This window comes from Nicotiana tomentosiformis, chromosome 9 (genome assembly GCF_000390325.3).
Source record: "Nicotiana tomentosiformis chromosome 9, ASM39032v3, whole genome shotgun sequence".
Classification (NCBI taxonomy): Eukaryota; Viridiplantae; Streptophyta; class Magnoliopsida; order Solanales; family Solanaceae; genus Nicotiana; species Nicotiana tomentosiformis.
In genome coordinates this window covers 89,846,811-89,903,202 of record NC_090820.1, presented here as the reverse complement: position 1 = coordinate 89,903,202, position 56,392 = coordinate 89,846,811, and the positions used below count along the sequence as shown (strand labels likewise).

Genomic DNA, 56,392 nt, shown 5'->3' with positions numbered 1-56,392 from the left:
CTTTGCCCGTGGTTACGCACGGGCCGGTAACGATCCGGCCGGTTGTTTTGAGAATTTAAGTCCCGTTCGGCAGTATAAGGTTTTGAGCAGCTTCGTATTATGTGTATTGACTTGCGTGCATGGTCAAGTTCAGTTACCAGATGATTCAGAGTCAAATCGGAAGAAGGATTCTAGTTTTGGAAGCTTAAGCAGTAAGAGTTGACCGGAATTTGACTTTTGTATAAACGACTCCGAAATGGGGTTTTGGATGATTGCAACAGCTTTGTATGGTAAATTTAAACTTAGGCGTGCGTCCGGATTTGGATTTGGAGGTCCATAGGGTGATTTGAAGCATTTCGGCGAAGGTTGAAAAAATGGAAGTTTGGAAAGTGGAGAGGTTCGACCAATAGTTGACTTTGGTGATATCGGTGTCGGAATGAGATTCCAAGAGTTGGAACATCTCCATTATGTTATTTGGGACTTGCCTGCAAAATTTGACGTCATTCCGGGTTCATTTGATAGGTTTCGGCACGAGTTTTAGAAGTTGGAAGATTTGAAAGTTCATAAGTTTGATTCATGGTGCGATTCATAGTTTCGACGTTGTTTGATATGATTTGATACCTTGAGCGAGTCCGTGTTAGGTTATGAAACTTGTTGGTATGTTTAGACGCGGTCCCGGGGGCCTCGGGTGTGTTTCGGATGGGCTACGGGCCATTTTCTCATTGTTTGGTATAGGTGTGCTGATATCTGGTGTCCCCTTCTATGCGATCGCGTAGCTGAAGCCGCGATCACGAAGGATTGTTTGGTGGGCTGACCATTCCTTCTTTGCGTTCACATAGTCCTGTTCGCGATCACGTACGTGTGCTTCTGCCTTCTCCGCGTTCGCACTTCATTGCCCGCGTTCGTATTGCTCAGTTGTAACAGCTGGTGATTTTCCCCTTCCCCTTTTGCGATCGCATACGCACTCACGCGGTCGCGTAGTTCAGTACCTGGCCCCAACATTTTCCCCTCTTCGCGATCGCACTGTTCCTTACACGATCGCGTAATTCATTTTGGCAGTTGCTATTTTCTTCTTCGCGATCACACTATTTGTTCCAAGATCGCGATGTACAAATACCTGGGCAGAATATAAAGTTCTCTATTCCGAGGGTTAGCCATTTTTAATATTTTTGGAGTTCTAGAGCTCGGTTGTGAGCGATTCTTTGTGGATTTTTCAAGAAAATCGATTGGGTAAGTGTTCTTCACCTAGAATTTATTATATTTCATGATTTTATCTTTATTTTTATCATTTAATTTGTGTTTTGAGTTGAGGAAAATGGAAATTTTTGAAGAAAATTTTCAAAATGAAAAATCATGATTTGAGGGACAAATTGGTATCAGAATTTGATAATTTTAGTATGGTTAAACTTGTATCGTAATGGGTGTTCGGATTTTGTAAAATTTATCGGGTTCTGAGGTGCGGGCCCGGGGGTCGACTTTTGGGTCGATTTTTAGATTTTAATAAAGATTGAAGCTTAATGACCCGAAATAGTTTATCATGAGTTTTATTTGTGCTTTGAAGTTATTTTGATTAGATTTGAGCCGTCCGGAGGCCATTTCACTGAAAAGTTCATTTTAGAGTATCAGTTTGTCTTCTTTGAGGTAAGTATCTTGCCTAACCTTGTGTGGGAGAACTACCCCCTTAGGATTTGAGTCTTCTATATCGATTGTAGTCCGTGCACGCGAGGTGGCGAGTACGTGCTCGAACTTATTTATTGGAGTTGGCCTTTTAGGGTTCCTAGGTCCTTGTATTCATTGAATATGCAGTTGTACTTGTTATGATTATGTTCTTTAATTACTAGTTTCACCTTTACCTGCTTAATTAGAATCAATTGCTTCATGATCCACTGTTACTGTTTACTTGATTCGTATGTGCCTTAATTGAAATTGTTATCTCTTCCATTGCCATGTTATCTTTTCTCTAACTGCATATCTTTATTTGAAGTTATAGTTGTTCCTTTTTGTAGATGTTCACCCTTAATTGAGGTTATGGTGATTTTCTCGCTGCCCACTTTTATTTGAATTGGTTGTATCTCTTCCGTAGTTGTCCAAAGTTAAAAGAAGCTTAGATATCCTATGCCTTAGTAGACTTGCCCTTATTTGAAATTATTTGACTCGTGTTAGTTTCTTGATGTTGGACCGTATATTGTGGGATCAATGTTACATATTATTTTCTTCCTTGTTGAGCTGTTCTTATTACGCCTAGTATTCTTTATTATGGCTATTCCTTGTGAACTAGTCTTACCGTTTCTTGCGATCGAAGGTTCTTGATTTGATTTACTTGCCATACCTTATTTTATTATCATTGTTGCTGTTGTACTTGTTGTTGTGATGCACGAGGTTTCTGCCGTGTGGTTGTTATTGTGATGCACGAGGTTTTTATCGTGCGGGTGTTATTGTGATGCACGAGATTTCTGTCGTGCGGTGTTAGCGGGTTACACGAGGTTTATGCTGTGCTATTGTTACTATTGATATTTGCACATGCGACGTGACAAGGCGGGATATATATATGTGGGTTGCGCATGTGGCGAAACAAGGTGGGAACATTATTATGCACGTGTGGTGAGACAAGACGGGCATTTACTTTACTATTGCACACGTGGCGGGATAAGGTGGGCTATGTCAGGGATAGATTTGTGATGACTTGTGATGGCACTGGGGGCATTCTTGTTGTTGATGTTTGTGTAGTGGTACACTTACCTGTGTGAACTTTATCTTGTAGAAAGTTGTGAGGAAACATTATACATGCTATCTATTTCTTTTCCTGTACTTACTAGCGAGCATAAACTATGTTAGGACACTTGCACAAACATACACGTAGTTGAGCACTCTTATCGATTAAGAGGTTTTCTTGATATTGTTGAGTATAGATGCATACCCTTGTTTATGTCACGACCCAAATTTCACCTATAGGTCGTGATGGCGCCCAACATTACAGCTAGACAAGCAAACTAATAAGTCAATCATACATTGGTTAAACTTTTATTCCAAGAAAATAATAAAATACCAACTTCTACCAATGTATGTGCCAAAACCCGGTGTCACAAGTACATGAGCATCTAGTAGATTATACAAAACTTCAAATATTGTCTGAAATGAAATAGACAGGATATAAATATAAGAAGAGACACTGGTAGCTATAGAACGGCTCGGAAAGGCAGCTCACCACTATGCCTTGGGATGATGTGGGTATGTGATGATAGGTCCTCCACTAGTACCTGTCTCAGATCCTGCACAAGGAGTGCAGCAAGTGTAGTATGAGTACGTAAACAACGTGTACCCAGTAAGTATCAAGCCTAATCTCAAAGTGGTAGAGACGAGATGGCCGACTTTGACACTCACTATGGGTCAATAATAATTGAAATAAAATTAGGATATTCAAATCAGCATGATTTACAGAATTTACAAATAATTTATTTAATCAGCGAAAATAATCAAATTCCTTCAAATGTAACAATTCTCAATACATTAATTAAATTCCTTCAACTCAAATAATTTCTAATTTATCAATTAAATCTCATTTACAGGAGTACCAATTAATTCCTTAACAAGCAAGAATAATAATTTATTAAATTTCAAGGATTTTCCAATTTATTAATTAGCTTCACAAGCTGAAATAATTTATTAAAGTATCGCGTAATTATTATTATTAAGCACGATTTCTGCCGAGGACGTACGACCCGATCCAGAGTGTCGTGTACCCTGTCGAGGGACGTGCGGCGCGATCCATAGATGCATCTATCCCGCCGAGGCGTTCGGCCCGCTCCACAAGAAAGGAGGACATTTTTATGTACCTCCGGAAGGAGAGTATATTTATTATGAGATAAATTTGGGAGGAAGAATAATTTCTTTTAACAATTAATAATTTAAACAGAGAATCAAGTATATGAGGTTTTCATCCTTTAATATCTTTATCTAACAATTCACAATATATATTCATATATATCAATTAATATTAATTAATCAAAGAATACAATTTACATAAGTAATGCATGCTTTGAGTCCTAAACTACCCGGACTTTAGCATTAATAGTAGCTACGCATAGACTCTCATTACCTCGTGCGTACGTAGCCCCCACAATTAGCAATAATTATTTAATTTTTAATCACCTATGAGGTAATTTCCCTCTCACAAGATTAGACAAGAAACTTACCTCGTCTTGCTCCAATTTAATCCACTATAAGTCCTTTTCCACGATTATCCAACTCTGTCTGGCTCGAATCTAGCCAAAATAATTTGATACAATCACTAAAAATTATAGGAAATAAATTCTATAAGGAAATACTACATTTTTAATAAAAATCTCGAAATTAATTAAAAATTCGCCCGCGGGGCCTACATCTCGGAATCCGGCGAAAGTTATGAAATCCGACAACTCATTCAATTTCGAGTCCAACCATACCAGTTTCACTCAAACCCGACTCCGAATCAATACCGAAATCTTAAAATTTCGTTTCTATGAGATTTCTAAACTTTTCCAAATTTCAATCTCAAAACACTAATTTATGGTGAAAACAATGATATACTTGTATATGTAGACCAAATCCGAGTTAGAATCACTTACCCCAATATTTTTCACCTTGAAAATCTGCCAAAAGTCGTCTCTGCTCAAGCTCAAGTTCGTCAAAAATGGCAAATGGGACGAATGCCCTCTTTTTATAAAACGGCCCAGCAACCTTCGAAACTGGGCCTCGATCGCGGCATCGAAATGTGCCTTCGATCAGGGCATCGAGCTTGGGTGTCGATCCTAGCCTCGAGCCATACCTTCGATCATGCCCTCGAGCCTTGCCTTGGATCGCGGCTTCGATCACAGGCTCGAGCCTGGACCTCGGTCATGGCCTCGATCAGGGTATCGAGGTTGGGCCTTCGATCATATCCTCAATCATGGCATCGATCTTGAGCCTTCGATTGTGACCCTCGATCTTGGGTCTCGATCCTGGCCCTCGAGCTGAACCTTCGATCATGGCCCTCGAGCTGAACCTTCGATCATGGCCCTCTAGTTGGACTTTCGATCATGGCTTCGATACACTAGCTCGAGCTTGTACCTCGATATCTGGGCTCGATATCTGGGCTCGATCACAGCCCAGAATGTCCAGCAGAAGAGGAAAAATTACAGCAGCTTTTAACTCAAATTTTTGATCCGTTAACTATTCGAAACTCACCCGAGGCCCTCGGGACCTCAATCAAATATACCAACAAGTCCTAAAACATCATACAAACTTAGCCGAACCTCTAAATCACATCAAACAACGCTAAAACCATGAATCATACCCCAATTCAAGCTAAATGAAACTAAGAGTTTTCAACTTCTACATTCAATGTCGGAACTTATCAAATCAACTCCGATTGACCTCAAATTTTACACACAAGTCATAAATTACATAACAGAGCTATGAAAATTTTTAGAACTGGATTCCGACTCCGGTATCAAAAAGTCAACTCCCCGGTCAAACTTTCAAACTTTAAATTCCTATTTTAGCCATTTCAAGCCTAATTTCACTACGGACTTTCAAATAAAATTCCGATCATGCTCCTAAGTCCAAAAATCACCATACGGAGCTGTTGGAATCATCAAAATTCTATTCTGGGGTCGTTTTTCTAAAAATATTGACTGAAGTCAAACTTAGCACATTAAGGCCAACTTAAGGAACCAAGTGTTCCGGTTTCACCTCAAACACTTCCAAATCCCGAACCAACCATCCCCGTAAGTCATAAATCATTACAAGCACCTACGAAAAGTTTTATTTTAGGGAACGTGGTTCTAAAAGTTAAAATGACTGGTTGGGTCATTACATTCTCTACCTCTTAAACAAACGTTCGTCCTCAAACGGGTTTAGAATTATACCTGAAGTGCTGAATAAGTCTGGATATCTGCTCCCCATGTTTTCCTCGATCTCCAAAGTCGCTTCCTCGACTGGTTGGCCCCTCCACTGGACTTTTACTGCAGAAATTCTCTTGGATCTCAACTGGCGAACCTGTTTATCAACAATGGCAATTGGCTCCTCTTCATAACCCAAACTATTATCTAGCTGAACTGTGCTGAAGTCTAACACATGTGATAGGTCGGCATGATACTTCCGGAGCATAGATACGTGAAACACCGGATGAACTCCGGATAGGCTGGCAGGCAAGGCAAGCTCATAAGCAACCTCCCCAACTCGTTTCAACACATCAAATGGGCCTATAAACCTTGGGCTCAATTTGCCCTTCTTCCCGAATCTCATAATTCCCTTCATCGACGAAACCTTCAAGAGAACTTTTTCACCTACCATAAATGATATATCACGCGCTTTCTGATATGCGTAACTCTTTTGTCTGGACTGTGCTGTATGAAGTCGCTCCTGAATTAACTTTACCTTTTCTAAGGCATCCCTTACCAAATCAGTACCATATAACTTAGCCTCACCTGGCTCAAACCTTCCGATAGGTGAACGATATCGCCGACCATATAAAGCCTCAAATGGAGCCATCTCGATGCTGGATTGGTAACTGTTATTATAAGCAAACTCGGCCAAAGGCAGAAAACGATCCCACTGACCTCCAAAGTCAATCACACATGCCCTGAGCATATCCTCCAAAATCTGAATTGTCCTCTCTGACTGTCCATCGGTCTGCGGATGAAAGGCTGTGCTGAGCTCTATACGGGTCCCCAACTCACTCTGTACTGCTCTCCAGAAATGTGAAGTAAACTGAGGGCCTCTATCTGATATGATGGAAATTGGCACACCGTGTAACCGAACTATCTCCTGAATATAAATCTGGGCCAACCTCTCTAAAGTATACGTAGTCACAACAGGAATAAAATGTGCCGACTTGGTCAACCTGTCAACAATCACCCAAACTGCATCAAACTTCCTCAAGGTCCGCGGCAACCCAACTACAAAATTCATAGTAATTCGTTCCCATTTCCACTCTGGTATGGTCATCTGCTGGAGTAGGCCACCTGACCTCTGGTGCTCATATTTAACTTGCTGACAATTTAGACACCGAGCTACATACTCAACTATGTCCTTTTTCATTCGTCGCCACCAATAATATTGCCTCAAGTCGCGATACATCTTAGTAGCACCTGGATGAATAGAATATCGAGAACTGTGTGCCTCTTCCAGGATCTTTTTCCTCAGTCCATCCACATTAGGAACACATAGAGGATCCTGGAGTCGCAGAACACCATCCGCTCTAATAGTAACTTCCTTGGCATCACCTCGTAGTACCGTTTCACGAAGAACCACCAGGTGTGGGTCATCATACTGGCGAGCCTTGATCTGCTCAAATAGTGAAGATTGGGCCACAACATATGCAAGAACTCGACTGGGCTCTGAAATATCCAGCCTCACAAGTCTGTTAGCCAAGGATTGAATATCTGAGGCTAATGGCCTTTCCTCTGTTGAAATGAAAGCCAAACTACCCATACTCTCTGCCTTTCTGCTCAAGGCATCTGCAACCACATTTGCTTTGCCCGGATGATACAAGATAGTAATATCATAATTTTTTAGTAACTCCAGCCATATGCGCTGCCTCAAATTTAGATCCCTCTGCTTGAACAAATGCTGCAAGCTGCGATGATCAGTGTAAACTTCACAAGACACCCCATAAAGATAATGCCTCCAAATCTTAAGAGCGTGAACAATCGCAGCTAACTCCAAATCATGTACCGGATAATTCTTTTCATGGGGCTTCAGCTGACGTGAAGCATATACAATAACTTGCCCTTCCTGCATCAATACACAACCCAAGCCAACGCTCGAAGCGTCGCAATACACTGTATACATCCTCGAACCAGAAGGCAATACTAACACTGGTGCTGTAGTCAATGATGTTTTGAGCTTCTGAAAGCTCACCTCACAATCATCGGAATGGAGCACCTTTCTGGGTTAATTTGGTCAAAGGTGCTACAATAGATGAAAAACCTTCCACGAACCGACGATAATAACCTGCCAAACCCAGAAAACTCCTGATCTCCATCGCCGAAGTGGGACGATGCCAATTCTAAAATGCCTCAATCTTTTTAGGATCAACTTTAATACCTTCGCCCGATACGATATGTCCCAAAAATGCTACAGACTCTAGCCAAAACTCACATTTAGAGAACTTAGCATATAGCTTTTGTTCCCGCAATGTCTGAAGCACTACTCTCATATGTTGCTCATGCTCCTCCTTACTACGTGAGTAGATCAAAATGTCATCAATGAAGACAATGTCAAATGAGTCAATATATGGCCTGAATACCCTAATCATCAGATCCATAAATGTTGTCGGGGCATTAGTTAAACCAAAAGACATTACCAGAAACTCATAATGACCATATCTAGTACGGAAAGCAGTCTTCGGAACATCCGAATCCCGAATCTTCAACTGATGGTACCCCGACCTCAAGTCGATCTTAGAGAATACCCTAGCACCCTGCAACTGGTCAAATAGATCATCAATACGCGGCAACGGGTACTTGTTCTTAATAGTGACTTTATTCAATTGGTGATAATCAATACACATCCGCATTGTTCCATCCTTATTTTTCACAAACAATACTGGTGCACCCCAAGGCGATACACTCGGTCTGACAAACCCTTTGGCTAGTAACTCTTCAAGCTGTTCTTTCAATTCTTTCAGAGCCATGCGATACGGTGGGATAGATATAGGCTGGGTATCTGAAGCCAAGTCAATACAGAAATCAATATCACGATCAGGTGGCATACCTGGAAGATCTGACGGAAACACATCGGGGAACTCCCGAACTACAGGCACTGAATCAATAGCTGGAGTCTCTGCAGTAGTATCCCGAACATAGGCTAGATAAGCCAAACAACCCTTCTCAACCATGTGTTGAGCCTTTATAAAAGAAATAACTCGATTAAATGAACTAACAGGTGAACCCTTCCACTCCAGCTTAGGCAATGCTGGAATAGCCAAGGTAACAGTCTTGGCATGACAATCTAGAATAGCATGATATGGAGATAACTAGTCCATACCCAGAATAATTTCAAAATCGGTCATCTCAAGCAATAGGAGATCTGCTCTAGTTTCATAACCACAGAATATAATAATACAAGACCGGTAGATCCAGTTCACAACAACAGAATTGCCCACAGGAGTGGACACATAAACAGGAGTACTCAAGGACTCATGAGAAACACCCAGGAATGGAGCAAATAGAGATGACACATATGAATACGTAGATCCTGGATCAAATAATACTGAGGCATCTTTGCCACAAACAGAAATAATACCTGTAATCACGGCATCAGAGGCCTCTACATCTGGTCTAGCTGGAAAAGCATAGAACCGAGCTGGAGCGCCAACTGGCTGACCTCCACCTCTAGGACGGCCCCTACCCATCTGTCCTCCACCTCTGGGTGGTCGGACTACTGGTGGAGCAATTGGTCCGGTAAGCATAGGCTGCTGACCCTGCTGTACTGTCTACCCCGAAGCCTGGGGCAAAACCTCCGCATGTGACTGGGATCCCCGCACTCGTAATAACTCTTCGGTGCGATGGGCTGCTGACTAAGTGTCTGGCCTTGGGGACCTGAATACCCACTGGGAGGACCCTAAATAGCTAGTGGGCAGTAAGAAATCTCTGGGATAGCATTGAGATAAGGTCGCACTAGAGCACCTCGAGGAGGTGGTGGTGCTGGATATGGGGGTCTGCTGGACTGTCCCTCACGAACTGACCTCTGCCCCCGGACGGAGCACCTCTGAACTCTCCAGAGTACCTGAACCGCTTATCTCTCATAATCTGCTCTCAGCTCCGCTGACGTACACCCTTAATCCTCCGAGCTATCTCCACAACTCGCTCATAAAAAGTACCCATCTCAACCTCTCGAGCCATAGTGGCCTGAATACCAGTATGTAAACCGGCTACAAACCTCCACACTCTCTCCGCCTCAGTAGGGAGTATCATTAGTGCATGGCGAGATAATTTAGAAAATCTCGCCTCATAATCGGTCACTGACATCTGACCCTACTGGAGCTGCTCAAACTGAAACCGCAACTCTTCCCTCTGGGAGGGTGGAATATACCTGTCCAAGAAGATACGGGTGAACCTGTCCCAAGTCATGGGAGGAGAATCTGCTGGTCTGCCAAAAGCATAAGACTGCCACCATCTACGGGCTCTACCTTCTAGCTGAAAAGTAGCAAAATCAACCCCATGGGACTCCAATATCCTCATGTTGTACAGTCTATCCTTGCAACGATCAATGAAATCCTGTGGATCCTCATGTCGCTCACCCCCGAAGACAGGAGGATGTAGCCTAGTCCATCTGTCCAATAGTTTCTGAGCATCTGCGGCTACAGCTGGCCTGGGCTCAGGTGTAGCTGCTGCCACTGGCTGGACTCCACCCATGGGTAGTGCACCCTGGGTCTGATATACAGTAGCTGCTTGTCCATGAGCCTGCGCTGTAGGGATCTGTGCTCCCCCGCCCGCCTGAGATGTGGCTGGGTCTGCCGGAAATAAACCGGCCTGAGTCATATTATCAATGAATCGCATCATACGACCCAAGACATCCTGAAATCCCGGTGCAGATGTGAAGTCCACCGGAGCTGGCTCTGTCACAGGCACCTCACCCTGCTCCTCAATAATGGGATTCTCTACTGGATCCACTGGCGGCATAACCGGAATAGTCCTGGGACGTCCTCGCCCTCTACCACGGGCTGGAGCCCTCCCTCTGCCTCTGCCTCGGCCTCTAGCAAATAGGGGAGTAGCTCTTCCCTGGTCTGGAATCTCATTAAAGCGTGTTCTCACCATCTGTGAGAGAATAAGAGAAGGATATTTAGTACTACATCAATTGCACGATAGAATATGAAGAAAGGTAGTTTCCTAATACCATATAGCCTCTCGAAGATAAGTACAGACGTCTCCGTACCGATCCGTAAGACTCAATTAGGTCTGCTCATAACTTGTGAGACCTACGTGAACCTAGTGCTTTGATACCTTATTTATGTCACGACCCAAATTTCACCTATAGGTCGTGATGGCGCCCAACACTACAGCTAGGCAAGTCAACTAATAAGTCAATCGTACATTGGTTAAACTTTTATTTCAAGAAAATAATAAAATACCAACTTCTACCAATGCGTGTGCCAAGACTCGGTGTCACAAGTGCATGAGCATCTAGTAGATTATACAAAACTCCAAATATTGTCTGAAATGAAATAGACAGGATATAAATATAAGAAGAGACACTGGTAGCTGCAGAACGGCTCGGAAAGACAGCTCACCACTATGCCTCGGGATGACGTGGGTATGTGATGATAGGTCCTCCACTAGTACCTGTCTCAGATCCTGCACAAAGAGTGCAGCAAGTGTAGTATGAGTACGTAAACAACGTGTACTCAGTAAGTATCAAGCCTAATCTCAAAGTGGTAGAGACGAGATGGCCGACTTTGACACTCACTATGGGTCAATAATAATTGAAATAAAATTAGGATATTCAAATCAGCATGATTTACAGAATTTATAAATAATTTATTTAATCAGCGGAAATAATCAAATTCCTTCAAATGTAACAATTCTCAATATATTAATTAAATTCCTTCAACTCAAATAATTTCCAATTTATCAATTAAATCTTATTTACAGGAGTAACAATTAATTCCTTAACAAGAAAGAATAATAATTTATTAAATTCCAAGGATTTTCCAATTTATTAATTAGCTTCACAAGCTGAAATAATTTATTAAAGTATCATGTAATTATTATTATTAAGCACGATTTCAGCCGAGGACGTACGACCCGATCCAGAGTGTCGTGTACACTGCCGAGGAACGTGCGGCGCGATCCATAGATGCATCTATCCCGCCGAGGTATTCGGCCCGGTCCACAAGAAAGGAGGATATTTTTATGTACCTCCGGAAGTAGAGTATATTTATTATGAGATAAATTTGGGAGGAAGAATAATTTCTTTTAACAATTAATAATTTAAATAGAGAATCAAGTATATGAGATTTTCATCCTTTAATATCTTTATCTAACAATTCACAATATATATTCATATATATCAATTAATATTAATTAATCAAAGAATATAATTTACACAAGTAATGCATGCTTTGAGTCCTAAACTACCCAGACTTTAGCATTAATAGTAGCTACGCACGGACTCTCATCACCTCGTGCATACGTATCCCCCACAATTAGCAATAATTATTTAATTTTTAATCACCTATGAGGTAATTTCCCCCTCACAAGATTAGACAAGAGACTTACCTCGTCTTGCTCCAATTTAATCCACTATAAGGCCTTTTCCACGATTATCCAACTCTGTCTGGCTCGAATCTAGCCAAAATAATTCGATACAATCACTAAAAATTATAGGAAATAAATTCTATAAGGAAATACTATATTTTTAATAAAAATCCCGAAATTAATTAAAAATTCGCCCGCGGGGCCCACATCTCGGAATCCGGCAAAAGTTATGAAATTCGACTACCCATTCAATTACGAGTCCAACCATACCAGTTTCACTCAAACCCAACTCCGAATCGATACCGAAATCTCAAAATTTTGTTTCTATGAGATTTTTAAACTTTTCCAAATTTCAATCTCAAAACACTAATTTATGGTGAAAACAATGATATACTTGTATATGTAGACCAAATACGAGTTAGAATCACTTACCCCAATATTTTTCCCCTTGAAAATCTGCCAAAAGTCGTCTCTGCTCAAGCTCAAGTTCGTCAAAAATGGCAAATGGGACGAATGACCTCTTTTTATAAAACTGCTCAGCAGCCTTCGGAACTGGGCCTCGATCGTGGCATCGAACATGTGCCTTCGATCAAGGCATCGAGCTTAGGTCTCGATCCTAGCCTCGAGCCATATCTTCGATCATGCCCTCGAGCCTTGCCTTCGATCACGACTTTGATCACAGGCTCGAGCCTGGACCTCGGTCATGGCCTCGATCAGGGTATCGAGGTTGGGCCTTCGATCATATCCTCAATCATGGCATTGAGCTTGAGCCTTCGATTTTGACCCTCGATCTTGGGTCTCGATCCTGGCCCTCGAGCTGAACCTTCGATCATGGCCCTCGAGCTGAACCTTCGATCATGGCCCTCGAGTTGGACCTTCGATCATGGCTTCGATACACTATCTCGAGCCTGTACCTCGATATCTGGGCTCGATATCCGGGCTCGATATCTGGCTCGATATCTGGGCTCGATCACAGCCCAGAATGTCCAGCAGAAGAGGAAAAATTGCAGCAACTTTTAACTCAAATTTTTGATCTGTTAACCATTCGAAACTCGCCCGAGGCCCTCGGGACCTCAACCAAATATACCAATAAGTCCTAAAACATCATACGAACTTATTCGAACCTCTAAATCACATCAAACAACGCTAAAACCATGAATCATACCCCAATTCAAGCTTAATGAAACTAAGAGTTTTTAACTTCTACATTCAATGTCGGAACTTATCAAATCAACTCCGATTGACCTCAAATTTTACACACAAGTTATAAATTATATAACGGAGCTATAAAAATTTTCAGAACTGGATTCTGACTCCGGTATCAAAAAGTCAACTTCCCGGTCAAACTTTCAAACTTTAAATTCCTATTTTAGCCATTTCAAGCCTAATTTCACTACAGACTTCCAAATAAAATTCCGATCATGCTCCTAAGTCCAAAAATCACCATACGGAGCTGTTGGAATCATCAAAATTCTATTCCGGGGTCATTTTTCTAAAAATATTGACCGAAGTCAAACTTAGCACATTAAGGCCAACTTAAGGAACCAAGTGTTCCGGTTTCACCTCAAACACTTCCAAATCTCAAACCAACCATCCCCGCAAGTCATAAATCATTACAAGCACCTACGAAAAGTTTTATTTTAGGGAACGGGATTCTAAAAGTTAAAATGACTGGTTGGGTCATTACAGTTTAGTTGCCTTTTATGTGAGAATGGCTCTATTTGGCACGTGAGTCGTCGGTGCAGTTATGAAGTGTAATGAGGGCACAAGATGCCAAGTGTTAGGGTTTAGGTATTGGGACCCGTGAGCTGTGAATAGTATGAGGTTCGGTACCTCGTGGATTTTATTGACTAAAACCTAGTGTGAAAGTGGTTGTTTTCATCTAGCTGCTACTTGCCCTGCTTTTAATTGTGTTCATCGGATTTATGCTGTGTTTTCGTTCGTTCCTCTATGTCATTACTATGGTGTTCCGCTGATAGTTGTTGTTTTCCTTTCTTACTGAAATTACCGTATTATTTGCCATTACGCATAGTCTTTATGTAGAACTATACTCTGTTGTTCCTATACTTATACTTGTTCAGGTTATTTAGTCCAGTAGGTGTCTTGACTGTTCCTTGTCACTATTCCACTGAGGTTAGTCTTGATACTTACTAGGTACCGCCGTGGTATACTTATACAACACTTCTGCACATTTTTGTGCAGATCCAGGTATTTCGAAGTCAGTTGATCATTAGCTAGCTGTGCGAATTGTTGCTGCGGAGACTCAAGGTAAACCTGCTGCTGCGTTTGCAGGCTTCGAAGTTACCTTTTGATTCGTATTCACACTGTTTACTTTATTTCAAACAGTTGTATTTAGAAAATTATAACCTTATGACTTATACTACCGATTTTGAAAATTGTAAATTTTATAGAGATTTTCATTTCAAAAATTGTTAGATGTTATTTAATTATTGTTGTTATTTAGTAAATGTTAGGCTTACCTAGTCCCTAAGACTAGGTGCCATCATGATACCCAACAGAGGGAAAATTGGATCGTGACGGGGCCCAACAATTTAAACTTTGACCAAGTTTGTTTTCCACTTGTTAGTAATTTGTTCTTTGTATATAATTTACTGTTGTATTTTAAATTCAATTAACCTAATTAATTATTTTATCTTTTTACTCCTAGAGGAATAAAAATAATCATAGGAACATATATGTATTTCTATTGTCAACTTTTTAGAATATTAAGATAAAATAAAGAAAGATAAAGATACATGAAAGTGAGGAAATAAACATGTCTCTCAAAGGCAACCAATTCTACTTTTTTTCTTTTAAAAATATTCTCAAAAGAAGTAAAATGCTTGAATTAATAATGTGAATTTTGTGTGCTCATTCTTGGTTTTAGCTCTCTTTCTTTTAGATACCTAATTTAATTATGATATTTTAATAAATTTTGTTATTTCAGTTTGTTGCTTGATAGATGTTATAAAAGTTTCAACCTTAGATATTTGGAAGATTCACTCTCATTTTTATGTATTTTAAAAAGTTATTTTTTTCCGTTAGCTTTATCTTGCTTACCTGAGCAAAGTTACAAATTATGAACCTTTAATACCTTTTTGTGTACTCCATTCATCTCATTTTCATTCGATTATTTAGAAAGTACACTCTTAGTTAATACATGTTAGTAATTGCGAAGTAAACAAAATTTTAAAAACCTTATGTATTCTTCAGAGCTTACTTAAAGATTTATTTGGAAACCTTTTGAGAATTTTGAATAGATAAAAATATCTTCAAATGAAATGTAACTTTATAATAGACAATTAAACTAAAATATGACCCAAAAATAAAATATGACTTTTGCAAAATATTTTTCTTCAACTTGAATTTACCAAACTATTTCATAAAATATTGTGCACGTATTGTTAGTAATATTTGATACAGTTGCCATATCAAGAGCTTTTAGAACTAAAATTACCAAAGTTAACCATAGTAAAAGGTATTACAAAATGATTCGATAAATCTTTTCCTGTAAAATAATTTGATTTATTATAAAAAGAAAGTCTCTATTGAAATAAATTAACATCTAGTATAACTTTTTGTGCATTACAATCTCAAGTAAAAAATCAATCACCACATAAAATAATTTTAGTATGTGATCTACCAAATTAATTTAGAGAAAATTTATAAAATTAAATTACCATAATATCTATTATTAGCTTATGATATACAAATTTAGTTCTTGAGAATTTCTAAACAGTTTGATAGTAGCAGCTATGAGCTTTAGAGTTTAGAAGTAGTCATGAATATATACAGTTTAAAAATGTACTTTTTATTTGTCTAATACACCATTTTATACATAGAAATATAAGCAAAACACGAATGAAGGCTATAATGGCTTCAAACACTTTAAATTTTCCTCTAATAAATAATGGGTTGAATTGAATGAGTTAAAAACCAAACATTTGTCTCCTCACAAACATAAATAAAAATGAGCAAGTTTATATATAAGAAGTTGCCAGGCATGGAAATGTATTTTTCAGCCGTAATTGTAAGGGGAGATGGACCCACTTGAAAGCATACATGGTTTCCTTAAAGGGCTAAAAAGTCTGTACAACAAAAATTAATAAAGTTAGTATGGTAATCAACTTATTTGAACCAATCAAAGTTCAGAGCTACTTTAAATGATCAACAAATAATAAAAGCTAAACATATAATTGATGTCCTGCTACAATTTCATATATTTTGACGTTATTTACCCTATTTGCTTGTTGTTTGGATGCTAATTTGTGCGACAATTAAGCTTAATAGAGCTTATTTCACGTGTAGGAATGTGTGGATATGAATTGAAGAAAATTTGTACGAAATGGTACCTCAGAACCACAAAAGGGAGCAATAAAAGAACACGCGCAAGGCTATGAAAAGTCATGGCCATAGACAGTGCAAGGCATAGTCCAGGGCACTGTCATTGGCACCCCAGACAGCGCCTCGCGCAGAAATATTGGCGCCCCTGACAGTGCCTCGCGCAGAAATCTTGGTGCCTCTGACATTTCCTCGCACCGACGATGTTATCCGAGCCACTTTTATTTCCTCACAATTTTTAGACGTGTAGACTTCGGCCCCAGCCCTATAAATTCCTGCTAAACTTAGTTTTTAGAGGGGGAGACATTATTCGAGAGGCAAAAGGCTACGAGAACACTTGGGAGCAACAAATCATAAGAGTTTTCTCTTCCGTTCTTCCTTAATCTGTATTTTAATGCTTTCAATTATCATCATCATTGTTAGCATGACTATGAATAGCTAATTTGTTAACTAAGATTTTGATGAAACCTTTGGTAAGATAAATTCTTGTTATATTTTTATATAATTGAGCCGTTAGATTTCGCTCCTTATTCAACTACGTGTTTGTTGCTGTTGATTGAATGGCCATCAATTGACTGTGCCTATTTAGTGTGTATTGCTTGAGAGAGGGTACTGTAACGACCCAATCAGTCGTTTTAGCTTTTAGAACCCTGTTCCTTTAAATTAAACTTCCCGTATGTGCTTTAATGATTTATGACTTGTGGGGATGGTTGGTTCGGAATTTGGAAGTGTTTGGGTTGAAATCGGAACACTTGGTTCCTTAAGTTGGATTTAAAAGGTCAAGTTTGACTTTGGTCAACATTTTGAGCAAACAGACTCAGATCAGTGTTTTGACAGTTTCGGTAGGTCCGTATCGTGATTTGGGACTTGGGCGTATGCCCGGAATCAAATTCCGAGGTCCCTAGCTGGAGATATGGAATTTTGATAAAACAATTAAAATATTTAAGTTCAAATAGTGACCAGATATCGAATTATGTGCAAACGACCCCGGAATAGAATTTTGATGATTCCAACAGCTTCGTATGGTGATTTTGAACTTAGGAGCGTGATCGAAATTTTATTTGGAAATCCGTAATAAAATTAGGTTTGAAATGGCTAAAATAAGAATTTAAGTTTGAAAGTTTGACTGGAGAGTTGACTTTTTGATACCGGAGTCGGAATACAGTTCCGAAAATTTTTATAGCTCCGTTATGTCATTTATGACTTGTGTGCAAGATTTGAGGTCAATCGGAGTTGATTTGATAGATTTCGACATCGAATGTAGAAGTTGAAAATTTTAAGTTTCATTAAGCTTGAATTGGGGTGCGATTCGTGATTTTTGATGTTGTTTGATGTGATTTGAGGCCTCGAGCAAGTTTGTATTATGTTATGGGACTGGTTGGTATGATTGGACGGGGTCCCAGGGACCTCGGATGTATTTCGGGGTGGTTCCGGATCATTTCGGGCTGTTTTGTAATAGCCGATGCTGGTATCTGGTGTTGTTCTTCGCGTTCGCAAGGATCCTCTCGCGTTCGCGAAGAAGGATTTGGCTTCTAGGATTTTGTTTTTCGCATTTGCGAAGAGATTCTCGCGTTCGCGAAGAAGAAAATCTTTGTTCCGCAGGTCTAACTTCAGAGGCTCATACCTCACAATCTATAAGGAATTTGGAGATGATCCAAAAATAAAAATTGTAGCCCTTTGTGTCTTATTTTACAAAAAGTGAATCATTTAGTATTTGGAGTGGTTTACAAAAAGTTATGGCTGATACACTATAGGTTGTCCGGAAAGATGAAGAAATTTATATTTCACAAGGCTGACTTTGACAGCTTATATCTCAAAATCTATAAAGAATTGGGAGATGATCAACATATAAAAATTATAGTTCTTGATGTCTAGTTCCCATAAAGTTAAACCATTTATAATTTGGAGTTCTGTACAAAAGGTTATGACCATTATACTAGAAGCTGTCTGAGAAGCATTTGAAAATGGCTTCTGAGAATTTTGGTCATCGCGAACGCGATGGGGGTCTCGCGAACGTGATGAAGGGTCGCCTGGGCAGTGTATAAGTTTAAAAAAAATGGGTTTGGATCATTTCATCTCATTTCCTCCATGGGAGCCGACCTAGGAGCGATTTTGGAGCTCCATTTTTATCATTTATGTCAAGGTAAGTGATTCCTACTTATTGCAAGTTAAACACTTGGTTTATATATGGATTTAGACATGAAAATTTGTAGAAATTTGGAGTTTTGAAGAAAATCTAGAAATTGGTATTTTTGATTTTTCACCACAGAAATGGTTATGGAATTGGATGGAAATTATATATTTGAGTTCTTGAGATTATGGGTAACGATTCCCTCCAAATATTTCCGAAATTCGGGCGCGTGGGCCCGAGGTGAATTTTAGGAATTTTACCATTTTGGATAGGGTAATTTATTTAATAGATAAATTTCGAATCATTTAGCATATATTAATTATTTTGTATAATAATTGGATAGTTTCGAATTTTTCGGCGTCGAATCGAGAAGTCAACGCGACGTGGTAATCGGAAAGTGGACTTTGAGACGAGATAAGTCTCTTGTCTAATCTTGTGAGGGGAAAATTACCCCATAGGGATTAAATTAAATAATTATTGCTAATTACGGAGGGAGGGGGGATACGTATGCACGAGGTGACGAGAGTCCGTGCGTAGCTACTATTATTGATAAAGTCCGGGTAGTTTAGGACTCAAAGCATGAATTACTTGTGTAAATTATATTCTTTATTAATTAAATTATTTGATGTGTATATTGAGAATTGCTATGAAAGGTAGTAAAAGATAAAATTTTTATATGCTTAATTTTTGTTTAGATTAAATAAATTATTAAAAGAAATTATTCATCCTCTCGAATTTATCTTATAATAAACATACTCTCATTCCGGGAGGTACATAAGAAAAATGTCCTCCTTTCTTGTGGAGCGGGCCGAACACCTCGGCAGGATAGATGCATCTATGGATCGTGCCGCACGTCCCTCGACAGTGTACACGACACTCTGGATTGGGCCGTACGTCCTCGGCAGAAATCATGCTTAATAATAATAATTACACGATATCTTATAGTTTATTTCAGCTTGCGAAGCTAATTGATAAATTAAAAATCTTTAAAATTTAATGAATTATTATTCCTGCTTGTTAAGAAATTATTGTTATTCCTGTAAATGAGACTAATTGATAAATTAAAAATTTATTGAAATTGAATTGCAGCTTGTAAAGCTATTTGATAAATTGGAAGTTTTATTGAAATTGCATGATTTAATTAATAAATTGGAAAATTATTGCATTTGAAGGATTTTATTATTTCTGCTAATTGAATAAAATTATTGTTAACTCTGTGAATCATGTTGATTTGAATAATTATAATTTATTCCAATTATTATTATTGACCCATAGTGAGTGTCAAAGTCGGCTATCTCGTCTCTACCACTTCGAGATTAGACTTGATACTTACTGGGTACACGTTGTTTTCGTACTCATACTGCACTTGCTGCACATTTTATTGTGCAGGTACATATATGTATTATGGGCATAGCGGTATGGTTAATAATTGTGGGGACATAGGTGAACTGCATTCTATATTACGATCCGCAGCTAACAGAGTCTCCTTCAGAGTTATTATATTTTCCTGTCTAATTTGTATTCTGGACATATGCTGTATTTTATTTTTAGTTCCCTAGTAAATGCTCATACACTTGTGACACCGGATTTTGGGAATAGTTGTGAATTGTTTAGAAATTTAGTTGCTAAAAATATTTATCATTTACTCTATGAGTTTTATCTTTACAATTTCATTGAAGAAATTTTTATTTCAAAAATACTAAAATGGGTAATTAAGTTAATTGATTATGGTTGGCTTGCCTGACAGTGGTGTCCGGCGCCATCACGGCCTTTTTTGGATTTTGGGTCATGAAAGGTACACATTTAGGTACTTGTTGAACAATATCACTCCTAACATATGTGAGAGATCAATACAGAGGGTTTAAATGCAGGATTAGAGATAACAAAGTTTTGACGTGATCATAGTGAGCGGTGAAAAAGTGAGAGCTAGCGCAATTCAAGAGAATATGACTAGTACATTTTTGTAGTTGCTCGAGAGAGAATTACGATAAGTCGAGTGCTCACGATCAGTAGATAATACTTAGGCAAAATTATAAAAGATATAGCGAGAAAGATTCTGACAATTGGAGAAATCATAACTCTAGATCTCTTTAATTTTGTCTCCAACCCTTAATATCCATGTTTATAAATTTACTACTTTACTTTGTTAGTTAATTAGTAAGACATAAGAATCTTAATATTTATAACTTTGGAATTGTTCAAACTTGTCTTTTTAGTGATATTGAACAGTTATAGTGAAACCTTAGTTCTATGTGGGATTCGATTCCGGACTTTTAGGCCGAATTATATTTGCAGCGACCACTTATCCTCTTTAGGACTAGAGTTGGGCGTGACCAAATTTTGGCGCCGTTGCCGGGGACATAACGGTGTATTTGTAGCTGTAAATATTGCTTGGTGTCAAGTTTGAACTTTTATTTTATTTTATTTTTATTTTGTTTTTATTTTTGATTTGAGACACATGGCATCTTAGAATTATGACAATTTTGATGTTGGTAATTTTACTTTTGATCCGCCTTATGCATATTGTGGAGGAAACCACCCATGGCAAAATTATCAAAATATTCCTGAGAGCGAGTTATGTGCCCCAACTCAATCTTATATGTGAAATGTGTGTGAGATGTGTGGTGGTCAAGATAATCACTTTCATGGTTGTGCTTATATTTCTTATCCTCCCCCAACTCCTTACTATGATGGTTCTACTTTTTCTGGTGAAGTTAATAGGAACAAAGAACCCATGGATGATGACCTGAAAGAGATTAAGGATATGCTAAGGTGCCTTGTGGAACAAAATAATGAGAAACAACTGCACATACAAAGGCAAGATGCTACTATTCGCAATCTGGAGGCACAAATGAGTCAATTGATTGAAGCATTTAATACTTAACAAGCCAATATTGGGGATAGTAGCTAAGAAGAGCATGAAGTAGATACTAAAAATGAGGTGCTAATGCAGGAGGTCAGAGTAGAACACCGACAATCTATCCAACTAGAATTTGAGGATGCCGATGTTGAAGAAGTAATACTAGAGTAAGCCAAGGTCATTGAAGATACAAATTTAGTTGGCTCTAGTGTGATTGGTGTTGAGGAGGTCAAAAATTTTAAAGTTCAGATATTTGAGCATGTCAGACCTCATTCCAAACACTTCTCTACATTATGTTCTGTTGGAAAATGAGAATTGATCCGTATGAGCATAAAAAGGAGTCAAGAGAAGAGGTAGATAAGCCTTATATTTTGAATTTTCAACGCTGTCTAGGCAAGGTGACACCCCTCGGTCGAGATCCAAAAGGTGCATGAGAGTTTACTTAATTTTTGGCTCACAAGAATTTGTACTGCCCCAGGAGCATAATCATAAGCTTGAATCAAAACTTGGGGTTCAATTCATAAGCTCGAGGTGGAGGCAGAAAGTGTTTCACGTCGTGCCGTGATGTTAAATCAGGCGCTTGTTGGGAGGCAACCTAACTTCACTGATTTCTTTTATTTTTAGTTTTTTTATAGTAATTTTTATATTGTATTATTTTTGTAGTGTCGTTTTTGATTTATTTTGAGCATGGGAAGCATAGCTATTGGAAGGATGGAACAACAAGACAGATCGTTAGAACTAAGGGTGGGATGCCCGCACAAAGAAAAATACCCGGGAGAAGTCTGAGTATCCCATGAGCTTCTAGCGCTTCGGCCTTTGACCTACCAGGGAATTTTTTTTACCCTCTTATTATTTATGTTGTGCATTGGGGACAATACACAATTTTAAGTGTGGGGCAAGGAGATTGTCTGGGTGACTTTCTATGCTATTTTAGTTCTGTTAGTTTAATTGATAATTTTTTTTAGAAAAATAATTTGGACTTTTCCCAACGATGGATATCCTAAACAATTTTCTTGAGGGATTTAATTCTAAACAAAAAATACAAAAAAAATTAGAAAATAGAAAAATAATCCCCTGTAATTTTTCTTCGTGCCTCGTTTCTTTTTCATGGGATGTAAGTTAAACCGGGTAGTAGTTTTTTTAGAGTACTATGTAGGAAATAAAGGAGAATAAATGATGTGATTCGCACCTTTTGACTTGTTTGATGGTTGCATACTTAAGTTCTGGCATATGTTTCACCTTCCCTTAGCTTTAAATATTGGATGATGCCTTGAAAAAAATGAATAGCATGTGGTATGACTCATATGTCTCGGTTGCTTGATTTGTGTTCACTTTGTGCTTCATGCTTAATATATCTCTTGGGTGTGTAAATACTTATTTGATTGAGAGTCCGAATGAGACCGTCCTTAGTGAGTCATATGCCATATGTGAAGTGAGTTCTTTGTATTGTCCATGTTTTTGCATTTGAGTCTAGAACTTGCCCGGAATATGAATTGAAGCGAAATCCTAGGTGTTGCTCGGTTTGAAAAGTGATGGTAGGTTTTCTTTGATCTTTTTGAGTTTTGTTGCTTATCACAAATAAAATCATCCTTAGTTACACTTTTGAGCCTATAAGCCTTTCTTTTGGCACCCGCATTACAAGCCTATCCCATTTTGTTCTTAATTGAATTATTTTGATCCTTATACCTCTTAAAGTACTTGAATTGTAAAGAGAGCACTAGAAAGAAGTAATGAGGAAACTTGGATAGCTTTTGAGTGGAACCAAAGAAGGAAGAAATGTGCACTTGTATTTTAATAAAACTCCATTAGCGGCAAGGCAAAAATACAAAAAGAAAAGAAAAAAAGAATAAATAAATAAATAAAGGTTTCTTATATTTTCTATTGGATGTGATTTGAAGCAGTTCGTAAAAGAAGAAGGAAAAATATTCTAAGGTGAGCTATCTTGTGATGATTGAAGTGGATTGACGGAATTTTGCGCTTAAAGTTGAATATGTGATGTGTTAAAGTGCTTAGGAGGGTTGGCCACTATATCCTCAATATATCCTACCCGTCCCTTAGTCCACGTTACAGCCGCAATAAAGTCCTAGTTGATTTCGCACTGAGTGGGCCTACATTAGTAAAGGTTTACATAATAGGCAAGCCTATGGTACTGTTTACGTGCATGTGACTTCTTTGAGAGAGTGAGTGATTTTTCTTCATATGTGTGAGTCCTTAAAATATATTCAATAATATGATTTGGATGTGTGGACTGCTTACTCTTTGTTTTATTGTGAGGGCACATGGTTTCACAAAGGATAGGTAACATTATTTGTCACGACCCAATTTCACCTATAGGTCGTGATGGCGCCCAACACTACAGCTAGGCAAGCCAACAAATAAATGAAACATATATCAATTATTTTCAGAATAATTTTCTAAGTAATTTTTATTATTTTACTAGCAATATTCAAGAAAATTAGAAAAAATACCGATTAATTTAAATCCAAGAAAATAATACAATTCCAAATTCTATCAATGTGTGTGCCAAGACCTGGTGTCACAAGTGTATGAGCATCTAGTAGATTATACAAAACTCTAAATACTGTCTGAAATAAAAATAAACAGAATGAAAATACAAGGAGAGACACTGGTGCTGCAGAACGGCTCAAAAAGGCAGCTCACCACTACGCCTTTGGATAACGTGGGTGTGAGATGATAGGTCATCCACTAGTACCTGCCTCAGATCCTGCACAAAAAGTGCATCAATTGTAGTATGAGTACGTAAACAACGTGTACCTAGTAAGTATCAAGCCTAATCTCGAAGTGGTAGAAACAAGATGGTCGACTTTGACACTCACTAAGGGTCAACAATAATAAATAGAATGAAATAGAATTATTTAAATCAGCATGATTCACAGAGTTAACAAAATTTTATTCAATTAGCAAAAATAATAAAAATACTTCAAATGTAACAATTTCAAATCTATTAATTAAATCACAATTTCAAATCTATTAATTAAATCCACAAGCTGCAAGAAAAATATCAAGGTATCGTGTAATTATTATTATTATTAGGCACTATTTCTGCCGAGGTCGTACGACCCGTTCCAGAGTGTCGTGTACACTGCCGAGAGACGTGCAGCGCGATCCATATATGCATCTATCCCGCCGAGGCGTTCGGCATGCTCCACAAGAAAGGAGGACATTTTCTTATGTACCTACGGAAGGAGAGTATATTTATTATAAGATAAATTCAGGAGGATGAATAATTTCTTTTAACAATTAATTAATTTAAACAGAAAATTAAACATATGAAAACTTTCATCCTTTAATATTTTTACCTAATATATATATATATATATATATATATATATATATATATATATATATATATATATATATATATATATATATATAATTTAATTAAGTAAAGAATACAACATGCACAAGTAATTCATGCTTTTGAGTCCTAAACTACCCGGACTTTAGCATTAATAGTAGCTATGCACGGACTCTCGTCACCTCGGGGCGTACGTAGCCCCCCACAATTAGCAACAATTATTAATTTAATTATCTATGGGGTAATTTTTCCCTCACAAGATTAGACAAGAGACTTACCTCATCTCAAAGTTCACTTTTCGATTACCACATCGCGTTAAATTAACAATTCGGTTCCGAAAATCCGAAGCTATCCAAATTTTATACAAAATAATTAATACATGTTCAATAATTCGAATTTAGGCAATTAAATAAATTACCCTAACCAAAACAGTAAAATTCCTAAAATTCACCCCGGGCCCACGTGATCGGATTCTAGAAATTTTTGGATAAAAACGTTACCCATAATCTCAAGAACTCAAATATATAATTTCTACCCAATTCCATAACCATTTTCGTGGTTAAAATCCCGTTTTTATAAAAATCTAGATTTTTCATATAAATCTTTGATTTCTAAGATTTACTAGTTATAATCTACCCATAATCTATGTATTTAATTCAAAGTGTAAAGAATTAACTTACCTTAAAGTTTCTAGTCGAACTCCCCTCTCAAAAAGCTCCAAAATCGCCCAACAATGGAAGAAATAGGGTTAAAAATGGTAAAACCCTGTTTTAAGACATTCTGCCCAGCATTGATGACCCCTTCTTCGCGAACGCGATCAAGGCTTCGCATTCGCGAAGGCAAAATTTCATAGCTTAAAATTTACCCTTCGCGAACGCGAAGGCCTACGCTGACTGAGCATTGCGAACGCGAAGAGTAAAGCTCATTGCCCCTCCCTGGCCCCATTTCCCCTACGCGAACGCGAGGTGGGGTTCGCGAATGCGAAGGCCTAGGCTCATAAGGCTTCGCGAACACGTGAGCCTGTTCGCGAACGCGAAGGGCAATCTACCACTGCCCCAAATCCTTCTTCGCAAACGCGATTTTCCTCTCGCGAACGTGAAGAACGAAACCAGAACTGGAAAAATCTGGTTTCTAGTTTTAGCTCCGGGCGGTCCGAAACACACCCGAGCCCCTCGGGACCCCGTCCAAAGGCACCAACAAGTATGTAATCATAACACGGACCTACTCGAACTCTCGAAATGCATAAAACAATAACAAATCCAAGAATCACACCCCAAAATCAAATTGGATCAAACTTTGAACTTTAAGTTTTCCAAATTCTCCGAATGTGCCGAATCATACTTAGACTACTCGGAATGACACCAAATTTTACGTGCAATTCTTAAATTACTATACGGAACTATTCCTAAATTCGAAATTCCAAATAGACTTCAATTACTCAAAAACCTACTCAAAACCCAATTTAAAGAACTTTGAACCTTCAAATAGTTAATTTTTACTATTAAGCACCAAAATGCTCCCAGGTTATCCAAAACCCGATTCGAACATACGCCCAAATCCGAAATCATCATACGAACCTATTGGAACCATCAAATCCTGATTCCGGGATCGTTTTCTTAAAATGTTAACCGAAGTCAAACTTGGCCTTTTAAAGCCAAATTAAGGAACCAAGTATTCCGATTTCAACCTAAACACCTCCAAATTCCGAACCAATCATCCCCGCAAGTCATAAAGAATTAAAAGCACATACGAAAAGTTTTATTTTAGGGAACGGGGTTCTGAAAGTCAAAATGACCAGTTAGGTCATTACATTCTGTACCTCTTAAACAAACGTTCGTCCTCGAACGGGTTTAGAATCATACTTGGAGTGCTAAATAAGTGTGGATATTTGCTCCGCATGTATTCCTCGGCCTCCCAAGTCGCTTCATCGACTGGTTGGCCCCTCCACTGGACTTTTACTGCAGAAATCCTCTTGGATCTCAACTGGCGAACCTGTTTATCAACAATGGCAACTGGCTTCTCTTCATAGCCCAAGCTATTATCTAGCTGAACTGTGCTGAAGTCCAACACATGTGATAGGTCGGCATGATACTTTCGGAGCATAGATACATGGAACACCGGATGAACTCCCGATAGACTAGGAGGCAATGAAAGTTCATAAGCAACCTCCTTAACTCGTCTCAACACCTCAAATGGGCCTATAAACCTTGGGCTCAATTTCCCCCTTTTCCTAAATCTCATGATTCCCTTCATCGGCGAAACTTTCAAGAAAACTTGGTCACCTACCATAAATGATAAATCACGTGCATTCTGATCCGCGTAACTCTTCTGTCTGGACTGTGCTGTACGAAGTCGCTCCTGAATCAACTTTACCTTTTCCAAGGCATCTTTCAACAAATCAGTACCATATAACTTAGCATCACCGGGCACAAACCATCCGATGGGCGAACGACATCGCCGACCATATAAAAAATCAAATGGAGCGATCTCGATACTGGATTGGTAACTGTTATTATAAGAAAAATCAGCCAAAGGCAATAAATGATCCCACTGACCTCCAAAGTCAATCACACATGTCATGAGCATATCCTCCAAAATCTGAATTGTCCGCTCTGACTGCCCGTCGGTCTGCGGATGAAAGGCTATGCTGAGCTCTACACGGGTCCCCAACTCACTCTGTACTGCTCTCCAGAAATGTGAAGTAAACTGAGGACCTCTATCTGATATGATGAAAATTGGCACACCGTGCAACCGAACTATCTCCTGAATATAAATTTGGGCCAACCTCTCTGAAGTATACGTAGTCACAATCGGAATGAAATGTGCCGACTTGGTCAACCTGTCAACAATGACCCAAATTGCATCAAACTTCCGCAAGGTCCGCGGCAACCCAACTACAAAGTCCATAGTGATGCGTTCCCATTTCCACTCTGGTATAGTCATCTGCTGAAGTAGGCCACCTGGCCTCTGGTGCTCATAATTAACTTGCTGGCAATTTAGACACCTAGCTACATAATCAACTATGTCCTTTTTCATTCGTTGCTACCAATAATGCTGCCTCAAGTCACGATACATCTTCGTAGCACCTGGATGAATAGAATACCGAGAACTGTGTGCTTCCTCTAGGATATTTTTCCTCAGTCCATCCACATTAGGAACACATAGACGATCCTGGAGTCGCAGAACACCATCCTCTCCAATAGTAACTTCCTTGGCACCACCCCATTGTACCGTTTCTTGAAGAACCATTAAGTGTGGATCATCATACTGGCGAGCCTTGATCTGCTCAAATAGTGAAGACTAAGCTACAATACGTGCAAGAACTCGGTTGGGCTCTGAAATATCCAGCTGCACAAGTCTGTTGGCTAAGGACTAAATATCCAAAGCTAATAGCCTCTCCTCTGCTGAAATGAAAGCCAAACTACCCATACTCTGTGCCTTTCTACTCAAAGCGTCTGCAACCACATTTTCTTTGCCCGGATGATATAGGATAGTAATATGATAATCTTTCAGTAATTTCAGCCATCTGCGTTGCCTCAAATTCAGGTCCCTCTGCTTGAACAAATGCTGCAAACTGTGATGATCAGTGTAAACTTCACAAGACACCCCATAAAGATAATGCCTCCAAATCTTAAGAGCGTGAACAATCGCAGCTAACTCCAAATCATGCACTGGATAATTCTTCTCATGGGGCTTTAGCTGACGTGAAGCATATGCAATAACTCGCCCTTCCTGCATCAATACACAATCTACGCCAACATGTGAAGCATCGCAATACACTATATAAATCGTCGAACCGGAAGGTAACACTAACACTGGTGCTGTAGTCAATGCTGTCTTGAGCTTCTGAAAGCTCGCCTCACAATCATCGGACCATCGGAATGGAGCACCCTTCTAGGTTAATTTGGTCAAAGGTACCGCAATAGATGAAAAACCTTTCACGCATCGACGATAATAACCCGCTAAACCCAGAAAACTCCTGATCTCAGTCGCCGAAGTAGGACGATGCCAGTTCTGAACTACCTCAATCTTTTTGGGATCAACCTTAATACCCTCGCCCAATACAATATGCCCCAAAATGCTACAGACTCTAGCCATAACTCATATTTGGAGAACTTAGCATATAGCTTTTGTTCCCACAATGTCTGAAGCACTACTCTCATATGCTGCTCATGCTCCTCCTTACTGCGCGAGTAGATCCAAATGTCATCAATGAAGACAATGACAAATGAATCAATATATGACCTGAATACCCTGTTCATCATATTCATAAACGCTGCCGGGGCGGTTGTTAAACCGAAGGACATCACCAGAAACTCATAATGACCATATCTAGTCCGAAAAGCAGTCTTCGGAACATCCGAATACCGAATTTTCAACTGATGGTACCCCGACCTCAAGTCGATCTTAGAGAACACCCTATCACCCTGCAACTGATCAAATAGATCATCAATACGTGACAACGGGTACTTGATCTTAATAGTAACTTTGTTCAATTGGCAATAATCAATACACATCCGCATTGTTCCATCCTTCTTCTTCACAAATAATGCCGGTGCACCACAAGGCGATACACTCGTTATGACGAACCCTTTGGCTAGTAACTCCTCAAGCTGTTCTTTCAATTCTTTCGGAGTCATGCGATACGGTGGGATAGATATAGGCTGGGTATTTGGAGTCAAGTCACTACAGAAATCAATATCATGATAAGGTGGCATACCTGGAAGATCTGAAAGAAATACATCGGAGAACTCCCGAACTACAGGCACTAAATCAATAGCAGGAGTCTCTACAGTAGTATCCCAAACATAAGCTAGATAAGATAAACAACCCTTCTCACCCATGTGTTGAGCCTTTATAAAATAAATAACTCGATTAAATGAACTAACAAACGAACCCTTCCACTCCAGATTAGGAAATGCTAGAATAGCCAAGGTACAGTCTTGGCATGACAATCTAGAATAGCATGATATGGAGATAACCAGTCCATGCCCAGAATAATTTCAAAATCGATCATCTCAAGCAATAGGAGATCTGCTCTAGTTTCATAACCACAGAATATAATAATACAAGACCGGTAGATCTGGTTCACAATAACAGAATCGCCCATAGGAGTGGACACATAAATATGAGTACTCAAGGACTCACGAGAAACACCCAGGAATGGAGCAAATAGAGATGACACATATGAATACGTAGATCCTGGATCAAATAATACTGAGGCATCTTTGCCACAAATAGAAATAATACCTGTAATCACGGCATCTGAGGCCTCTGCATCTGGTCTAGCCGGAAAAGCATAGAACCGAGCTGGAGCGCCAACTGGCTGGCCTCCGCCTGGCTGACCTCCACCTCTAGGACGGCCCCTACCCACCTGTCCTCCACCTCTGGGTGGTCGGACTACTGGTGGAGCAACTGGTCCGGTAAGTATAGGCTGCTGACCCTGCTGTACTGTCTACCCCGAAGCCTGGGGCAAAACCTCCGCATGTGACTGGGATCCCCGCACTCGTAATAACTCTTCGGTGCGATGGGCTGCTGACTAAGTGTCTGGCCCTGGGGACCTGAATACCCACTGGGAGGACCCTAAATAGCTAGTGGGCGGTAAGAAATCTCTGGGATAACATTGAGATAAGGTCGCAGTGGAGCACCTCAAGGAGGCGGTGGTGCTGGATATGGGGGCCTGCTAGACTGCCCTCTCACGAACTGACCTCTGCCCCTAGACGGAGCACCTATGAACTCTCTAGAATACCTCAACCGCTTATCTCTCATAACCTGCTCTCGGCTCCGCTGACGTACACCCTCAATCCTGCGGGCTATCTCCACGACTAGCTCAAAAGAAGTACCCATCTCAACCTCTCGAGCCATAGTGGCCTGAATGCCAGTATGTAAACCGGTAACAAACCTCCACACTCTCTCCGCCTCAGTAGGGAGTATCATAAGTGCATCTCGAGATAATTCAGAGAACCTCGCCTCATAATCGGTCACTGACATCTGACCCTGCTGAAGCTGCTCAAACTGAAATCGCAACTCTTCCCTCTGGGAGGGTGGAATATACCTGTCCAGGAAGATACGGGTGAACCTGTCCCAAGTCATGGGAGGAAAATCTGCTGGTCTGCCAAGAACATAAGACTTTCACCATCTACGGGCCCTGCCCTCTAGCTGAAAAGTAGCAAAGTTAACCTCATGAGACTTCAATATCCTCATGTTGTACAGTCTATCCTTGCACCGATCAATGAAATCCTGGGGATCCTCGTGTTGCTCACCCCCAAAGACAGCGTCTGTGATCCTCGTGTAGTCTAGTCCATCTGTCCAATAGTTTCTACGGATCAGCGGCTACAGCTGGCCTCGACTCAGGTGTAGCTGATGCCACTGGCTGGGCTCCACCCACGGGTAGTGCACCTTGAGTCTGATATAAAATAGTTGCCTATCTATGAGCCTGTGCGGTAGGGGTCTGTGATCCTCCGCCTGCCTGAGATATGGCTGGCTCTGCCGAAAATAAACCGGCCTGAGTCATATTGTCCATGAACAGTAGCATACGACCAATGACATACTAAAATCTCGGTGCAAATGTGAAATCCACCAGATCTGGCTCTGCCACAGGCACCTCACCCTGTTCCTCTACAATGGGGTTCTCTGCTGGACCTACTGGAGGCTTAACTGGAACAGTCCTGGGACGTCCTCGCCCTCTACCATGGGTTGGAGCCCTCCCTCGGCCTCTAGAAACTGGGGGAGTAGTTCTTCCCTGGCCTAGAACCTCATTAGAGCGTGTTCTCACTATCTGTGAGAGAATAAGAGAAGGATATTTAGTACTACATTAATTGCACGATGGAATATGAAGAAAGGTAGTTTCCTAACACCCTATAGCATCTCGAAGATAAGTACAGACGTCTCCATACCGATCCGCAAGACTCTATTAGGTATGCTCATAACTTGTGAGACCTACGTTAACCTAGTGCTCTGATACCATATTGTCACAACCCAATTTTACCTATAGGTCGTGATGGCGCCCAACACTACAGCTAGGTAAGCCAAAAAATAAATTAAACATATATCAATTATTTTCAGAATAATTTTCTAAGTAATTTTTATTATTTTACTAGCAATATTCAAGAAAATTAGAAAGAAAATACCGATTAATTTAAATCCAAGAAAATAATACAATTTCAAATTCTACCAATGTGTGTGCCAAGACCTGGTGTCACAAGTGTATGAGAATCTAGTAGATTATACAAAACTCTAAATACTGTCTGGAATAAAAATAGAAAGAATGAAAATACAAGGAGAGACACTGATAGCTGCAGAACGGCTCAAAAAGGCAGCTCACCACTACGCCCCTGGATAACGAGGATGTGCAATGATAGGTTCTCCACTAGTATCTGTCTCAGATCCTGCATAAAAAGTGCAGCAAGTATAGTATGAGTATATAAACAACGTGTACCCAGTACGTATCAAGCCTAATCTCGAAGTGGTAGAGACGAGATGGACGACTTTGACACTCACTAAGGGTCAACAATAATAAATAGAATGAAATAAAATTATTTAAATCAGCATAATTCACAGAGTTAACAAAATTTTATTCAATTAGTAGAAATAATAAAAATCTTTCAAATGTAACAATTTCCAATCTATTAATTAAATCCACAAGCTACAAGAAAAATAGCAAGGTTTTGTGTAATTTTATTATTATTAGGCACAATTTTTGCCGTGGTCGTATGGCCCATTCCAGAGTATCGTGTACACTGCCGAGGGACGTGCGGCGTGATCCATAGATGCATCTATCCTGCCGAGGCATTCGGCCCGCTCCACAAGAAAGGAGGACATTTTCTTATGTACTTCCGGAAGGAGAGTATATTTATTATAAGATAAATTCGGGACATTTTTATCTTTTAATATTTTTACCTAATAATTCATAATATATATATATATATATATATATATATATATATATATATATATATATATATATATATATATATATATATATATATATTAATTAAGTAAAGAATATAACTTGCACAAGTAATTCATACTTTTGAATCCTAAACTACTCGGACTTTAGCATTAATAGTAGTTACGCACGGACTCTTGTCACCTCGTGCACACGTAGCCCCCCACAATTAGCAACAATTATTAATTTAATTACCTATGGAGTAATTTTCCCCTCACAAGATTAGACAAGAGACTTACCTTGTCTCAAAGTCCACTTTCTTATTACCACATCGCGTTAAATTCACAATTCGGTGCCGAATATCCGAAGCTATCCAAATTTTATTCAAAATAATTAATACATGTTCAATAATTCGAATTTAAGCAATTAAATAAATTGCCCTAACCAAAACAGTAAAATTCCTAAAATTCACCCCCACGTGCCCGGATTCTGAAAATTTTCGGATGAAAACGTTACCCATAATCTCAAGAACTCAAATATAAAATTTCTACCCAATTCCATAACCATTTTCGTGGTTAAAATCTCGTTTTAATAAAAATCTAGGTTTTTCATCTAAACCTTTGATTTCTATGATTTACTAGTTATAATCTTTCCATAATCTATGTATTTAATTCAAAGTGTAAAGAATTAACTTACTTTAAAGTTGCTAGTCGAACTCTCCTCTCAAAAAACTCCAAAATCGCCCAACAATGGAAGAAATGGGATTCAAAATGGTGAAACCGCATTTTTAAGACATTTTGCCTAGCAATGGTGACCCATTCTTCGCGAACGCGATCAAGGCTTCGCGTTTGCGAAGGCAAAATTCCATATCCTAAAATTTACTCTTCGCGAACGCGAAGGCCTACGCTGACTGAGCATCGCGAACGCGACATCTCTTTCTTAAACGCGAAGAGTAAAGCTCGCTGGCCCTCCCTGGCCCCATTTCCCCTATGCGAACGCGAAGGCCTAGGCTCATAAGTCTTTGCGAACGTGTGAGCCTGTTCACGAATGCGAAGGGAAATCTGCCACTGCCCCAAATCCTTCTTCGCGAACGCGATTTCCCTCTCGCTAACGTGAAGAAGGAAACCAGAACAGGAAAAATCTAGTTTCTAGTTTTAGCTCCGGGCGGTTCAAAACATACCCGAGCCCCTCGGGACCCCGTTAAAAGGCACCAACAAGTCTGTAATCATAACACGGACCTACTCAAACTCTCAAAACGCATAAAACAACAACACATCCAAGAATCATATCCCAAAACCAAATTGGATCAAACTTTGAACTTCAAGTTTTCCAAATTTTCCGAATGCGCCGAATCATACTTAGACTACTCGGAATGACACCAAATTTTGCGTGCAAGTCTTAAATCACTATACGGAACTATTCCCAAAATCAAAATTCCAAACGGACTTCAATTATTCGACAACTTACTTCAAACCCAATTTAAAGAACTTTGAACCTTCAAATAGTTGATTTTTACTATTAAGCGCCAAAATACTTCCGAGTTATCCAAAACCCGATTCGAATATACGTCCAAGTCCGAAATTATCATACGAACCTATTGGAACCGTCAAATCCTGATTCTGGAGTCGTTTTCTCAAAATATTGTCTGAAGCCAAACTTGGCCTTTTAAAGCCAACTTAAGGAACCAAGTATTCCGATTTCAACCTAAATACCTCCAAATCCCGAACCAATTATCTCCGCAAGTCATAAATCATTAAAAACACATATGAGAAGTTTTATTTTAGGGAAAAAGGTTCTAAAAGTCAAAATGACCGGTTTGGTCATTACATTATTAGACCTCTCTGTTAGATTAAGTAGTCAAGCCTCGGGTGCATTGTGACATTGAGTTAGTTTTCGAGGCTAGGATTGTTATAATCATGTTGTTCTTGGGTTGGATGTTTTGAAATTGGGCATGAGTATGGGAAGTGTATTTTGACCGCATATGCTAGTGTTTAATTGTTACTATCAACCATGGTCATAGGTATAGTATGCTGTGAATGTGTGGCTTGTTGGGTCCATGAAGAGGAAGTGTTTGGTTGGTTGACTCGAGGGCGAGCAACATTGAAGTGTGGGGTGTTGATGTCGTACTATAATTTCATATATTTTGACATTATTTACCCTACTTGCTTGTTGTTTAGATGCTAATTTATGCGACAATTAAGCTTGATAGAGCTTATTTCATGTGTAGGAATGCGTGAACATGAATTGGAGAAAAGTTGCACGAAATGGTACGGCACTGTCATTGGCGCCCAGACAGTGCCTCGCGCATAAACATTAGCGTCCATGACAATGCTTCGCACAGAAATGTTGGTGCCTCTGACAGTGCCTCGCGCCGACGATGCTATACGAGCCACTTTTATTTCCTCACAATATTTGGACGTGTAGACTTCGGTCCCAACCCTATAAATACCTCCTAAAATTGGTTTTTAGAGGGGGAGACATTATTGGAGAGGCAAAAGGCTACGGGAACACTTGGGAGCAATGAATCGCAAGAGTTTTCTCTTCCGTTCTTACTTAATCTGTATTTTAATGCTTTCAATTATTATCATGATTGTTAGCATTACTATGAATAGCTAATTTGTTAACTAGGGTTTTGCTGAAACCTTTTGTAAGATAAATTCTTGTTATGTTTTTATATAATTGAGCTGTTAGATTTCGCTACTTGTTCAACTACGTGTTTGTTGCTGTTGATTGAATGGCCATCAATTAACTGTGCCTATTTAGTGTGTATTACTTAAGAGAGGGTATACATTTAGTTAGTTGTTGAATAACATCACTCCTAACATATGTGAGAGATCAATACGGAGGGTTTAAATGCGGGATTAGAGATAACGAAGTTTTGACGTGATCATAGTGAGCGGTGAAAAAGTGTGAGCTAGCGTAATTCGAGAGAATATGACTAGTACATTTTTGTAGTTGCTCGAGAGAGAATTACGATAAGTCGAGTGCTCACGATCAGTAGAGAATACTTAGGCGAAATTATATAAGATATAGCAAGAAAGATTCCGACAATTGGGGAAATCATAACTCTAGATCTCCTTAATTTTGTCTCCAACCCTTAGTATCCATATTTATTAATTTACTACTTTAATTTATTAGTTAATTAGTTAGACATAAGAATCTTAATATTTATAACTTTGGAATTGTTCGAGCTTGTCCTTTTAGTGATATTGAACAGTTATAGTGAAACCTTATTTCTCTGTGGAATTCGACTCCGGATTTTTAGATCGGATTATATTTGCAGTGACCGCTTATCCTTTTTAGGACTAGAGTTAGACGTGATCAATAACCTCCGACTACAATGATTCTCGAACAACTGTACATCAATCTCTTCCGGAGTCACCAAATTTAAATGACCAACTAATTGTTATTTCTAATAATTTTGGTGCAGGTCCAATGCAAGCCTCAAAAGACACTCATATGGTTACTCAATGAAGCTGAAGAATAATCCAGAACTGGATACACTGGCAAACGGAACTCAACAGATTCGAGACAAAAAGAATGAGCAACGAGGCAAATTGCAACACCATATCTTTATCAAAACTAGCAACATGATAACTTCAAAATCATATGGAGATGCATTTGTTGACTCCCACTGGCAGGAAGCAATGAAAGAAGTGATGGAAGCGCTACATGAATATCACACATGGTCTCTTGTGCCCAGACCAACAAATATTAATATAGTTAGTTCAAAATGGATCTTCCTACTCAAATCAAGGGAGATGGATCAATAGAACCATATAAATACACAAAATGGAAGGCATATACTCTAGAGAAACTTACGGTCCAATTGTAAGAGCTACCCATAAGATTTGTGTTAGCTATTGTAGTCTCGTCAATTTGGAAGCTAAGGCAATTGGACATAAAAAATACCTTTCTCCATGGTATTTTAAAAGAAACAGTGTACATGGAATAACCCCTCGGATTTAAGGATCCAAAACTCCCTGATTATGTGTGAAAACTAAACAAATCACTCTACCGACTCAAACAAGTACCCCGTGTCTAGTTTAACAGATTACCTGAATTTTTAATTCACATTGGTTTTGTTTGTAGCAAGGCAAAATCTTTTTATTTATTTTACGAAAAAGGACATTATTGTGCTTATTTTAATTTATGTGGATGATATTTTGCTTACAGGAAATGATAAAGTTTATATAGGTATTAATAAGTCAACTTAGCTTAGAATTTGCACTGAAAGACTTGGAAATATTGCATTACTTTCTTGGGCTCGAAGTGCAATATATTTTGGGAGGCATTGCTCTATCATAAGTCGAGTACACCAAAGATCTTCTCAACCGAGAAAAACTTATAGAAAGTTCTCATTGTTGGATTTTTTTTGTTTAAAATTGAGGTGAATGGAAAATGGAAGGAAAAATAAAATTTTGATTTTTTCTCCTTTACAAAGGAACATTGTCCCATATTGGAGGAGAAAAGTTCACTTGTTGAGTATATATATAATTACACTTCTTTTAGCTCTTAAAGAATTGAGAAGAAGTCAAGCATCGCACCGTCGTCATCGTCGCTCGGCTCGACTTCAGATTTAAATTTGGATTTGGTCAAATGATTTGATTGATTAATTTTTTTAGACAAAATTTATTTATAAAATAGTTAAATTACATTAATATTTTTAATCCAAATAAACTATTTACTAATGGTAATTTGAATTTCCTCTAGTTTGAGTTTCCCGTTTTATTTTACGTAAATAGCCATTTATCTAATAGCCGTTTTACGTGAACAGTCATCTGGAAGAGTTGCACCTTTTCGTTTGAACCCAACTTGTTGGCTATAAATACCATGTCATTCCTTCATATTTTCCTTATGAAAATTCTGAAATCTTTTCTTTCTTTCTGCATTATTTCTTACAAAACAAACAAAGCGTGATTGCTACTACTATTTGTGTTCGCTGAAACACTGTGGTTTGAAGTACCGCTACACCAGTGTGTAATCCATTCTAACTTTGAAGAAAATAACCCTAAACCTCGGGTACTAGGAGCGGATTAAGTTCCTTAAGGAAACATTGTGAATTCAGAGGGCTCAGATTAATTTCTGTTCTTCGACATTTCTGTTTTTCGTTATTTCTGCTTCCAGAATTATATTACAAATACAGATTATTAACAAGCTTAAGGAACTTAATCCATATTCTGTATTTGTGTTGTATACACTGTTTTGGAGACTAAAACCTGTGTGGTTTTCTACTTCCTATTTGGTGATTAAAGTTTTCGTGGATTTCTACTATGTTTTTATATTTTAACGTATATTCTGTTTCAGGTTTATTATATGTTATTTGGAAATTAAAATCCTTGTGATTTTTACTCCACTGAAGATTAAAATCTACGTGATTTTCTACTCCAGTTTTACTCGATTTGAAGATATAAAAACTTCACCATATATTAAGCATTTGTTTGTGTCACTCTTTTACAGAAATGACGACTGATAACAGAAATCAGTCTGTTCCTATGGTGACTATCAATGCATCGACAAGCCGAAAAACTCCCGCACCGGCTCCGGCAGAAAAGCCCAAAAAATTTTTTGGGATTGATTTCAAGCGCTGGCAACAAAAGACATTTTTCTATTTGACTACCCTTAGCCTTCAGAGGTTTATTAAGGAAGATGCTCCAATTGTGCCAGACGAAACTTCAGATAATGAACGCTTCCTCGTGACTGAGGCGTGAAAGCATTCTAATTTTTTGTGCAACAATCTTAGCGCACTGGAGGACGATTTGTATAACATTTATAGTAATATGGAGACGTCGAAAGAACTTTGGACTGTGCTTGAAAACAAAATACAAAACTGAGGATGTCGGGTTGAAAAAATTTGTTGCCGTAAAATTTTTTATCTATAAAATGGTACATAATAAGTCTGTTATTACCCAAGTCAAGGAATTACAAGCGATTATTCATGATCTCCTTGTTGAAGGTATAATCAAATTAATACTTTTGTTAAAAGTATTAATTATATAATTATTACTAATATAATTTTCATTGAAGGTTTGGTCATAAATGAAGCATTCCATGTTACAGCATTGATTGAGAAGTTGCCTCCTTTGTGGGGGACTTCAAAAATTATAGCAGTAATTTTGTAAGGCAAGTTCTCTATGCACTTATGAAATCAGGCGGTGTTCATGGATGAAACAAACACAATAATGAGAATCAAAGACGGTTAAAGGTTGATTGTGTGAGTTATGGTTGTCTAGGTATACACCAAAGTTTGACGGTTCAAAGATATCAAATCTACTGGTTGACCGAGTATATCCGACATAAGTTCACTACGCAAAGTTCAAAGGGAAACCTACTTATCGTAATGCGATTAATCCTTGCTTGCGAATCACACAATATTTCATGAATATTTTCGCTGTATAGCCATTCCCCATTCATGTGGGGGATTGTTGGGATTTTTGATCAAAATTGAGGTGAATGGGAAATGGAGGGAAAAAATAAAATTTTGATTTTCCATCATTTACAAAGGAACATTGTCCCATATTAGAGGAGGAAAGCTCACTTGTTGAGTATATATATAATTACACTTCTTCTAGCTCTTAAAGAATTGAGAAGAAGTCAAGCCTCGTGCCGTCATCGTCACTCTGCTCGGCTTCAGCTTCAGCTTCAGATCAATCAATTTTTTGGCCCAAATTTATTGGTTAAATATTTAAATTAAATTAATATTTTTAATCCAAATCAACCGTTTACATAACGGTAATTTGAATTTCCTCCGGTTTGAGTTTTTCGTTTTATTTTGCGTAAATAGTCATTTATGTGATAGTCAATTTATGTGAACAGACATCTGGAAGAGTTGCACCTCTTCGGTTTAACACACTTGTTGGATATAAATAACATGCCATTCCCTCATATTTTCCTTATAAAAATTCTGGAATCTATTCTTTCTTTCTACAGTTTTCTTACAAAACAAACAAAGTAAGTGTGATTGCTTCCCTCATTTGTGTTCGCTAAAATATTAGGGTTTGAAGTACCGCTATATTAGTGTGTAATCAATTCTACCCTGGGAGTAAATAATCCTAAACCTCGGATACTAGGAGCGGATTAAGTTTCTTAAGAAAATAATGTGAATTCAGTGGGCTTAGATTAATTTCTGTTCTTCTACATTTCTATTTTTCGTCATTTCTGTTTTCAGAATTATTTTATAAATACAGATTACTAACAAGTTTAAGGAACTTAATCCACATTCTGCATTTGTGTTGTATACATTATTCTGGAGACTAAAACTTGTGTGGTTTTCTACTCCCAATTTGGAGATTAAAGCCTTCGTGGTTTTCTATTCCATTTTATATTTTAATGTATATTCTGTTTCGTTTTATTATCTGTTATTGGAGATTAAAATCCTAGCGATTTTTTACTACATTGGAGATTTAAATCTACGTAATTTTCTACTCCAGTTTTATTCGAGTTGAAGATATAAAAACTTTACTGTATATTAAACATTTGTTTGTGTCACTCTTTTATAGAAATGACGACTGAGAACGGAAACCAGTCTACTCCTATGGTGAATGCCAATGCATCGACAAGCGGAACAACTCCGGCATTTATACCTGCTCCAGCAGAAAATTTCGAAAATAATTTCGGGATTGATTTCAAGCACTGGCAACAAAAGATAGTTTTCTATGTGACTACCCTTAGCCTTTAGAGGTTTATTATGGAAGATGCTCCAATTGTGCCTGATGAAACTCCAGATATCGAACGCTTCCTCGTGACTGAGGCATTGAAGCATTATGATTTTTTGTACAAGAATTATTCTTAGCGGACTGGAGGACGATCTGTATAACGTATATAGTAATATGGATATATCGAAAGAACTGTGGACTGCGCTTTAAAAGACATACAAAACTGAGGATGCCAGGTTGAAGAACTTTATTACCGTAAAATTTTTGGACTATAAAATAGTACATAGCAAGTCTGTTATTATCCAAGTTCGAGAATTGCAAATAATTATTCATGATCTCTTTGTTGAAAGTATAATTCGAATTAATACTTTTGTTGAAAGTATAAATTATATTATTATTACTAGTATAATTTTCATTGAAGGTTTGGTCATCAATGAAGCATTCCAAGTTGCAGCGTTGATTGATAAGTTGCATCCTTTGTGGAAAGAAATCAAAAATTATTTGAAACACAAACGCAAGAAATGTCGCTCGAAGATCTCATTGTTCTGTTGAAGACCGAAGAGGAAAATAAAGCTGCTGAGAAGAAGGTTCATGGAAACTCAACAATAATGAGAGCTAATATTATTGAGGAAGCTCCACAAAATAATAAAAAGATAAAGAAGCCTTCTGGACCAAAGAGTAACCCAAGCAAGAAGAGATTCAAAGGAAATTGCTACAGCTACGGGAAAGCTGGACACAAGAAGAAGGGTGATGTTTGGCCAAAATGTTGTACTTTTAGTACATTACTCGCGCTATATTTTGTTGGTTTATTGGTTAATTATGTGACATTTGAGCTAAATTATGTTGTTTTATGTGTAGGAGCATCGGAAGAAAGAATCGAATGAAAGTTACATGAAAAGAGGACGAAAATGCAAGAAAAGAGCACAACAACACGAAGTAACCAAGCCTGGCTACAGGTCAAGCGTAGCCAGCTCTATAGCCAGCTTGATCGCGCTACAAGCCAAGCGTAGCCAGCTTGACCGCGCTACAGCTTGGCCGCACTATAAGCGAGGCCAGGCTTATACTGCGGCCAACCATATTTTTTTTCAACAATATTTCCTGCTACTGGTGTATTCCGTACAATACAAGTGCACCTTTCTTTCTTTCATTGGTTCCACTCAAAAGCCACCCAAGTTCCCTCATAACTTTTTCTAGCGCTCATTTTGGCCAAACAGCACCACCCAAGTTTTTTTTTAATAAAAACAATACGACACCCCCTTAATTAAAACAATCGCCCAGCCCTAAACACAACACACACACACACACACAAACGTCCTAACGCACACACTCCCATCTCTCTCTCAACTCACACTGCTTCCTCCCCTCTACCTCTCACTCACATCTAAACCCCATTAAATCCAATCCTTCATACACTCATTCCCTCACTAGCACCATCAATTGAAGAGCAATCCTCCTTCCCAAGAATCTAAGGTATGATTTCTAACTCTTTCTTTGTCAAATTTCTAATTGGGTGAAGTGATGAACTCGGACAACTTTTAGGTATGTGCTTTATAGTAACAATGTGCATATTTGTCCCAACCTCATAAAATCCATAGGAATGGTATTGTTGTTGTTTACACTAGTGATAGCACTAAATTTCCAAGCCGATTTGGGAGGGTGAGGAAATCCCTCATCCACAAAAGCACTTCCATGGCAATAGTGCATGCAAGGTGTTTGTCAAAATGCCTCAAAGGAATTCCCTGTCCCCATTGGAGCCCGAGTCTCCGAGGTCATTATACTAGTGCTATGTCTTCATGCACCCCTTAAAATCTTAATTGTGGGGTGGCTCACCGGAGCTGAGATGGGTAGTTATATGCATCGAAATCGTAGTAAGCATCTATGAGACATTGATTGAATGTGAGAGACAAGCATGCTAAAATAGAGAGGTGAATTCTGAGTGACCTCAAGTTTGTTGAACATTATGTGCTTAACTCTTAAGTTGGGCTCATAAGACCACGTTTTGAAATGATTCAATGCCCTCTAAGGTTGACTAATGACCCTTGTGTAGGTACAAAATAGTACGTCTGAAGCCCAATGCACCACCGACGGATAAAGGGAAGGGCAAGACCACTGCTCCTCCCAAAGGAAAGGCTTCCTCCGTACCTCCACCGAAAAAGAGGAAAGGAGGGGAGGCCACTTCGAGTCACGTTGAGGGGTTGCAAGCAGATTCATCTATGGTAGCCTCACACCCACAGCCTGCGGGACAATGAGAGTATGGAGTTTAGACCATACCCCTGTCCGCCAAGGAGTGTTACAAGATTTGTCAGCAAACATATACACCCTGATTCGTTGTTAATGAGCACCATCTAAAATCTAAGTATCAAGCAATTTGGAAGGTATTCATGATCTTGGGTTGAGCTACGTGTTTGGAAACATGATGGTAGGCTATAATTGTGTGTTTTAGTTGCTTATTACACTTTAATTTTCTACACTTTAATTGAGTTCAAGCTTTAATCGCTAGTGTTTTGCACTAATTCTATATTTTATGCCTTGTAGGAGTGATTACGAGCTATGTAGATGTTTTGGGATGAATTCACACTATTGTGGAGTTTTGAAGTCTGCGTAAAAGCCCAAGGATTAAGTTGGAATCGAGTTCGAGGATCAACGGACACTAGTGCATTCAAAAAGAGAAATGAAGAATCGAGCCAGACTTCATCCAGGTGCGCGACCGCGCACTGGGCACGCATGGTAGGCAGCACACTATACAAAATGCGCGGCCTAATGCGCGAGAACCCTCCCAGGTGCGCAGCCACGCACGTCCTGTCCTGGAAAAGTCCTATTTTGTGAAGCAGAAGGTGTGTTTGTTTGGGCTCGAACCTACTTGGTATATATACATGGAAAAATGGAATTTTGAGGACTTTGGACACATCTCAGACCTATGGAGGCTAAGGAGAAGTGGGAGAAGCAAGAGCACAAGTATTTCATCATTCAATCCTAATTCAAGACAAGGGTTTGAATTTTTTTATGTTTTCCTTTAACTAAAAATTATTTGTGATGAATTACTTCATATCTATGAAGTAGTTCTCTTTAGGAATTGATGGATTTGGTGTTTTGATGATTGTTTGTGGATATTAAATCAAGTTTATATGTATTGAATCGTTTTGAATGTTTTAATTGTTGCATCTATTTTCACATGTTCATATAATCGAAAGAGGCATAACTTGTGAGGTTTTTGCATTATCTTGTTGGTTAAAATCATTGATTCTTCTTAATAATCAAAAGAGGCTAGTTGAGTTATTGTTTATACCTAGTTAGGAGGATAATTGAAAGAGTTTCTCTTAAAGACCAATCCACTACGAATTCTTGCGTATCTTCATCCAGCATAAATTGGTTCATATTGTGAGGCTGGGACTTAATCGAGAGAGGAGTTTCTACTGAATGTTTGACTTAATAATTGAGTGAATTCGAGAGACTTACTTGAATCTGCAGAGTGAATTAGCTAGAGTTAAATCCCAGATAAGTATCTTGTACCTATCCAATCAACCCCAATTTTCTCCCATTGATATCTTTCCTTACTCATTGTTGCAATTGTCATTAGTGAATAGTTTAGACTCTTAGTTAATTTTAGTTTTAAATCACATAAATCTCAATTGTTGATCATCTTGGATAGCAATCTAGCTACAAAGTACGATAATACTGTTTAACTCCAATCGCTATGGATAAGATATTATATTTTACTATATTCGACTAGCGAGCATATTTTAGTGTGTGTTTTGCGCTCGTCAATTTTGGCGCCGTTTTCGGAGATTGGCAATTAATAGTGTTTGAAATAGTTTATAGTGCTAATTCAGGAATTTTTCTTTTTATTTTATTTTTCTCTTTTTAAGTTTGGTGTTACTTGATTGTGCGCAGGCTACAGGTTAGATTGGTTCATGACTCGATCCTCTAGGAAGGAAGTGCTCCCATATGAACCAGAAATTGATAAACAACTATGACAGTTGAGGAAGGACAGACATCTCCCCGAGAATACAGAGAAGGTTGGCAATCCTCAACCAAAGAAATTATGGCGGGAGATGATGATAATGTTTATTTGGCTACAAGAGAGGCAGCCGAGCAAAGAGAAAAAGTGGCACAAGATGCTGAGGAGACAGCTCTTCGAAATGCACAACTTGTCTATGAGGAGGAAAGGCCAATTCGAAAATATAGCTCTCGGTGCTGGGAGACCACTTGGCGATTATGCTAGACCGGTCTACAACCAAGGATTATCAAGTGTGAAACCACCTCCAGTTGCAGCTCATAATTTTGAGTTGAAGTAGGGGTTTCTCCAAACCTTTCAAAACAGCTTAATTTTTAGAGGAAAGATGAACGATGATCCAAACAACCATCTAATGGACTTCGAGGAGATTATGAACACCTTTCAATACAATGGTATGTCACAAGATGCAGTTTACTTAAGGGCATTCCCCTTCACACTCAAAGATGATGCAAAGAACTGGCTTCGAAGCTTGCCTAATGGATCGATTAGAACATGGGATGAGATGACCAGAAAATTTCTTGACAAATATTTCTCATCACCTAAGACGAGCAAATTTAGAAGAGAAATCCATAAGTTCTGCCAGAACGAGACTAAAACTGTGTTTGAAGCTTGGGAGAGGTTTAAGGAGATAGTGCAAAAGTGTCAACATAGTGGAATTGAACTCTGGATGCAACTCCAGGACTTTTGGGATAGATTGACACCAACCTCACGAAGAACATTTTGTAATGCAGATGGAGGCCCGTTGATGAAAAAGACTCCAGAGGAAATAGTCACAATTTTGAATGAGTTATCTGAAGACGCAAATTAGTGGCCCTCTAAAATTGCTGAAAGAAGAAGATCAACTGGTGTTCACCAAGTTGACGCTAACACATCTGTGAAGGTACAACTTGATGACATGGCCAAGGAAATAAGGAAGTTGACCTTAGCCTCGATACACAGTAAGCCTCATGCAACGTGTGACATATATGGAAGAGGACACCCTACTCATGAGTGTCAAGCCTCAATCGAGGAAGTTAATGCTGTTGGGAATTATAATTTCAATGCAATGGGTCAGAAGCACCCCGGTTTTTCATGGAGTTCACCTGGGGTTACTGTAAATACATGGCAACAAAATAATCCCAGATTTCAAGGACAAGGAGCTTCTGGTTTTGTGAATCAGCCGAGGCCGCAGTTCCAGCCTCAACAGCCAATTCAGTATGGGTTAGAAGATACAATGAAGTCCATCATTGTCAAGAAGGATGAGAGGCTAGATGCTCATGATGCTATCAAAGAACTTGGCACTGGTCTGCGAAATTTGGAGAAGCAAGTGGGACAAATTATAATTGTACTGTCTGAGAAAATCCCAGGTACTCTACCAGCTGATACTGAAAGGAACCCCAAAGAAACAGTGAATGTTGTGACCTTGAGAAGCGGGCAAGTGCTGAAACATCCCACTCCGGTCCAAAACGAGCGTGTACCTAAAAAAGAAATTGGGGAGCAGCTAAAAAATGAAGTTGATAAGAAGAAGAAAGGCAAGAAGGGAGCCGAGACAAAGAAGGAGGAACTTTCAAGAATGGAGGAATATAATGAGAGCGAGCATATGCTTGCTCTACCTTTGCTCCAAAAGCTGTATAGAGAAAAGCTGGACAAATAGTTTGAGAGATTTCTAGATATACTGAGACAGGTTAAAGTAAATTTTTCATTCACAGAAGTGCTCTCACAAATGCCAGCGTATGCCAAATTCTTAAAGGAGATCGTGACAAAGAAGAGAAAGATAGAAGATACATTGGTGGTCAAGCTCACATAGCATTGGAGTGCAATCTTGCAAAACAAACTCCCACAAAATTGTGGAGATCCAGGGAGTTTTACTATACCTTGCTCGTTATCCACTCTTAATTTTAATAAGTCCTTATGTGATTCTTGTGCCTCAATTAATTTAATACCTTTGTCTATTTATAGAAAGTTGGATAATGAGCTTGGAGAGATAAGGCCTGCACCAATATCTTTGCAGCTGGCAGACCAAACAACTATAATACCCAAGGGGATAGTGGAAGATATCTTAGTGCGGGTAGATAAGTTTGTATTAATTGTAGATTTCATTGTAGTGAAAATGGAGGAGAACAAAGTGGTCCCCCTCATTCTAGGAAGACCATTCTTAGTGACGGGTAGAGCAATATTGGACATACATGATAGAAAACTCATGCTTAGAGTGGGTGATGAGATGGTGACTTTCGAGATGAATGTAGAGACGGGGGTGAAAATGAGAAGCCAGTTGCAAGTGTTGAATGGAAGGTGAAGAGTTCGAAAGAGAAGGTTCAGGTGATAGAAAAGTACAAGTGTGGGATGTACCCCAATAAGGCTGAGAAGACGCTATCTGTATGGATGTGTGCACTAGTTCGGGCGAGAAGAATGGAGCCCAACTTTGATTCAGACCCCGACTAGAGATTCAGGGAAGTTTTCTCTACCTTATGCTTTTTAATTGTGTGTCATGGGGACATGCCACAACTTAAAGTGTGGGGTGTGGGATATTGGTAGGTTGTATGTATATTAGTTTTAGTTTGTTTTTGCTTTTTAATAGTTAGAAGAAAAAAAAATTGAAAAAATAAAATATATATTTTGAAAATTTTCGATTTTTCCCGACGATGAAATTCATTCGACGGGTTTCTTGAGGGATTAAAGTCGAAAGGAAAAGATAAAAAGATTTTATGTTGTTAGGTAGTGTATTAATTCCCCCTTGATTTTTCTTTGCGCCGCGGTTCTTTTCCAATAGTTTTATTTGAACCGGGTGTAGTTAGTTTTTAATTTTTTTAGGAGTAGAAAACCTTATGCTATGATTTGAATTGAAAGCAATGTCTCTTGACTTTATTATGCCTTGAGAATAGTGAGTGCTTTAGTTGTTACGCTTAGGCTCAGTTTTTGACCCTTGTATAAGTACCTTAAACTGTATGATTTTAACTTTGCTTAACTGCTTTGACTATAATGTCTTAATGAGTCCGATCCTGAGTAAGTTATGTTCCATGTGTATGTGAGATTTTGTGTTATTCTGTGCATGCATTTGATGTCTAGAACTTGTCCCGTGTGTTTGCAAAGCGAAATAGTAGTTTTATTCAGTCTTGGAAGTGATATATACATTTCTTTGTTGAGCCAGTTATATGCTTTTACCCACCTAATTGTTATGTATCTTAGTTAGCCCCTTTGAACTTGTAATCCTGTTTCTTTGGCACCCACATTACAAGCCTTACCCATTTATTTGAATTGACCATCTATTTGAACCGTGTACCTCTCATGAGCACTTGAATTTGATATGAACTTTGCAAAAGTTGAAGTGTGGGGTGGTTAGTTTGGCTTTTGAGTGGAACTAATGAAATAAGGAGAAAGGTGCACTGTTTTGAAAAAAAGTAAAAGCCACTTAAATTGAAAAAGAAAAAAAATATAGTTGTATTGTTGTGAAAATTATTCATTGATAAGTGGTAACTCGTGACATAATAGTGCTTAAAGAAGTTGGGAGTTAATATATATGGATGTGAAGGTGGAGTCTTGGTTTGACATAAGTGTGGGGTTTTGAAAGTGAGCGAATGAATGTTGTTTCTGAGAGTGAGCAAATTCTTTCTATCTTGAGTTCCTAATTATTTTTAAATTTGATTGTTTGCGGAACTACTCTCTTTTGTTGTGAGGGCATGTGATTCATGAAGGAAAGGTAATGTTGTTGACCTTTATGTTGGAGTAAGTGAGCGAGTTATAAATAATGCGTGGTACTTGTGAGTCAAATCTTGAGGTGAAGATATTACACTATTGTGCTTAATCTATTTTAAATATTCTTGGTATGATGAGTTATGGGAGTTGTTTAAAAAGGTCATGTCTTTATAAAGTGTAGTTTGATTTATCGAGGACGAGCAAAGGTTCGAGTGTGGGGTGTTGATGGTAGGATATAATTGCGTGTTTTAGTTGCTTATCGCACTCTAATTTTCTATACTTTAATTGAGTTCGAGCTTTAATCGCTAGTGTTTTGTACTAATTCTATATTTTATGCCTTGTAGGAGTGATTCCGAGCTATATAGATGTTATGGGATGAATTCACGCTATTGTGGAGCTTTGAAGTCTGAGTAAAAGCTCAAGGATTAAGTTGGAATCGAGTTTGGGGATCAACGGACACTAGTGCATTCAAAAAGAGAAATGAAGAATCGAGCTGGAGATCACCCAAGTGCGCGTCCGTGAACTGGGCGCGCATGTGAGGCAGAACACTATGCAAAGTGCACTGCCTAATGCGCGAGCACCCTCCCAGGTGTGCGGCCGTGCACGTCCTGTCCGGGAAAATTCCTATTTCATGAAGGAGAATGTATGTTTGTTTGGGCCCGCCCCTACTTGGTATATATACATGGATAAACAGTATTTGGAGGACTTTGGACACATCTAAGACCTAAGGAGGCTAAGGAGAAGTAGGAGAAGCAAGAGCACAAGGATTTCATCATTCAATCCTAACTCAAGACAAGGGTTTGAATTGTTTTATATTTTCCTTTAACTTAAATTTATTTGTGATGAATTACTCCATATCTATGGAGTAGTTCTATTTATGGATTGATGGATTTGGTGTTTTGATGATTGTTTGTGTATATTAACTCTATTTTATATGTATTGAATCGTTTTGGGTGTTTTAATTGTTGCATCTATTTTTACATGTTCATGTAATCGAAAGAGGCATAACTTGTGAGGTTTTTGCATTATCTTGTTGGTTAAATTCATTGATTCTTCTTAGTAATCTAAAGAGGCTAGTTGAGTTATTGTTTAGACCTAGTTAGGAGGGAAATCGAAAGAGGTTCTCCTAAAGACCAATCCACTACGAATTCTTGCATATCTTCATCGAGCATAAATTGGTTCATATTGTGAGGTTGAGACTTAATCGAGAGAGGAGTTTCTACTGAACGTTTGACTTAATAATTGAGTGAGTTCGAGAGACTCACTTGAACCATCGGAGTGAATTAGCTAGGGTTAAATTCAAGACAAGTATCTTGCACCTATCCAATCAACCCCTATTTTTTCCCATTAATATCTTTCCTTACTCATTGTTGTGATTGTCATTAGTCAGTAATTTAGATTCTTAGTTAATTTTAGTTTTAAATTATATTAATCTCAATTGTTGATCATCTTAGATAAAAATCTATCTACAAACTACGATAATACTGTTTAACTCTAATCCCTTTGGATATGATATTATATTTTACCATATTCGACTAGTAAGCATATATTCGTGTGTGTTTTGCGCTCGTCAAAACACTAGGGATATCAATGCTAACCTTGTCAGTGAGTTCTATGTCGGATATGATTCGAATGATCCAGAGCAGTATGTGCCTATTCGGGGCCGATTGATTGATTTTTCTACATCAGCTATATGCAACTACTTGGGAGCTCTGTATGTTCCCCATGAGCCCCTGGGTAATATCATTACCCCCTCCCCAACATTTCAAGCGCAGAGACACACTCCATGTGGTGTTAATTTTGTAGAAGCCTAGGTCCATGACAAAAAGACCCAACGTTGTAGGAAATTTCCAAAGAATAAAATGAAGCCAGAAGCTCAGGTGTGGTTGAAAATGATCAACACGCAGCTACTACCATGCAACCATGAGACGATGATCAGCCGTGAAAGGGTCTACCTATTTTACTTCCTAATGACTGGCCAAAAGGTGAATGTGGGCCAGTTGATATGCTACCAATTGGCACAGGTAAGAACAAGAAAGAGAGTTGATAGGTTGTTCTTCGTTAACATGCTGACACAGTACCTAAGAAAAGAGGAGGTAGATGAGGAGCGAGATTTTGATGTAATCATTCCAGTACCCCTCCGATAGATGGACATCACCAGCATCCAGGCAAAGGAGGAGAGCGATATGTCTTCACTGATAGGTGCCGAGCTCAAAGCTCGAGATGACAACTTTATGGCCCATTTATATGGGATGATGGACTTGCAGCTTCGGATTGGAGGGAGGATGGCCACTACGGAGGAGAGGGACAACCTCGATGAGCGCTTTAAGCTCAATGCTTATGCCCAGCGTCTCGTTGGGCTTGGTGAGGGCTAGCGACTTCCTGAGGACGAAGATGTAAACACACCAGAGTGTTCAGAAGCCAAGCCAGAGCAGTCTGAGGAGGATGTTGAGGATGATGCTGATGAGGGTGCAGAGGATGAAGAGTGGACATATGCAAATGGGGCCTTCTACGATGATGGCGATGATGATGACTGATCAGGTAGTTTTTCCTACCACCTTACTTGTTTTTATTGCTTTATATATGCACTGAGGACACTAATAGTTTCTTTTTTATTTTTGTTAGCTTCTTATTTTCTCTTTTAGCATAGAATATATATAGAAACAAATATTTTAGTATACTATTCATCCTTTATTCTTTAGTTTTTAGGATTGTTTTTAATAGTTTAATTTAATATATATATATATATATATATATATATATATATATATATATATATATATAAAAGAATAGAAATGATTGAACTTTTCCCGACGATGGATCTCCTAGGCAATTTTCTAGAGGGATTGCAGATTAACCAAAAACAAAAACAAAAAATTTGAAAAATCCAAAAATATGTCTTGTTCTTCTTTTAGGTAGTAATAAGCCCCCGTGATTTTTCGTTGTACCTAGATTCTTTTTTATGGGATTTAGTTGAACCGGGTAGTAATTATTTTAGAGTAGATTAGGATTTAGGAAATAAAAGAATGGGGAAAATGATATTGATAAGCGCCTTTTGACTTGTTTGATAGTAGAATATTTAGGCTCTAGCATGTGTATTACCTTCCCTATGGTTTGAAAGTGCTTATGATGCCTTGTTGAGTAGATAGCATGTTTATTAACGCATGTGTCTCATTTTCTTTACTATGTCACTTTGTGCTTAATGCTTAATATTTTGTGGCTCCATGAATACTTGAAATTGTTTTTCGGAATGGAACCATCCTTAGTGCGCCATGTGCCATGTATGTGAAAATTTGTATAGTCCGTGTCATTACATTAGAATCTAGAACTTGCCCTACATGTGAGATGAAGTGAAATTTTAGGTTTTGCTTGATTTGAAAAATAATTTTAGGCTTTCTTTGATCTTTTTGAGCTTAATACTTACCACAAATAAAAATTATCCCCAGACAACGCTTTTGAGCTTATAGACTTTCATTTGGCAACAACATTACAAGCCTATACCTCTTTGTTCTTAATTGTATCATTTTGATCTTTTTACCTTTTAAAGCACTTTAATTGTAAAATGAGCAAAAGTAAGGAGGGAACTTGGGTGGCTTTTGAGTGGAACCAATGAATGAAAGAAAGGTACACTTGTATTGTAAGGAATACACCACTAGTAGGAAAGGTAGAAAAGAAAAAACAATATTGTTGAAAAAAAAAAGAAAAAAGAACAATAATATGTAGCAAAGGAAAATAAGCATATCTTGTCTTTGCTAGTGAGTATGAATTAAAGTAGTACTTAAAGGGAGAAAAAGGGAAAGCTCTTGGGATGATATTCTTCAATCCCAACTTCTATTTCACAAATAATATCATCCCAAGAGCTTTCTCTTTTTTTCTTTAAGCACTACTTTATTTCATACCCACTACCAAGGACAAGATATCCTTATTTTCCTTTTCTACGTATTATTCTTCTTTTTTCTTCTTTCTTTTCAACAATATTTTTTTCTCTTCTACCATTCCTGCTAGTGGTGTATTCCTTACAATACAAGTGCATCTTTTTTCTTTCATTGGTTCCACTCAAAAGCCATCCAAGTTCCCTCCTTACTTCTTCTAGCGCTCATTTTACAATTAAAGTGTTTAAGAGGTAAAAGGATCAATAAAATACATTAAGAGCAAAGGGGTATAAGCTTGTAATGTGGTTGCCAAATAAAAGGCTATAAGCTCAAAAGGGTTGACTAGGGATAATTTTTATATGAGGTAAGCATTTAGATCAAAAAAAGCCTAAAATCATTTTTCAAACCGAGCAAAACCTAAAATTTTGCTTTAACTCACATGCCGGGCAAGTTTTAGACGCCAATACAATGACACAAACTACACAAATTCTCACCACACATGACACGTGACTCGCTAAGGATGGTTCCATTTCGACTCTCAAATAATTACAAGTATTTACGGAGCCACAAAATATTAAGTATTAAGCACAAAGTGGCACAGCCAAGAAAATGAAACATAGGCGTCAATAAATATGATATCTACTCAACAAGGCATCATAAACACTTTCAAACCATAGGGAATGTAATATACATACTAGAACCTAAATATGCTACTATCAAACAAGTAAAAAGCGCTTATCAATCTCATATTTTCCATCCTTTTATTCCCTAAATCCTAATTTACTCTACAAAATAACTATTACCCGGTTCAACTACATCTCATGAAAAAGAACCGAGGTACAAAAAACTTTAAGATATTATTACTACCTATAAGAATAAAAAGACATATTTTTGGATTTTTCTATTTTTTAATTTGTTTTGTCTGTTTTTGGTTAGACTTTAATCCCTTAAAAAAACTGCCTAGGAGATCCATATTTGGGAAAATTCTAATCATTTTTATTCTTATATACATTTCAAATTAAACTACTAAAAACAATCCTAAAAACTAAAGCTGGAATACTATACAAAAATAACTTTTTTTCTATATATATTCTATGCTAAAATAGAAAAGAAGAAGCTAATAAAAAATAAACAAGAAACTATTAGTTTGTCTAGTATTTACAAGTCACATAGAATATATAATCCCCCAACCCCACAATTAATTCATGTAGTATCCTCAGTGCATATATAAAGCAATAAAAACAAGTAAGGTAGTAGGAAAAACTCCATGATCAGTCATCATCATCATAGAAGGCCCCATCCGAAGTTGTCCACTCTTCATCCTCTGCACCTACATCAGCATCATCCTCAGCCTCCTCCTCAGACTACTTTGGCTCGGCCACTGAACACTCTGGTTTGTTGACATCCTCGTCCTCAGGAAGTCACTGGCCCTCACCAAGCCCAACCAGATGCGGGGCATGAGCATTGAGCTGAAAGCGCTCATCCAGGTTGGCCCTCTCCTCCGTGGTGGTCGGCCTCTCTCCAATCCGAAGTTGCAAGTCCATCATATCATATAAATGGGCCACAAAGCTGTCATCTCAAGCTTTGAGCGCGACACCTGTCAGTGAAGACATATCACTCTCCTCCTTCACCCGATTGCTGGTGATGTCCGTTTGTCGGAGGGGTGCTGGAATGACTACATCAAAATCTCACTCCTCATCTACCTCCTCTTTTCTCAGGTACTATGTCAGCACATTGCCGAAGAATAACCTATCAACTCTCTTTCTTGTTCTTACCTGCACTATTTGGTAGCGTATCAACTGGCCCACATTCACCTTTTGGCCAGTCATTAAGAAGTAAAGAAGACAAACCCTTCCACGACTGATCATCATCTCATGGTTGCATGGTAGTAGCCGTGTGTTGATCAATTTCTACCACACCTGAGCTTTTGGCTTCATTTTCGTCTTTTGAAATTTCCTATGACGTTAGGTCTTTTTGTCACGGATCCAGGCTGCCACAAAATTGACACCACGGAGAGTCTGTCTCAGCGCCGGATATGTTGGGCGGGTAATGAAGTTACCAGGGGATCATGGAGAAAATCCAGAGCTCTCAAGTAGTTGCATATAGTTGATGTAGAAAAATCAATCAATCGGTCCCGAATAGGTACATACTGCTCTGGATGATCCAGATCATATCTGGCATAGAACTCACGGACAAGGTTCACATTGATATCTCTAATGTTTTCAAACACGTAGATCAATCCAAGATCATGAATACCCTTCCAAATTGCTTGATACATAGATTTTAGAGGGCGCTCATGAACAACCGAATCAGGGTGTATATGTTTCGGCTGACAAATCTTCTACCATTCCTTGGTGGACGAGAGTATTCTTTTAATTCCATACTCTCGTTATCCCTCAGGCTATGGGCATGACGCTCCATAGCTGCAACTGCTTGCAACCCCTCAACATGACTCGAAGTGGCCTCCCCTCCTTTCCTCTTTTTCGATGGAGGTGTGGAGGAAGCCTTGACTTTGGTAGGAGCAGTGGCCTTGCCCTTCCCTTTATCAGTCAGTGGTGCATTGGGCTTCAGACGTACCATATTTGTACCTGCACAAGTGGACATTAGTCAACCTTAGAGGGCATTGAATCATTTCAAAACGTGGTCTTACGACCCCAACTTAAGAGTTAAGCACATGATGTTCAACAAACTTGAGGTTACTCAGACTTCATCTCTCTATTTTAGCATGCTTGTCTCTCCCATTCAACCAATGTCTCATAGATGCTTACTACAATTTCGATGCATATAGCTACCTATCTCAGCTCCACTGAGCTGGCCCACACTTAAGATCTTAAGGGGTGCATGAAGATATAGCACTAGTATAACAACCCCAGAGACTCGGACTCCAATGGGGAGAAGGAATGCCTTTGAGGTATTTTGACAAACAATTGGCGTGCACTAGTGTCATGGAAGTGCTTGTGTGGATGAGGGATAACGCAGGCAAGTGGGCCGGTCCAGGCCCGGAATTTTTAAAAAATAATTATTCTATAAGATGTAGTACTATATATATTAATATTTAAGTTTTAGTAACAACAACATATTAATATAGCATATGTTAATATAGCATTAATATGTATAAATATGTTGCTATTGCTACAACTTAAGTATTATCTTTAATTATCTTTTAACTTTCTGACTGTGTAAATATTTCATGTAATGGCAGTTTTCGAATTCAAACTCTTCTTAAATACAATATCAAAAGGTAATTTAAATAGGAGTACTAAACTTGAAAATGGTTGCAGGCTAAATGAATTTAAGTGAATCATTTCATATCTTTTCTTAAAAGCATCCAAAGAAGTGAGATTTTCTAAAAAGAATAAGATGTTAAAAAATAGTAAAAATAAGAAAAAGGTAAGTTAAAAAAGGTTACTTTACTAAATTGTTGTCTAATTGTTTGCTGAAGTGTGAACAATTGCAACAATTACCTCGTAAGTCTCATCCTTAGCATGTGTTAATTAAAGTCTCACAGGGCTCTAAACATTATTATAAAATAATTTGCAAAGCATAAGAATTTTCTTGATTGCTCGATAAGATTCTCAAGATTATTGTTAATTATTAGATAAATGCCTTTTGTCCACCAACCAGCAAACATGATATAATTTAGCATTAATATGTATATGTTAATATAACATATGTATACATATCTTGTTGCTACAACTTAAATATTAATATAGCATAATATCTTATAGAACTATATATAATTTTAACATCCTTTTGTCTCTAATTTCTTTTAATTTTTTAAAAAATTCCATTGGGCCCACTTAGCCCATTTAGCCGGCGGGCCGGGACTGTTTAGCTCGGGACCAAACGGTCTCGGGCCCGGTCCCGGGCCGGTCCCTACAAAAAGATCATTTGGCCTGTTTAATTTGGGACCGGGACCGTTTGGACCGGCCCACTTCACCCGTTTAGGCCCGGGACCGGCCCACTTGCCACCTTTAATGAGGGATTGCCTCACCCTCCCAAATCAACTTGGGAATTTAGTGACATCACTCATATAAAAAAATAACAATACCATTCCTACGGGGTTTATGGGGTTAGGACAAACATGCACATTCTTACTATGAAGCACATACCCAAAAGTTGTCCGAGTTCATCACTTCACCCAATTCTAAATTTGAAAAAGAAAAAGTTAAAAATCATACCTTAGATGCTTGGGAAGGATGATTGCTCAATTGATGGTGCTAGTGAGTGAATGAGTGTATGAAGGAGTGGATTTAATGGGGTTTTGATGTGAGTGAGAGGTGGAGGGGAGGAGGCAGTATGGTTTGAGAGAGAGAGAGGAGCGTGTGTGTTTGGACGTTTTTGTGTGTGTGTGTTGTGTTTAGGGATGGGCAGTTGTTTTAATTAAGGGGTGTATGTGTGTGTGGTGTTTTAAAGAAAAGGAAAGAAGAAGAAGAAGT

General features: G+C 38.5%; 1 protein-coding gene across 1 annotated transcript; it reads left to right on the top strand.

Moving 5' to 3' along the window:
- The first annotated feature begins 45,304 nt into the window (after nucleotides 1-45,304).
- Nucleotides 45,305-46,684, top strand: LOC138899173 (uncharacterized). The gene is made up of 3 exons (XM_070185302.1): nucleotides 45,305-46,017; nucleotides 46,098-46,235; nucleotides 46,348-46,684. The coding sequence occupies exons 1-3, from the start codon at nucleotides 45,305-45,307 to the stop codon at nucleotides 46,682-46,684; spliced, it is 1,188 nt and encodes a 395-aa protein (XP_070041403.1).
- The last annotated feature ends 9,708 nt before the right edge of the window (nucleotides 46,685-56,392 follow it).

Coding starts and splice junctions, on each gene's coding strand:
- LOC138899173 (XM_070185302.1), top strand. CDS start 45,305: ATGGCCAAGGAAATAAGGAAGTTGACCTTAGCCTCGATACACAGTAAG. Junction 46,018..46,097: donor CTACCTTTGCTCCAAAAGCT/GTATAGAGAAAA, acceptor TTTCATTCACAG/AAGTGCTCTCACAAATGCCA. Junction 46,236..46,347: donor AAACAAACTCCCACAAAATT/GTGGAGATCCAG, acceptor GTCTATTTATAG/AAAGTTGGATAATGAGCTTG.